This window comes from Nelumbo lutea, chromosome 5, assembly GCF_056320005.1.
Source record: "Nelumbo lutea isolate HS-2025 chromosome 5, American lotus-T2T, whole genome shotgun sequence".
NCBI lineage: Eukaryota > Viridiplantae > Streptophyta > Magnoliopsida > Proteales > Nelumbonaceae > Nelumbo > Nelumbo lutea.
The window spans coordinates 71648885-71720973 of record NC_142688.1 but is presented as its reverse complement, the minus strand read 5'-3'; the positions used below and the strand labels follow the sequence as shown (position 1 = coordinate 71720973).

Below are 72089 nucleotides of genomic sequence, written 5' to 3'. Positions count from 1 at the left end.
TTAGAGAGAGAGAAGACAGAAACAGACGGAGATGAGAGAGACGAAGAGATGGAGGGGGAGGCTGGTAGAGAGAGAAAAAGAGGGAGGGTGACAGAGAGACAGTCAGAGATATGAGAGATAGAGTTTTATGACAGACTGAGCGAGGAGGAGAGGAGAGAGACGAACAGACGGAGGGCGAGGCAGGTAGAGAGAGAGCGAGAGGGAGGGTGAGAGATACAAGAGAAAGCGAGAGAGTTATGACAGACTGAGCGAGGAGGACTGAACGCCTGTCCATCAAACCAGGAACCTTACTTTGTCCATCGGGCTAAGACTCTGCCTGTACCCTGGCCGGGTAGGTGGACCGGCTACGGCCAAGTCCGTCTCGGCCGATCGGGGTCACACCTACTGAAAGGCAAGCCGACCCACACCAATGTCGACACCAATGGGCCGGTTAAGACCGACAACGGCCCGGGTCAGGTCACTTTCACAAGAAGGCAAACTGTTTTGGATACGGCGAAGAACGGCTCGGTAGATCGGCTAAACCAGATGCAGAGGGCGGACCGACTAAGATTGTCCAACGGTTTATGTCCAACAAGCATAGGGAGACAAGTCAGCCGATCAACGCTTTGTCGAATGGGCCCTGCCCACACGGGGTCAAGTGGGTCGGACATTGCCCAATGGGTTTTGTCCATTTGGACAAGGGCCCTATCCACCGGGTTGTGTCCAACGGTCTAAAGGATTCGTGGAACACATGTATGCCATCTTAACCAATCCGAAGCATGATTTTAAGAGTTTAAATATCTTATCCGACTCTATTTTCAAATAATTTGATTTTGAGCAAAATTTGGATGAACCTGTGTTTACAGGAAAACCAATGGGGATAAGGTTATGTTATTGGTTCTGTATGTAGATAGCATTCTACTAATTGGAAATAATGTATAAATGTTAACTTTGGGGAAAGTGTGGCTTTTACAGCAATTCTCAATGAAAGATCTTAGATAAACCACATATATTTTGGGACTTCGACTCTATAGTGATATATCGAAGAGGATAATTGGATTATTTTAATCTACTTACATTGACAAAATTGTCAATACATACAGTATGGAGAACTCCAAAAAATGAAACATTCATTTCAGGTACAAAGTCATTCTCTCCAAGGGTATGTCTCCCAAGACACCCGAGGAGATTAAGGGCATGAAAGAAATTCCTTATGCCTTAGTCGTATAGAGAGTCATGTATGTCATGTTGTGCACTCGTCCTGACATTGCTCAGGCAATGAATGTGGTAAATAGATATCAATCTAAACCAAGGCAAAAACATTGGATAGTTGTATAACACGTATTAAAATGCCTTTGAATGACAAAACGAGCTTTGTCTGGGATTCGACGGTAGTTCACTATAGATCATCGAATATACTGATATCGACTTCTAATCAGACCTAGATGATAGAATGTCTATATCTGGTTACATTTTTGCGATGGGGTCTTGAGTAGTAAAAATAGTAGATTCCACAACCCAAGCCAAGCACATTATCATAATTAAGGCTGCATAATGAATAAAGGTGTTCATTCTAAAATTTGGAATTCAATACATCACTCACTCCACTGTTATGTGACAACACTGGATTTACGGGAGATTAATGTTAAAGGGTAGCATCAGTGGAGAATGTGGCAAACCCATTGACTAAGCCACTTACATAGAAAATGTTTGAGAAACACGTGAAATGTATGGGACTCCGGCTTGTGTCCAATTGGACCTAAGTGCAAGTGGGAACTATTTGACAGTTATGCCTTTAACTCCAATCAGATTGATATATCTTTTGACATTTATTTTAAATGAATAAAGTACATAATTGATTCATGTCATTATGGTGTGCTTCTGTGTTTTTACCCATAACTGGACATTTATGAGACTTGTATTAATTTAGAACCTTCACAACCGTTTGATAGATCTAAGGAGGTTTATCCTGTCAAGGCTGACACTGATGTACCACCAAGTTGGTTGGGGTGGCTTGTCTCAGCTACTAGGGTGAGACATGAGGTACATGAAGTGTGAATTTTCTTAAAACCTTGAACTGAACCAAATTCCAGTATTACCCTGGACCTTGGAGACAGATGGGCAAAACTGAAATGTTACACTTAACCCCTATACTCAATTATGGTATTGCACTAAGTGTCGGATTTGGGTTGTCTTTGATGTGCCAATCAGTGAGATCCTTAGAGGGGGTAAAAAACTGAGTATGTTGGGACAGTTCGAGAATTCATCTGAGTGGATAATCATAGTAACAAGATCAGTCCCTTTATCGGACAAAGTGAATGATCGAGGAAATGCACTATTTCTGATGGAACCTAAACTACTGGTAGTGGATTTCAAAAATGTTTGAAATTTTGTTTTGCAAAATATATTTATATATAAATATACTTATATATTATGGTTTCAAATTGTTTGCAAAAAGTTTTAATTCTCATGATCCATGTGAGTAGAGAGTGTAACATTGTACCTTCCAACTGAGTGAGAGATCCTCTCTTGTCGGGCAGTGTATGATCATTATGGACTTAGAGGTTAAGTGTAAGACCATTGAGTGTAATACCTGATGGGCTAATCTTACATCTGCCCATAGTCCTTATACATTCATAAAATGGCTGGATCCAATAACCATTTACTGTAAATGTTGGGCCCATTAATAGCCAATGGTGATGGACTTAGGGATTCACTGTTTCCCACAGTGAATTCGACCAGGCCTTGTAACAAAGGTTGTGCTGAACCCATGTGGCCGATGTATATATCAATGTTAGGGTCTCACGGCATACAAAGTGATGTGTGGCTCATTGTGACACTAGCAAGTGCACTAGCCGTTCAAGTAATAAAGTAGTGAGTGAAGTATCGTTCCCACGAGGATTTAGGAAACAATTACCAATACTAAATTGAACATTTCTTATCTGATCAACAAATAAATCAAAACTCTAATGAAAGCTAAGAAATCCTAAATTAAAATCTATCTAAATCATTGGTCCAATTGCCTTCAATTCAGGTTAGAAGAGTAAGCAGTAAATGTCAATCTCAGAATTCAGCAATCTATCAATTTGGATCATTCGAATGAATCATGATTGAGCCTTGGTTTGGTGAAACCCCAAGGTCATGAACAGCCTCTCTCAAGCGCATGTTCATCCTATGCATGAGTGACGGTTCTTCTATCTCTAGCAAGAATCTAATCCCCATGCATGCATTTCTTCAAACACTTCTAAGGCATCAATTCAAATCTGAATTGATCACCAACTGAATTGTGCAAGTTATCTCTAACCTTGCACTCAATTCAGTTCTTGAATAGTAGATCTGAATTCCTAGAGTCTCTCTCAAGCACTCTAGGAATTCCAAGCTGTAGATTAATTCGCCCAATCTGAAATTTGCAGATCTGAATTCTCTTTCAAGCAATTCAGATCTTGCAATCTCAGATCTGAGAATTCAGATCTGAGTTTTGAAGGTTAGTTGGCCGAATTAATCTACAATCACACCCTTATTCAAGAAACTTCAAATACAATGCATGACCATTTGAATGAATCAAAAAGAATTAGATTGCTGAACTGAAATTTTACAAGCTGAAATACATCAAGGAAGAATGGAAACAAGGAGAAAGAAGAAAGAACATATAACTAAGAAACTGAATTCAAATCAAAAGAGAATGAAACTACAAATGATTTATTACAGAAGATCTTTGAATCACAAACTCTCAATTCGAACTCACCTTCTTCTTCTAGCTTGCTTGTCTTGAACTTCCTTCAGCCCTTCTTCTTCTTCTTCCTTGCGCCTAGCCTTCTTCTCTTCTCTTCTCTCAAGGTGGCTGAACCTCTAAGAGTGGGAGAGCCTTTCTCTCAAGCAATTGAACACTTTCTCCCCTCCTAGAGGCCTCCTTATATAGTTTTTCAAGGGGGCTCTTGCCCCTTCTTGAAGCCTCTAGAATGGGGTGTATTACACCCCTCATGAACCTTTTAGAGTGCTCCCTCCTTCTCTTCAAGAAACTCCTAGAAGTTGCCGCCCCTAGCTCCCTTTGGGCTGCTATTTGGGCTACAACTTAGCTTGCTTTTGAGCTCATGTGGGCTACACTCTAGGCTGTTATTTGGGCTAAAAATGGGCCTTCCTTGCTGGGCCGAATTCTCCTCATAGCTAGGCTTCTTCCCTTGGATTTTCCAAAGAGTTTCACTTGCTCTTCTTGGGCCGAATGAAATTCTCTTGCTCTCATGGCTGGGCCGGGCTGAACTTGATAAATTTTTGGGTTTTCTTTTCTTGCTTTTGCCTTCTTTTTGTTGATTTGGCTCCCCCTGAAATCTTTCTTGCAATCAAGCTAAAATACGGCAAAAATTTAATTAAACCATTATAAAATTTCATGCAAAAACCTCATAAAATATAGATAAATTGTAAGTTCATCACAAAGTGAGCCAAATTGGTAGCAGATTAAAGAATAAATGATCACATAAGCTTAATGGGACTAAGGCCCAATTCGAATTGGGCTTGATGAAGGAAGATTTGGCCCGATTTCTTGACCACCCAACATGTGGCAAAAGAAACAGCTCGGCATGGCAGTGCGCTCGAGGCGCGAGCTCCGAGAGGAGGAACCAGCAGTTCAAGCTCCCTAAAAGGAGCCCAAACTCCCCCTTTGACCCTGAGCCTTACGAGGAGCGCAAGGGGCAAAAACTCGAACTAGCCCGCCCCAGGGCAGTTTGGGCCACACCTCTACCCGAACTCAAGACTTCATCTCGCACACCACTCCAGCACTTCGGCTCCAAGCCGCCGAACTGGACAACCATACCTAACACCAAAGGAGTTTGTATCCTGAGGCGGTGCACTTGACTGACTTAGGATCTGACGCTTGACAGCCGCACTTCAACGGCCACCTACCACCGCCACCTCAGTCACAGAGACGGCTCTGACAAAGAGAGCAGTGGCGGTTGTCAGCCCCAACAGAGGTGATGACACCTGAACTAGCAAAAGTGTAGAGGCAATGATGCCCGACCTGACAAGAGCTTGGGAGTGAGTGCGCGAAGTGGTTATAAATGGCTCTCTTCCCCCCAAGAAGGAGGTATGTGATAACTTTGCGCTATCTAGTTTATTATCTTGCCTTTGAGAAGATACTAACTTGAGCTTCGGAGCACTCTCATCGGGTTTCTCCCCGAAGATACTCGTTTTCTCCCCCGTTTTCAAGCACCTTCCGCTCCAGCCAGAGGCAAGATCGTCGACAGTTAGGACCGGCCGAATTGCACTCCATCAATTGGCGTCGTCTGTGAGAACGCTTCTAAAAGCCTCCCTCTAAAACTCTCATAACCCCCTTTTTTTCCAAGAAACCCCAATACCCATGGCTTCTTCTAGCAATGTCAGACATAGCACGGAAATGAACTCCACCGGGGAACAACTTCAAGTCCCCATGGTGTGCATCGGACAATTCACCATCCCTCTTCTGGTGGATGGGATCCCCAGCCTGAACGTGCCACGAACAGTGGCGCCCGTGAACCTTCCCGCAATGAACGTCCCCCTGAAAGAATGGTAGGATCCATCTAATGGACACCAGGAAAGGTGCGGAATGGGTGGGCGAATTTCAAAAAATTCCCTACCTTCTTTCAACTGGGAATCATATTCCCTAAATTTAGAATACATTATTCAATGATTCTACTTGAACCATAATTAAACAAGATCTGAACCAAAAGGAAACAGGAAGGATTATACCTGATCCGGAGAAATAATATTTCCCAAAGTTGGTGTTCACGCCCAAAGAAGAAACCAAGAATCGCTCCTGCTAAAGATGACACAGCTGTGGATGGAACGGAACCAACAGGGTGCATCCTACACATTGGATTCTTCACAAGAACCCTATGGAAACCTTGAACACCGAATCATTTTGTCTTTCTTGCAAGACTGTTGTCAAGAACTGATTTATTGACTTCCTGTTGCTGCAAAGATCCAATCTTCCAACAGGGAGTGGCAGCGGCTAAAGGAGGAGAAGTTCAGGGATGAAGAGGGCAGAATTGTCTCTTCTCTCTAGAGTCTGTGAGAGATCTGATCTCAATTCGCAGGATGTGATTCTTGCTTACTCAAACCCCTAGTTCGAAATTCGATATTTCTACTAGGGTTTTTTCCTCTTTCTTCTTGATTAAAAAACCTCCCAATATTTTTTTTGAGAGTTATCCCAATCCAAATTAGTATTTGGATATGGGTTAATCTTAATCCTATCTACATATTAAGTTAGTTAACTCCTGATCTTATCAGGAGGTTACCAGATTCAAATCTAATTTGAATTTGGTCTCTTAGAGTGGATAAGGTTAAAGACCCAATCCTTTTACTAACATTAATCTCAGATTCACCCCATGAACAGGTGATCATATCAGCCCAGTTCGAAATGGGCTTTTGGCCTATTAAGTGTTTAGTGTTTAACCAGTTTCCAATCTGTTGCCCAGTTGGGCTTCTTTGTATGGCGTGGGACCCAAGCATTGATCTACAAACCGGCCACATGGGTTCGGCCCAGCCTTTATTACAAGGCCCAGCCGAATTCACTGAAAGACTCAGTGACCTCCTTGAGCCCATCACATGGACCCTATGGGCCCAACACTTACATTAAGTGGTCCCTGGGTCAAGCCATCTTATAAAAACCCAAGGACTGTGAGCAGGTGCAAGATTAGCCCATCAGGTATTATCATAAACGGTCTTACACTTAACCTCTCAGCCCTTAATGATCAAGCACTGTCCGACAAGAGAAGACATCTCCATCGGCTACAAGGAACAGTGCCGCACTCTCTACTCACATGAATCCCGGGAATTAAAACCTTTTGCAAATCTTTTGAAACCGTATATATACATATATACAAGATAAATCTTCCTAGACTTATCCAATGGCTGTGAATATTTAAAACTAACACAAGTTTCTATAAGTGTCTAGTTTTAGGGTTTTACACAGAATTATACCAAACAACACGAATCAAACATGCACTTTAATTTATTTCCACTAAATAACAAAAGTACATCAAATCCCATTGAAGCTAAGGGCATACAAGACTGTATAACACCCCCTTCCTCTCCCTGTCGAGACAACCTTTATCAAACCAACTGTTGTCCCCCTGGCGACTAGCCAAAACCAGTTTGATGACTTGATGAAGTGCATGCGGGTAATGCAAACCCAAATGCAACAGTTCCAACAACATCAGCTCCAGCAGCACCAAGTATTGCACCACATCTCTTAGTATCACTATCAACAACAGTTCCCTCAATTGCCTCTGAACCAACCATAGCTTCCACCTCGGCACCCCGCTCCGAAGCCGGTTAAGCCCTCCCCTCAGGGTGGATGCTTTCACCGAGGAGAAGCCTCCCAACTTCAGAACCCCTCCAAGAGCTAGGCCTCATCCCCGGTCCAGAGGGAAAGAAAAATCACCCCCGCATCGTAGCTCGCCGGCGCGTCAGGAACCTCTCCCGCCAAGTCAGCACCTCGGCACTCCAAGTCTGAGCTCCCACCCACGGAGAATCGATTCAGCATTCTGGCGGTGAACCACCTACAGCCCGAGCCCATCGAGCTCGGCAACACCGAAGCCAGCAGCGCCAGTACCAGGCCCACTCAACAACGAAGACACCGGCGGAGTCGCCGAACTACCACCCGCGTTCTGACCGAACTCCGAGGTAAAGAAGAGACAAGCTCGAACGAGGTAAAAGCTGCCCTTATTCTCTCAATCCCTTCCCCCCTCTCACCAGAACTCCTTGCAATCCCCATGCCCAGAGATTTCAAACTCCCCCCTTTAGACAAGTATGATGGCTCTTTCGACCCCAATGACCACGTCGATGCCTTCCAGTCCCAAATGCACCTGGCAAGGGCCAGTGAATCATGCATGTGCGTGGCCTTCACTACTACCTTCAGGGGTGGCCCGTACCTGGTACAGGAACCTGGTCCCCGAGTCAATAAGAAGCTGGACCCAGTTCGTGTAGGTCTTCACTGCATACTTCGTTACCAACAAGCGGTGCCCCAGAACCGAGGATAGCATCTTTAGAGTAGTCCAAAGTGAAGAATAGTCCATCTGAGGCTACATCAAGCGGTTCAATGATGTGTTCTTGCAGATACCGCGACTAGACCCCACAGTGTAGCTTGCGGCAGCCAAGAGAGGAGTGACACGCAAGGAGTTCAAGTGGCACATGGTAGTTAGCCAACCTGCGATTGTAGCTGAATTCCTCAAACTCGCGGATAAATTCATGAGAACAGAGGAAGAGATCAACCAGAGAACTGAGAGCGGGATCGAGAAAAGGAAGAGGGAAAGCAAGCACTCCAACCTAGATGACAAGAGGAGGAAAGATCTAGCTCGAGAGACGAAGCCGAGCCAACACACCCTTGAACGCGAAGCGGGCTGAGATCTTAATGACAATAAAAAACGCCCCATACGTAAATTAGCCACCTCGCTTAAAAGGGAACCCCAACGAGAGGAATAAAAACTTATACTGCAGTTTCCATAGAGACCACAGTCATAGTACCGAGCATTGTAATAATCTTCGGGACGAGATAGAGGGAATCATCCGCCGTGGGTACTTGAGAAATTTTGTACAATATAGCAATAATAATAATAATAATAATAAGACAGGTCGGCAAGGGGAGCACGGTAAGGATGCCCCCGAGTCCAGTGGCAGGCCGACCGAACCGCCGCAAAGACAGCCTCCAGAGGAGAGGCCAGTTCGGGGAACCATCCACGTGATAGTGTGAGGTTCGGTAGTTACAGGTTGCACTTCGGCAATAGCCCGGGCATTAGTTCGCGAAGCTGCCTGAGAAGAACAGAACCCTCCAAAGAGGCCAAAGACGGAGGAACCCATTTTCTCCATGGAAGACGATGCGCGAGAGGTCCACTACCCCCACGATGATGCGTTTGTCATCAAACTAAGGATCAGCGACTTCGAAGTCAGGTGCATGCTTGTTGATTCAGGCAGCTCGGCGGACATTCTCTTCAAGTCAGCATTTGACCAGCTTCAGTTGTAGAGAAGCGAGCTAAAACCCACAAACACTCCTCTGGTGGGCTTCAACGGAGAGGAAGTCAGGCCCCTTGGGAAAATAACAGTACCAGAGGAAGTCGGCACATGGCCCAGTGCGGTCAGACTCAACCATGATTTTTTGGTGGTTGCGACCCCCTCCCCATACAATGCCATAATAGGGCGGCCAATCACTCATGTCCTATGGGCAGTGGTCTCTACCTACTACTTGGCAATGAAGTTTCCTACAAACTTCAATTGGGCCCATAGGGTCCATATGATGGGCTCAGGGGTTCACTGAGCTTTTCAGTGAATTCGGCTGGGCCTTGTAATAAAGGTTGGGCCGAACCCATGTGGCTGGTGTGTAGAGCAATGCTTGGGTCCCACGCCATACAAAGAAGCCCAACTAGGCAACAAATTGGAAACTAGTTAAGCACTGAACACTTAATGGGCCAAAAGCCCATTTCGAGCTGGGCTGATATGATCACCCATTTATGGGCTGAATCTGAGATTAATGTTACTAAAAGGATTGGGCTTTTGACCTTATCCACTCTAGGAGACCAAATTCAAATCAGATTTGAATCTGATAACCTCCTAATAAGATCATGAGTAAGCTAACTTAATATGCAGATAAGATTAAGATAATCCCCTATCCAAATACTGATTTGGACTGAGATAACTCCAAATTAGGAGGTTCCTTAATCAAGAAAAAAAGAGGAGAAACCCTAAGAGAGAAAAATATCAAATTTCGAACCAAAGGTGGTAAGCAAGAAAGCTTCATGCGAATTGAGATCATATCTCATACAGACTCCAGAGAGAAGAGAAGCTATTCAGCCATCTTCGTCCCAGGACAACCACCGCCATCCTTCCTTACAAGATTCAATCTTTGAAGAAGAAAGAAATCAAGAAATTGTTTCTTGACATCAGTTTTACATAAGAGACTAAAAAGATTTGGTGCTCAGAGTTTCCAGAGGATTTTTGCAAAGGATCCAGTGTGTAGGACGCATTCTGTTGGTTCCATTCCACATACAGCTGTGTCATCTTTAGCAGGAGTGGATCTTGGTGTCCTCTTTGGGCGTGAACACTAACTTTGGGATATATTGCTTCTCCGGATCAGGTATAATCCTCCATTTTCCTTTTGGTTCAGATCTGGTTCGATTATGGTTCAAGTAGGATCATTCCCAGTTGGAAGAATGTAAGAAAATTTTTGAAATTTGCCCACCCATTCCGCAACCTTCATGGCGTCCATTAGATGGATCCTACCATTCTTTCAAGGAGCCTCCGTATAAGTGGTCTCAGTATAAGGAACCCCCGTATAAGCAGCCTCAGCGTAAGGGGGCCCTGTTGCTTCTTGTACGGGAGGGGCCATCTCGGGCTCCCTGAGCGGATCCGCTGGCGGGTAGCCTGGCACCTCGGGCTCCGCATCTTGGGGCAGTTCGGCACGAGTCCGTTTGGCAACTGACTTCCTCCTCTTCATAGCATGAAACAGGTTCCCATCACGAGTCTTCTCTGCATCCATCACACCTGCACAAAGAGCTCGACATTAGAAAAACAAAACAAAAGGCAAGCCTCTGAGCAAGAAACCTACCCAAACTCAGGCCGATCTGGATGAGCTTGGCCTCTGTCAGATAATGGTGGCATTTTAGCCCAAGCCGGGTCCATTCCTGGAGGCCCTTCACCGTCTCCCTATCTAACGTAACACCAGCATTGGGGGCAGCCATCCCCCACCCGGTTTGGAACGGCCGCCCCATTGCACTTCGCACCCCGAAGTAGTCCCGTTTCCATGCCGAGACCTTGTTGGGAAGATCATGTAAAAGCTTGAAACCCGGGCGAGGAGATAGGTAGTACGCCCGGGAAGTGGACCCATTTGCTTTTTAAGCATTAGAATGGAGGAAAAGATCTCAAGGTCTAAAGGCAAAATCTATTTGCATAAGAGGGAGATAATCCCAACCAAATTTCGGATAGAATTCAGGTGGAGCTAACCAATGGTAACGCCGAAGTGGTTCATAACCTTGACGATGAGGGGGTGGAAAGGTAGGCGCAACCCAGCGGCGAGCTGCTATCGGAATATCACGATCTCGTCAGGACCGTGTTCCCAAGGGAAGTTGCCTGAGGGTATAAAGTAGGTATATTCCCTAGGCAGGTTAAACTGGGTGATAAGGGAGTAAAGCCCATTAGGCGTCATGGTTGAGGGCCCAAACTTGTCCAACGTCTGACCTCGACGGGAGGAGGACGCCAAACTACCCGAGGCGACTCGGCCTACGGGTTTGAACTCTTCCTCGAGCTCTACCTCAGGTTCACTAAGGCTATCGGGGGTTGCAGCTCGGTTCGTAGAACTTGTATCTGACCCCCTCGAAGAACTGTCTGAGCTATCCGAGCTAGACATCGAGAAGAAAAGAATACCAGGAAGAAAGTACTAACTCATTTGGAAAAAGGCAAACGGACTACGGAAGGTTGACTCGATCTAAAAGACTTGGACGTGAGCTCAAGAAGCAAACGCATGAGAATGGCAATGGAAAGTGACTGGGGGTCCCCCACCATTTATACCCATGGTGACAAAAAACCGACGGTTCTGGTCGAGGCAAATCCAACGGCCCACGATCAAGCTGACTGCATGCTTCCTAAGACCGAGACATGACTGGTCGCACGTCTTTTGAAACTGAAGCAGTGTCGGTGCATGTCCCCCACATTAAAGGTAGCAGCGGCGCATTTTTCAAATTTGAAATAACGCCCGCTATCACGTCTCCCAGCCACGCATTTTTTAAATTTTGAAATAACGTGCGCTGTCACGTCTCCCAACATTTAAAGATGGACTGGTGCGTCCCCTGACTTTTTTGGCTCTCGAGAAACTCGGAGATCTCTTGACGAACGCACACTTCGCGCTATTAGTAAACCAGTTTGAAGTACGGGTCAAATCCACCCACCACCTCGCAAACTCCCCGCGCCAGGGCAAGCCCCTTAGCGCGAGGAGTGGGGGGCAATTGATGAAGGAAGATTTGGCCCGACCTCTTAACCACCCAACATGTGGCAGAAGCAACAGCTCGGCACGGTAATATGCTCGAGGCGCGAGCTTCGAGAGGAGGAACCAGCAGTCCGAGCTCCCCAAAAGGAGCCCGAACTCCCCCTTTGACCCCGAGTCTTACGAGGTGTGCAAGGGACAAAAACTCGAACTGGCCCGACCTAGGGCAGTTCGGGCCACACCTCTACCCAAACTCAAGACTTCACCTCGCACACCACTCCAGCACTTCGGCTCCAGGCCACCGAACTGGACAACCGTACCTGACACCGAAGGAGTCCGTATCCTGAGGCGGCGCACCTGACTGACTTAGGATCTGACGCTTGACAGCCACACTTCAACGACCACCTGCCACCGCCACCTCCAGTCACAGAGACGGCTCCAACAAAGAGAGCAGTGGCGGTTGTCTGCCTCAGCAGATGTGATGACACCCGAATTGGCAGAAGTGCAGAGGTAATGATGCCCGACCTAACAGGAGCTTGGGAGTGAGTGCGCGAAGTGGTTATAAAAGGCTTTCTTCCCCCCAAGGAGGTATGTGATAACTTTGAGCTATCTGGTTTATTATCTTGCCTTTGAGAAGATACTAACTTGAGCTTCGGAGTACTCTCACCGGGTTCCTCCCCGGAGATACTCACTTTCTCCCCCGTTTTCAGGCACCTTTCGCTCCAACTAGAGGCAAGATCGTCGACAGCTAGGACTGGCCGGATTGCTCTCCATGAGGGCTTAAGTTAGTTAATTAAAAAGGGGCGAATTCAGTTTTAAATTGATTATGATTAGCTGAAGGATAAGGTAAGTCTTATCCATTTAAGTGTCCAGATCCAAATATAAGATTTGGATTGGGAAACTCTTTCATAATTAGATTAAGAGGCTGGTCCAAAGAATGCTATAAATAGGGGGCGAATTCTTCATATAAACACACAACAACAAATTGCATAATTCTTCCCCAATTTTTGTTGCCCTTACCCAGTTCGATCTCCACTTGTAGATATGATCAACAAGAGTTATTGATATTGTTTCTTGGTAGAAGAAGTAATCTAAAGTGGTGCTCACCCGCCTTTGCTCGATTATTGCTAAAGAATTCAGATTCTTGTTGAAAAACCATCATGCTGATCCTACTTCACTACACATTGTGTCATATTTAGTGGAAGCAGGTTTTGATCTTCTCTTTGTGCGTGAACACCTGCATTGAGAGTTACTATTGCTTCGTATTAGGTATATCCCTCATTCTCTTTTGGTTTCAGATATGGTCCGATTTTAGCATTAAGAACAAACATTGAAAATACAATTTTCTAAATTAGGGAATACGATTTTCGGGAAGGGAGAGAAAATATTTGAAAAATCGCCCAACCTTTTTGCATGGCTCGGCCATCCATTCAATGGATAATCCTTTCCTTCACCTCTCTCTCTCTCTCTATTCGCCTTGTCTTCCCGCTACCGCCGCTGCAACTTGTAGCGACTCTCTCTCTACCCCTGTCTTCTCTCGCTCTTGCTCTCTCTCTCTCTCTCTCTCTCTCTCTCTCTCTCTCTTCGCCCCGTCTTCCCGCCACTGCCACTACAACTTGCAGCAGTCGCTCTTTCTCTTCCTCCCCTGTCTTCCCGCCACTGCCATCGCCGCTGCAACATGCAACAACGATGGTTCTATGAATAATAATATTATTTTTAATTTATTAATTATAAATTACTTGTATTAATTATTAATTATTTTTATGCTTTTTTATTGAACATTAATTTTTATTAAATTCACTTGTGTTATTTATTAATTATTACGTATTTATATTAGCTAGTAATTTTTAATTATTTCATTAAATTTTAAAAAGTTATTTTATTATTTATTTATGTAATTATTAATTATTTTAATATTTTTATAGTCATTAATTATTTTTAATTTTAATCATTTCATTTAGTAATTAGTAATTATTTATTTATTATTTTTATTTGTATTGTTTTAATATTATTTTGAGGTTGAAAAATATTTTTTACGAGATAATGCAAATTGAATTCAATACTTCCAATTATATGGATAAAATTGTAAAAACAGTAAAATTTAGACGGTAAAAGGTTAATCCAACACAAATAAACTTATAAATTCAGATTCTCTAAAAAATAAAAAAGCATTTATACATTTTTTCAGATTTAAAACACTTTTAATATCTTTTTAATTTTTCAGATCTGAATTTTCAAATTTATCGAGCGCCACCAAAATATATATGAGATAGGAATGGGGTAATCCATATTTGACCCAATCATCCTCTAATAATTCGGACAATCGGATACGGATACCGTTTGTAGCGCAATCAGAAGATTGTTATTTATTACATTGCACGCACCGTCCGAGCTCAAAAGGTCGTTCCTTGCGGACTTTGAAATTTTGCAAGTTTTGAAGTTGGAACCTTCCTCGTTCGTTTTCGTGGATCAGACATGAGACATTGTTTCCTACATTGGTCGCTGGTCGGTTGCTGCTTCTTTATCAATCCTAACCACTCATCGGACGCCCACTCTTATCATGGATCCCACCTTACGTCACTCCACATCCCCACTTTTCCTTCTCGAGATTGGAATCTACGTTACTGTTACACACGGACACTCATTAAAATGTCTTCTGCCTTTCAATGTTTAGCCACGTGGAGCGGGGCAAGTGCTCTGATTGGCCTGCCAAGATAGCCTGAAAGCGGGCTATATGATCTGACGTGGCGTATTATGATTTGTCAATCATTACGAGTAGAACAGCAGATTCAAATCTGCCGAATGGAGCTCACTTGGCTTGGCTGTTTTTTTTTTGCGGGCCATGCAAGTGAGCTACGTGGCAACTCTGGCTGTGTTACACCGCTTTCATTACTCTCGTACAAATTTTTAATGGCGTGGCCGATTTGATCAGCCTACGGGGCCAAAATGAAGAAATCTGGCAGATTGGTGACGTGGCAAGTTGGTGCCAGGCGGGTCATAGTTTGATTATCCCTGGCCGAGCGTTTAGGGAAGACGCGCTCCCTGGGTGTTTGGAACAATAACTAATAAAATTCAACAAAGTATAATTTGGACTGAAGAGGAAAGTGGCACTCTATTTTCTCGCATTTCAGTTCTTCACGAGTAAAAACTAAAAAGAGGAGAGAGAGAGAGAGATTCAAAAAGAGAGAGAAGGGGGTGGGCTTCCTTTTCTCCATTTCGATTTATTTATTTATTTTTGTTTCTCGCGAAAACTCCTGTTTATCTTTGCCTGTTTATATCTTTGAATCTCCGGCGATTAGCCTGAACCCCTGATCTGGATCTTGGAGGAAGTTCGTTTCTAGGGTTTTCTTTGGGTCGTTTCTTAGTGAATCTGATCTGGGTGGGGAGGGTTTGCTCGTTGGTAAGGTTTTGCTTTGCCTTTGATTTGGTCGGGATCTTAGGGATTCGGAGTTTTTAATTTGATCTAGAGACGGCAGCCATGGAAGCGATAGAGGAGTTGGTTCAGCTCTCCGAGTCGATGTTGCAGGCAAGTGCTCTGCTTGCAGATGAAGATATTGAGGAGAACTCATCATCGCGGAGGGCCTCTACTTTCTTAAATGTCGTCGCACTTGGCAATGTTGTAAGTGAATCTATCCCTTTGAATCTGTTTTAGAGTCTCTTTCTCGATTGGGTTGATTTGGGTGTGATTGGATTGAATTGGACAGTGGCCCTACTTCTTCGTTGTTTTGTGGGTTTATTTCTGTGTTTTGATGATCAGATCTTTGGATCCGGAGGTTCATTGGGGTTCAGGAATTAAATCAGATGTAATTGGTAACTCAATTTTCCACCCTAGGGCGAATAGAAACACATGAGGAGAATACACACCTCTTCTCCGTATGTAAACAGGATTATATGGAAACTAAGCTTTGAGAGTTTTGGAATTAAATGATGCGAGGATAGAAATATATTTTTTTCTTGTAATTGAATTTGGTTTGCCGTAAACGGAAAGAAATGACTTGCAGTAGTTGGGCCTTGATTTGGTGCGCAAACTAAGTTAATTCCTATTGAAAATTTTGGTAGATCTGGTTCTTAAACTTTATGCGGCATTTGAAATTTGGTGCTTGGCCTGTTTTGGTTACCTATAACTATTTTCTTTCCCCTTTCTGTTTCTTCATTGATATTCTAAGAGGGAATAAATTACTGTCAACATACAGAAAGGTCATCAAGTTAGTATCCAAATGAAAAAGAATAAGGATAAAATCTAGGGGGAAGTTGGCTGCAAGAGAGGCAAACCATTTAATTACTCTTTTATGTTACTATTTTATTTAAGAAAATGCTAAAACAGAAAAGATAGAGGGATCTCATCATCCATTTTGCTTTCCTGCGTGCAATGCACTTCAATTAGTATCTTTTTTATTTTTTCTTATATACTTCACAGTCACTATGAATGGTAGTGGAATAAATAGTTCTAAATTGATATTAGCTATCCTGTCAATCAGATCTTTCCTACTTTAGTTAATAGCCATAATACTGATTTCAGTTTCTGGAATTCATCCTTAAACCTTTTCTTTGAGCAATTCATCAAAATTGCAATTTATTCTTCAAATTAAATCTTGTTTTGGAGCTGGTGTGTATTTGTCAATCAATTTCCACTTTTTCTTATGTTTGATTTTGTAATTTACTTTATTGCCAGCTTCCCCCTTTGCAACATTTGTATTAGTATTCAACCTCTTCCATATCAGAATACCTTTTTACATTTATACTCATTGCAAGCAAAAAAAAAAAAAAGAAAAGAAAAGAAAAGAAAAGAAAAGAAAAGAAAAGAAAGAGTTTATTGAATACTTTTGGACTGGTTGAGAGTCAACACTTGGATGATTATCAGACCAAGACAGAAGAAAAACTAACACATCTATGAAACTTTGAGTTTCCTCCACAGGTGATGAAATAAGAGAGAGTTGATAAACGTGATTTGTTTATGTGCAACAATGATAACTAGTTGCACTAGTTACACTATGAGAAAGAGGACTTTGGTGCAGATTGAGTGCTCTACAATGGTGAGAAGAAGGCTGGAAGTTAAATGGGCTAAGGTGCCAAGAGAATGGTCTTAACAAACATGTATTAAGAGATGAAATGGACTGTGATATAATGGGACAGTAAACAATATTTTTATTTATCAAAAAAAAAAGTAAACAAAGGTTTTGATGACGATGAAGATTTCTGTGATTATTTTACTTCAAATCCATGAGCTATCAAGGTGTGGTGGGTTCTTTCTTCATGACAACTAATTATGTGTAAAGTATAACGTCTCCAAGTGGTACTCATGCTTATTATTTTTCTGAAATTTGGTCCTTCATGATATCAAGTTGGACTTATCTTGTTTGATACCCATTTTCCGTCCTGCTGTTTCAGAGTGCAAATGGTCAATATGAAGATTTGCTTTTTTTTTTTTTTAAATATCACAAAGAAATTTAGGATATTGAAAGATGGTCTTCAGTGACAGGTTTTGCCCCCAGAAGACTGCAAGCAGTGGCTACATGGATGGACCAAAAATTGGAATAAATTGAACCTACTTTTATGGATGCTGTCTTGGCAACTTGGTCCGTTAGGCATGGGGGTCTTATTTGAAAAAGGTGAACTTTAGAGAGTTGTGGCAACATTATCCTAAGCTTTTTGGGGTCATGAGGAAGTAACACTTGAGGGCAGAGCTCCTTGTTCTTGTTCTCATCGGGTTGGAATTGACTGTGGAAGAGGATTGCTAGTCAGTGATTTGCTGATGACTATTAGAGTCTTGGTTAGAGAAGCAATGACATTGGCGTCAAACCTGAACTGCTTATTCTGGTGGCCACTGATATTGGGAAGCAGTGTGGCTGATGAGGGTCATAAGGGAAGATAGGGGGGTAGTGGACCCAGGGGAAACTTGTAACAGGGTGATTCTCTCTGGTTTTCTTATGACTAGTCAGTCTTAGGCCATTATTTATGTATCCTGACTTCAATTTTTGTCAAATATCATGGTTAATAAAATACCATTTCATGGTTGATGTTAAAAAACTATAGGTTTAGCATTAAGATACATATAGCTACTTGGAAGAAGACTGTTGCAATATCAAAGAAAAAGAGGACTGTTGTAATCAAAAAAATAAAAGATACACATGGCCACTTATTACATTGTCTTCTAGATTATAGTAAGCTATTGAACTTCAGTGTCAGCCATTAAGGAGCCCTTGACCTCCTTAAGGATGTATTTGGTTGAAAGAAAAAGGTAGGGAAACCTGTAATTCACTAAAAGACAAAGCGTTAAGCTTTTCAGTTCAGCCACTTTATCTGTTATTAAATGAGCTCTTACTCTTAGATTTTTTTGATAGGAAACAATAACTTTCATTAAGAAGATTAAAAAGGTACAGCTGTCAGGACCCTAAGGATGGCTAAGGAGACCAAAAACATAAAAAGTCTACAAGCAAGCCCAAAATAAGGCCCCCCTGTTTACTCCTTGCTTTGCTAGAGCACTGACCATTCCATTTGCTGATCTTTTTACCCACTTAAACTGTACCCTTAACTCCCTTGCTAAGTATAAAATTTCCCTTAATGGTTGTCTATAAGGCCATGCACCTAACTTTCTTGCTTGCTTCCAGCCGATTACCAATTTGGAGTCATCTTCTACTTCTAGCTGTTGCATACCTCACTACTTAGCCAGTCTAAGACCTTGTAGTAAGGCCTTTATTTCTGCTTGAAGTGAGTCTCCCATCCCAATAGGACCCGAGAAGAGGGCCAACACTTTTCCTTCCTCATCTCTGAAAACTCCCCCAATGCCTGACGGACCTGGATTGCCTAGAGAACTTCCATCAAAATTCAGCTTTACTCTAGCTTGTAGAGAAGGGGACCAACTCTCCTGCACTATATGAGAAGTGGAGGAGGAAGTATCTATAGTACTCCAACCTCTAACCAAATCATCTTAAGAGAAGTCCTTGAAGAGTTGCAGAATTTTCAGCCAATGTAAAATTTTGATGGTGATGCCCTCAACAATTGCTTCCTTTGATTTTTCCTGCTCTTGGAAGATCCTGTTGTTTCTTTCCCTACCCAACCAAATTACAGCTGTTATTGTTATTCTCCACATCACCTTACCCCTTTTCTTTGGTTGAAGGAAAAAGCTAGGGTTAAAAAAGGCTTAGCACACATGATGGGGGGTTCCAGATGCAAACCAAAAGAGAAGCGAAACAGTCCCAAATGTAAGAAACAAAAGGACAGGAAACAGGATATAAGTAGGTGGGTCACCGTCTCACCATTCCTTAGTTAAAGGCAACAGACGCTAGGGGACAGGCACCAATCAGGCCTTTTCCTTGAAGCACGTCCAAGGTATTGATCTTTTGGAGCACCACTTCCCTGCATAAAGCCTTAACCTTTGGTGCAACAGGAATAGACCACACTTCTTTCACAAGAAAAGAAGCGGGAACAACAGGATACTTCAGTATAGCATCAAAGAACGAAGAACAAGAGAAAAACCCTGAGGGGGATTTAGTGATTTAAAAGGCATGCCTAGACACATAGGCGAGGCGCATTTTAGGGTAGGCACCTCGCCCAGGTCCTAGGCACAACCCATTCAAAAGGCGCACGCCTGGTTTGCCTTGCACCTTAGCCTAGGCGTGCGCCTTTTGAAAATTTGCCACTTTTTCCTTTTTTTGAGTTTGGCGGTTGGGCCCCCGACCCCCGTGCCACGCCCCTCGAGGCCAGCCCAAACAAGTCCATGTTAGGGTCTTAAATTCTTAGTTTTCACACAGAACCGGAGCTTTGAGAATCCTCTGTTTGGTAATGTTGTCCATTCATTCCTCATAAAATATCTTAAAAGCAATTAAAACTATAAAATCATTATTTTTTGTGTGAAAACTAAGAATTTAAGACCCTAACATGGACTTGCTTGGGCTTGCCTTGAGGGGCGTGGCACAAAGGCAGCTCGTAGAATTAGGAATGTAATATCACACATTAGCTATTTGATGCAATTGAGAAATAAAGAGATTGTGGGTTTTATATGCTTGAAAATGTTTTATATGTTTAATTTCATTTTTAAATTCTCTTTTGAATATGCTTTACATATTATGCTTATGTATTTTAATTTTAGATAATAGGTTTTTTAAAACATTTATTTTAAAACTTAAGTTTATATTTTTATTAATATTATGTTTTATAATTTTTTTGAATTTTTACCTTTTTTTTTTTAAATTGTGAGCCTTCCCTCAAAAAGGTGCACGCTTCGTCTTGTGCCTTGGGCCTCAAGCGCAAAATGGCCCTTGCGCCTTTTTTGCTTTTTGCACTTTTAAAACACTGGGGGGATTCCGACCAAATTCTACTATCCTCACAAGACAGATTTTTTTGATCGATACCTCACAAGACTGATTTAGGAAGACTAAAGATAACAATGAGAACATCTTGTCTGCACTACTCACTTATGAATCTTTCAAACCCCTCCTTAGGCCCAAATTCCATGAACCCTCAGATCCATGGAAGGAAGATATTACCTTGAATTTATTCAAAGAAAGGGTATACAAAGAAGGGAACTTATCCTTTAGGGAGTGTTCCTACACCAAATATCCTCCCAAAACAGGATTTTGTTACCTGAGCACTCATCTTACCTCTTACTCTTAGTTTTTGTTCCCCATTTATTCTGTAATTCAAAATGGTCCTTGGATGTGGCTGAGGTTATGGACTTATGGCACTGGAATCTCATTTAAATACTCATGAAAAGTGGTAGTTATTACCAGTTGTCAAATTTTAAGATTCATGTTTTTGGTTGAGATGGCCACGATTATTGTTTGTCTCTTAGGTCCTAACAATATGGCATGCTTTGTTAGGGGCTTTTCAATAATGGATGAAGTGGCTGAATTGAATGGCCTTCTGCTTTGTTGTTTAGTGGATAAAATAGTTGCATAATAAAATATTGGTGTATAGTAATCAACCCAACTTCAGTTTCAGCATTAAGGAGCTCACCAACTCTTTAGTAACTTATTCACTAAAAGACAAAACAATACCATTCAGTTTGGCCACTTCAGCTGTTACCAAATAACCCCTTTTGTCTCTTTGACAGTTGATTGCCATTGTCATCATCATTGAAGCCTTATTCCAACTACATGGGGTGGACTATGGGAATCCAATTTCACCATTCCATTCTGTTTAACGCCATATCCATTGTTAAATTATGTGCATTTGTAAGTAGGTCTGTACTACTTCAATCCATGTTTTTTTGGTCTACCCCTAGCCCTTCTAGCCCCTTATGTAACTAATCTTATTAAATATGGACTGAAAAATATGAATAAGTACAGCATCCCATGGAGAGGTGGATATTACTACCTCTCCCCATTACAAGTTACAACAGAGCCCTATTAACCCTTGCTTGACTAGTGAATCAGCCAGCACTTTCAGTCCCTTCAACTTGTAACTTTTAGTCTCTTTGATCGTGAAAGGGGAAAAGTTGATGATGTTATAGTGGCGCCTCACAGCTTTTTGCAGCTGTTTGCAAAAATGAAGGTTTTTAGACATACTTTGTGGTTAGTCTCCAGTTGATGTACCATCTGCACCACAAGTTGGACTTTCCTATCAAAATGTCTTTCAACAATTTTTGTAAATCCAAAAAACATTATAAGAGATTGATGCTTGCTTTGTAAAGGATATAAAAATCACACCAGTCATAGTGAAATGATGGTAATAACAATCACACAGAATTTGAAAATACTCTCGTTAATTCCCCATGAACTAGAATAAAAAAGGTGAAAAAATGGTAATGCATTATTAAGGAGAGCTAAGAGAACTGTTAATGATAAAAAAGGAAATGGTAATGCATTATTTACCAACCTTTAGCCGCATGGTTATGATAAAATAGAAAAGAAAACTCAATCATTTGTGTTTGTAGATTTATATATTGCAATCATAAGACTACCAAGCACCATTGCTTGGTGTAATGTTAAAATCTGTGGCTGACAAGTGTGCAGATGTGGGTTTGAGTCTAAGAGTGGCCATTTTGTGCCAAAAAAAAGCCAACAGTTAAGTCCGTATCCAATCCTCCCTCTCACAACCCCAAATAACTGGGACAAACATTGGGTAATGGCCATTATAATTTATAAGAGATAAGACATCCACTCTAGTCTCTAGCTGCATGGTCAACAATTTTTTTAGAAAGAATCAAATAAGCTTTGATCATCCGGAGAGGGAAAACAAGGAAAAACACATGGTCTCCATTATGCTTCTCATCCAACTTTTTTATGGACAACCCAGTTATGTAGTGCAGGTATGTGGTGCAGGTATGCTACCACTATCTTTTATTAAAATTTGAATGTCATTGAAGCTGAATAATCAAAACCAAAATGCTCAAATAATAAAGCTTGTGGTTCTGGAGAGAGTCATGTACAACACTTGAACTGTAGGTTGAATATAATTGTAAATGGTTTTCCATTGTTTTTCCTGGGTCAAAAGAAAGAGCTTTTCCTATTGTATAAGTCTAGTGGCAAGGAACTACGTCAAAGGTACGAAGCAATGATAGAGAAATCCACCATGCTTATTGTGGTTTTAGTGTTTTTATCTTGATTTTCCTTATTTTGCATAACTGATAAGGATGCCTGTAAACCAGCATTGTTGAACATTTAATTGACATCCTGTTATGTGAATCTTGATTGTTCCTTCTTATGCATATTTGTTTAGGGTGCTGGTAAATCGGCTGTGTTGAACAGTTTAATTGGACATCCTGTTCTGGTGAGTTTTTTGGTAATTTTCTCCTTTTTCTCTCTGAAATTTTCAGGTTTATTTGATGACTATTACTGACAATTTAAACCTTTTGTTTTGGTCATCCTGTGTCCTATTTCAGCCAACTGGTGAAAATGGTGCTACTCGAGCTCCCATCAGCATTGATCTTGTAAGAGATGGCTCCCTAAACACCAAATCGATCATCTTGCAAATTGACAATAAGTCCCAGCAGGTTTCTGCAAGTGAGGCCTCTACAAACTTATACCAATGTGTGTTGATAGGGCTTTATGATTTTAGTTTTCTGTATTAAGGGGTTGTGTGATAAATAGTTATTTATGCACATTTATATTGTTTTTTTCAGTTCACAACAGGCCTTGTTGATTGTTTTATTAATGACTGTGTGACACAATTTTCATATGTCATAGGTGCTCTCCGGCATTCTCTGCAGGATAGGCTAAGTAAGGGCTCCTCTGGTAAGAGCCGTGATGAAATTTATTTGAAGCTACGTACTAGTACAGGTTAGTTACTCTTTTGCATTCCCTAATCAAATCACTCTTAAAAGATCTGTCGTTTTGGGGTAGAGTAACTCTAATAAGAAGTGTTCTCTCAAGTTTACCAACATATTATCTGTGCCACTCTTAAAGATCCCAAGGAAGGTGTCTGAAAGGATCGAAAAGCTTCAGAGAGATTTCCTATGGGAAGGAGTTGGGGGGCAAAAGAAGTTTCATTTGGTAAAATGGGATAAGGTTTGCAGACCAAAAGGGAAAGGGGGATTGGGTTTTAGAAGGGTGAGGCTATTTAATTGGGCTCTAGCTCTACTGGGTAAGTGGTTATGGAGGTTTGGGCTGGATAGAGAAAATGATACCTTATGGAGGAGGGTAGTGTCTGGGAAATATGGGGTATTGAGGTTTGGTTGGGAGTCAAGAGAAGTCTCAAATTCCTATGGGACCGTGTGTGGAAGGGGATAATGAATTTTAATAGTGAATTCAAAGCTTTGGTTAGTTTTAAGGTCGGGGAGGGGACAAGAGTGAGATTCTGGGAAGACGATTGGTGTGGGTGGGGATGCTGAGGGATCAGGAGATTGAGGAATGTTTGCTGCTGTTAGAAAAGCTGCAACAGGTTGATATTTCTACTGCTGCCAGAGACGGTCTGTGGTGGAAAGAATGCAAAAATGGAATTTACTTTGTCAAATCTTTTTACTTGGCTCTGATAAGGGAGCAGATGACTATGGATCAGGTGGTTGGAGTGTGGGGGAATCCTATCCCTCCTAGGGCGGGGGCCTTCACATGGTTGGTGTCACTGGACATCATTTTAACTTCTGACCACCTAAAGAATAGAGGCTTCTACATGGCAAGTATATGTTATCTTTGCTGCTCGGATGAGGAAACAGCCTTCCACCTGTTCTACATGTGCGAGACGGCTCATATCATTTGGACTTTCTTCCAAGGTTTAAAATGTTGATGTCGATGGAAATGTTGCTTACCAAAATATAGGACATATGTCGGAAATGTCGAGGGGAAATATTGTAAAAATTAGAGACATTGTGGAAATATTATGAAATGTGTGGAAATATGCAATGATATTTTGTAGAATGATAAAAGAAGCATTAATATATATTTCTAGACTATTTTTTTATTCCCAACCATTAAATAAAGCTAAGAAACAAAGATCAATAACAAATTAGTAAATGACGATTTACTGATTTATTATGCATTTTGATGTTTTTACAAGGTTATCTGATATTTTCTTATCTTATTTTTAATTCTGTTTTATTATAAATTCTAATGTATTTATTTCACACTAGTAAATAGAAATACATTTATTCTGATTTTTTAAATATTAAAGTTATAATACATTATATTTTATTGTAAATTTAATAAACTGATTCTCCTTTTTGAAGTATTAAGATTATGATAAGTTCTGATTTCTTATAAAATTTAATGAATTTATTATGATTTTTAATACTAAACTTATAATAAATTATGATTTAGTATAAAATTTAATAAATTTATTCTGATTTTTTATATTAAATGTAGAATATGATTTATTATAAAATTTAATGAACATTTTCTGATTTTAATAAATATTTTAAAAAATACTAACTAGTTACTATTTTATTACTTGAAAAATATTTTATGTTTTATACTATAAAGTAATTAATTTATTCTTTTGTTTTTATATTTTGTTAATTCTTTTTTATAAATATTTTATTTGAAATATTAAATAGAAATTATTAATGGAATAATTTATATTAATATACTGTATTATATAAATATAATATACTAATATATTATATTATTAATGTACATTATTTGACATCATGTCGACATAATAGGAAAAACTGTCTTTTTTTGGTTATTTGGACCGATTTGGTCGACATTTCCGAAATATGGGAAATGTTGACCGGAATAATGTAATTTTTATATTACCATCCATTTTGATGTCGGTGAGCCTCGACATCGACATATGTCGGGCGACATTAGCGACATTTGAAACCATGGTTTCTTCTACTTTTTATTTGGAGTGAATTTATTTCAACCTTCGTCCACGACTGACTTATTTTCCTCCTGGCCAAGATTCAATGGGTGCAACAAAGCAAAGATTATATGGAGCTGTATTCCCTTTTGTGGTCTGCTGGGCCCTATGGAATGAGAGGAATAGAAGGCTATTTGAGAACAAACAGAAGAACATTGAATTTCTTCTAGCCTTGACTGTAAATCTGGTCTCTGATTGGGTTTTGGTGCATCCAGACTTCAATCAGATTAGTAGAACAGAGCTGGGGGAGAGTTTTTGGAATGTTCTTGAGTTGCAGTAAATCTTGATCAGTTCTGTTTTTACTGATTTTTATAGTGTATTGGTGAATATCCATTTTATTAATACACTTCTAAGTATGGGTCTCTCAGTGGAGTACAGATATGTGGTTTGTAAAGATTGTAGTTTTTTCCTTTTTTCTGCCCTGTTCATAATAGTGTATATCTCTTTATACCTTACTTAATTGAATAATTTTTTAACAGTTACTAGTCAGAAAACAAAATGGTAGGGCTAGGCCTGAAGGGATGTGGCTTGATGTACAGTGGAAAAGGCCTGAGAACTTGCAGTGAACAGAAGACATGGCCCTTAAAAGAGTAGAATGGTGAAACTGGATTTGCGTGTCTGACCCCAGATGGCTGGGTTGTGGCTTTGTTTAGGGACTATGGATTGGTGTATCAAAATGCTTTGCTTTTGTTATATTAATGGAACAGATGTGTGCATCTATAGATGCCTTCCATATACTGATTATTAACTTCTACTTATTTTGTGATGATAAAAAGAAAAAAGTTTATTAAAAAATAAAACTAATTAGTGCCACCAATAATAAAACTGAATACAGCCACTAATAAGCTGCTAAGGCAACACCTTAATCCCACACAAGGGAAACAGAAATACCAGCACTACAAACAAAGAAAAAAACATTTTTAATCACATTAATCAGGACCTTTCTATGAAACCTCACCCCTTACCACTAACAACCACTCTTCAAAAGAAAGACTTGAAGGACTCCTTTAACCAAAAGCACCACCATTGTTCTTCCCCAACAAATTCATCCTCCATCCCTTCAACTTCCTTATTCCAAGCCTCTCTTCCTTCTCCAACTACAGAATTCTTCATTTTCTCCTCCCTACACCTCCTCTCGGATTCAGTAAAAGCTCTATGAGCAAACGCCTCTCCACCCAGAAACCAGACCTAAAGATTTTCCAACCTTTACATCCATTTCAATCAATTTTTCAATTTCCATACTATCAATCTTCTCTTCTTTTTTCTCCGTTGGATTCTCACCACTGTTCTTTTCAATATCTTCTCCAACCTTCCTTCCATCTTCCTCTAATCCCTCTATATTCTGAAACTTCCCAATGTGATTATGTATCAGCTGATTGTCCAATCTTAAAGTTGTTTCAGTCTTATGATCCATCCCAACTGAAACAGCATAATTAGAAGATCTGATTTTAACTCCTCTTGTACCACCTTTTGTATTTGTTAGTAGGACCTGTCTCAATCAAGCCTTCTTTTAAGCAGGAAAAGAGTTTGGTAACATGCACAATATAGGGTTTGCTTGGACAAGAGTTATTATTTTTATTTTTTTGCACTGCCTTGACCTCAGCAGTTTCTACTTTGTCACCTATATAACTCCTCCGGCCTAAGTCAACTCCCAATTTTCCAATTATCACCTCAGTACAAAGCTTCTCAAAGCCTTCAGCTGCAGAACCATTTTTTTATTGCTGCACCTTGACTGTTGGTATTCTTTAGAGTACGACTAACTTCCAACTCTCTTTCATCACTGCAATCCGCAACACGTCTTCCTACCAAAGTCTTGTTACCATTCTCTTCCTCCTCTGCAACTACCTTCCCCTCGTTCCCAAACCTGCATCCTCCCTCTCTTCTGCTTCCCTAAGTCATGTTAACTTTTACTTCAAATGCAACTTATTACATCAATGTTTGTATCTAGACTAGTGTTTAAAGACATTCCTGACTCTATCGACATTTTATATTACTATATAAAGGGCTTAACTTATATTATTCTTTGTTGATTTTTATTCTTGCTTCTCATTTGTCCATGCACATCACATGCTTTATCTCTTGAATTTCTAACAATGCTGTGTTTTGACTGCCATTTTTTTTTCTTCCCAGCTCCACCGTTAAAACTGATTGATTTACCTGGATTGGATCAGCGTATTATGGATGACTCATTGGTGAGTGGTTGCTAATAATACACTATTTGAAAATGAGGGGACTTTTTCAGTCGGTGTTGGGCTTTTGATGGATGCTGTTGGATGCCTTTTTTGGCTGAATGTGTTGGCAGAGTTTCTAAATCTGTATGATATTTTCAGATCAGTGAGTATGTTGAACACAATGATGCGGTTTTGCTAGTCATAGTACCTGCTGCCCAAGCACCGGAAATTTCTTCTTGTCGAGCACTCAAAATTGCTAAGGAATTTGATTCAGAGGGTTGGTTGTTTTTTACCTTTTAGCTGAGTCTGTTATTTGAGATTGGCTTCAGTCAGTGAAAGTCATGGGAATATCTCCCATGAAATAAAGCACACAAGTACAAAGATATTCCCATTGCAAGGCTGCAAAGGGTGTTTGGACGGGCCTTACACTGACCGAAGCTGAACTCCTGTTATTTTCTATATTCAAATATATAAATTGAAATTTTAAAAGCATTATGGAAACTACTTCTTTATGGTAGGTACTAGAACCATTGGTGTAATTAGTAAAATAGATCAAGCTGCTTCAGACCAGAAAATCCTAGCTGCTGTTCAGGCCTTATTGCTTAATCAGGGGCCACGGAGTACATCAGATATTCCATGGGTTGCTTTAATTGGGCAATCTGTTTCTATAGCCTCTGCACAGTCTGGATCTGTTGGCTCTGAAAATTCTCTGGAAACTGCTTGGCGAGCTGAGAGTGAAAGTCTCAAATCTATACTGATTGGAGCTCCTCAAAGTAAACTTGGTCGGGTGGCTTTGGTGGACACCCTTGCTCGCCAGATTCGTAAGCGTATGAGAGTCAGGCTTCCAAATTTGCTTTCTGGGTATGGACTTTTTTAACCTGTCCTTAACTCTTGCTTGTGGTCTTTGTTAATAGATTTCTAATAGATGTACCATCACTCTCATTTTGGTAGCATTGCTGTGGCATGGTTTAAAATGGCAATATATTTCTTGATATTTTCAAGATGTATGGAAATTTCATTCCATGGGTGCCGAAATGAAATGTTAGTAGAATTGACACCAATAAAAAATATTACTAGAATTGACATTTTCCCTAGTTAAAACTTATTGGTGCTATGTTGTCTACATCATATTGTATTTCAACATGACAGGTTGCCAACAATGTTCCAGACATGTGTAGTATTATCATTACCCATCTAATGGAGATGATGACCACTTTGATCCAGCTAGAAATTCTTTTTGGATGTGATATTAAATCTATGCTTTTGATCTATTAGTACCATGTATACATTCTTTAAGTTTTAATTTTCTTGAATTTACTTTATTATGTAGTTTTAACTTAGTCTATAAGATGACTTTGTAACGTATTATTTTGTCCATTACCCCTAGCTTCTTGGTTTTGCTTGATTGTTTAAAACAAAATAGTAATCTAAAACATGGTTCAAAGTATCGATACGTGTCAGTCTGTATTGGCCGATACGTATTGTGCCAATGGCTTACCGATACGTCCCTCCTGGGGTTGTATCGGGTCAGACACCGGTTCAGAGGGTAGCTGGGCCTTAAACTGACCCCTCTGAACTGGTTTTGAAAAAAATAAATAAAACGTAAAAAAAAATACTGACACGGCGTATCAGCCCGTGTCGATATTTAGAACCTTGATCTAAAAGGGTATATTTATGCTTCCTTTATCATTTTACAGAATATCCAGCAAGTTATTTCTGTGAGAAGATGTAAAATTTTGCAAGCTTCCCATGGGTCAATAATGTATTCTGCTGTATGTAGTACTTTTAACAACTAGTGACACTAAGACAGCCATTAAGTTCAACCTAATTCAACAAAGCATTTCCCAATTATATAGGGTGGCTACATGTAGGGGTGTAATCGAGTCGAGTATTGGGCTACTTGAGCTTGACTTGGCTCAAAAGTTTGGAGCTTGAAACTCAATTCAAGCTTGATTGAGTTTCAAGTTTCCTACTCGAACTTGATTCGAATTGTAAATAAATTAATATTAAAAAATTATAAATAAATTTATATTGAAATTATTAAAAATACGAATATAGTAGGAAATGTGATTATAAATTTCTTTCTACTATAAATAAGTTAATATCAATAAATTAATATTTATTTATATTATAAATAAAAATATATTAAAATATTAATATTCTGTTATAAACTTGCCTTGGTTGTGCACTGCTTGAGCTGGGTATTACAAAACCCAGGGCCTTCAGGTGTAGAGGGTGTCCTTTTTTTTTTTTTTAAATGAATGATAATAAATTTATTAATTCAGAAGCAGATTTAGAGTGAGTTCATACAACATCCCAGGGAGAGGCGCGAGCTGCAGCCCCTCCTTTAATCTTACAGGTATAGGGGGTGTCCCGAGAAATAAGGACAGCAACATAATCTCCTTATTCTCGGGACCGGTGGGAGTAGGGGACTCCACAAGGGCAGAAATCCTTGCTGCAGTACAAGGAATTCAGATTGCTAACCAACTTGGGGTGGAGCATCTCTTAGTTGAAGGGGACTCTCAGGTGGTAACGGGATGGATTCTAAACCCGGATACTACCATTTGGGGCTACAAAGATCTCATAAAAAAAGTAAAGTGGTTAACCAGCACTATGAGAGTTGAGGTAAAATGGGTTAACAGGTCTCTTAATTCTATGGCTGATTCTTTAGCCAAACAGGGGGTTTCCAGGGAAGACCTTTTTTGTGCTACTTTGTAAACTCTATTTATCTGGAATTTGTACTTAACTAGCCCGGAGAGGTTGCAACTCGTGCCTCTACTCGGGGACTTTGTAGTATTGTCTATTGCTCATTAATTAACTTATTTCAATCATCAAAAAAAAAAAAAAGAAGCTCAAACTCAACTCGACTAACTACTTGGCTCACTTGAGGTCGAGTAGCTTGTAAGTAATCTGCTTGGCTTGCTTATTCCCCTATGTGGATCAATGTTCTGAAAACTGTAATCGTATCTTAAATTGCAGAGAAAGTTGAACTGAACTGAAGCATGGATTGTAAGATTATTTTTATTTTTTATTAAGTTGTCAAAAAGTTAAGTATTAGACATACTTGTATAGAATCCATATCTATCATATATGTACCTAAAACAATAGAATTTGCTACTTGTATAGAATCCTAAGATGATATAATCAAGTTTGACTTGGAAGTCAAATAATCCACATACAATGGCTCTTTGACCTACACATGATGGAAAATAAACTTAATTTTCTGTCTTAAATAATGTAAATAAATCAATTTCTAGCAAGGAACTAAATATAAAAAATGACAATGTAGAGAACTAATTTTAATTGAGTTTATTTGAATTGCAGTGAATCCAAGGAATTGTATAAATCATAGGGTTCAAACAAAAATTGTAAGGGTATTCATTATTCAAATTGTGAATTGTATCATAAGTCGGAAGATTTTGACAATATTGACTTCGATTATGTTTTGCCATTTTGATCTGTTTAGTGCCATTTAGCTAACCACTAGATGATTAACATTCGAAAATTTCAGCTCATGACTCATTGCACTGTCATTGCACCCAGTTGGGTTCTTTTGTTTGATACTTTTCAGTTAAGTTTGATTTCAACGTCCCATATGGAATTGCAGGCTTCAAGGAAAATCTGAAGTGGTTGAGGACGAATTAGTAAGGCTTGGTGAGCAAATGGTCCATACTGCTGAAGGTACAAGAGCTATAGCTTTGGAGCTTTGTCGTGAATTTGAGGACAAGTTTCTCCAACATATTACTTCTGGTGAGGTAAGTATTTGTGTGTATGCTCACATGTTCGATATTTATTATGTCTTGTTTTGACAATAAATACTTGGTATTTCAGTCAGAGTTTGTTCAAGCTGCTGGAATGTTGGAGGTTTGAGATCTCCAGTATCCGTAGTTGTAGACAAATGCACAGAAATTAGGATTGTGAAGTTAGAATTTTGAGAGGAGTGGTGAATATTGGAATTCATATGCATTTGGCAACAATTAAGATGTGGATGACACTTGTTTTTAGTCCTTGGTTTGTAGTGTCTTTTGCATCTCAATCACTTCCTTTGATCCAAGATTGGGGATTGTCAACTGCCAACTAGTGGAAATTAAATTGAATTTTGGTGAATGCTAATTTGGAAAATTAGATCCATCTGGTGATGATTTGTACTTCTAAAGGATCTGTGGAGGGAAGATTTTTTTGGTATCTTTTTGACCAACTGGAGGATTTTCAATGAAGACTAGAGGTGCTACTTGAGCAGGCTGGGCCAGGTTTATGGACAACCCAGGCCCAGCTCTTGAAACTGGGCATGAGGCCTGAACTTGCTCTAAGCCCAAGGAAATGCTTGCTCTACCCAACCTAGCCCCAGCCCGAGCTGAAATTTCACATACTTGGGCTGGGCTTGGGTTGGCCTAAATGCGCTTGATGTGAATTAAAAAAATGATTAACCTGCTATCTTCACCACACAACTGGCAGCAACCCTCTGAACTGCAACCCAGCCCTCCAAAGGATCAAATCAAGGATATAATTGGATTCAAATGCTGAGTGGATTGTCACCCAACAAAAAAAATGTCAATGTTTTTTTGGTAAACAACCAAAGTCAATTCAGAATTGATATAGTTACATTTCCGAGTCCATGTCCAATGAAAGGAAATTTCTATTCTTCTACAATGGTATAATGATGAAACATAAAGAGTAGATCAGTCGTAATTTGTTCTAACCATATTGCGATTTGAAATATAACAGGTTAATGCCTAATGCGACAAATCTCCTCTAAAAGTAGTAATACTACTGTATATAAGGTCTATGTCTATGTAATTCAACCCCCCACCCCCCACAGACTGAGGACCGAAAATTCAGGCCCAGCCCATGCAAATCTTTGAGTCATTCCAGTTTGAGTTCAGGTTAGGCTTGCCCATGTTGAACCTTATTAAGGAAGGAATTCCTCTCCCTACCACAAGGACTGGAAACTGGGTTCCTTGCTTAGTTTTGATAAGATTATGATGCTAGATGACTCTCACAGGTGGTACTTGGTTGGATTACTTGTCCCACTGATGGCTCTTGAGCATTATGTCACCTCATAAGAGAAACTAGATTGTTGGGCTCTAGGTTGAACAGATTATTCAGATGGTTTACGATCTGCAAACTCTATGCCAAGAGAGGGAGATGGGAGGCCACAGCTGTATCGGGGACTTTTAACCTGTGCCAGCTTGTAGCTGTCCTCCTGTCTTTGTAGTTTATTATACGTGTCTTTGTTATTAATAATATTGTGGCTATCTATACAAGAAACAACACATGTAAGAGTCCCCTCCATAATAGTGATGGAAGGTAAAAAAAAAAAGGAAACTTCCAATTAAAGATTTGAAAGTGAAGATATCTAACCCAAATTTCAAGGTTTCGTATGAGAAGGTGAGGTTTTGGAAGTGAATAGTGTAATATGGCTAAACTTTGTAGTATATGCCCAAGGCTGTATTGCCTAAACTAGTAAGGTTTTGTGAGCTGCTCTTCTGTGGAGACTGGAGAAAAATGGGAAACTCATGTGCTGCTGTCAATTAACGTCTTTTTTGATGTGAAACTAGAGGAATCTATTAAATTCCTACATTTATTGGTGAAGCAGTGGCAGACTTAAAACAATGTGGAGATGGAACTGGGTGAAACTTTCTTTTTGAATTGTAAAGGGGGTGGGGGGGGATGGGATTTGGGTAGGGGGTGTAAATGGATGAGTTGAGTTGGGTTAGGTAAGGGTTGAAGGCCAACCCCATCTACCAACCACCCATGCCCATTGGTAACCCATATTTTTAACATGTACATGGGTTGGCAAGGGTAAGAACCATAGTTGTCAAGGCGACGCCTAGGCGACAAGGCGCCCTTTGAAGCTCGCCTCGCCTAATCGCCAAGCAGTTTTCTACTTCCTACTATAAAATACTTTTTTATTCATTCTTTTTTGTGAATATAATTATAAAATAGACATTATTAAACTAAAATAATCATTTTGTGTGTTTATATACTAATTTCTTTTTATTATTTTCTTATTTATTAGGATTTAATCAATACAAGCATTGCTAAATGCTGTATTGCACCCTCAAAGACTTAAAAACCTGAACCAATAAGTAAGGAAGAACTTAAAATTTTATCTAAAATAATCATTTTGTGTGTTTATATACTAATTTCTTTTTATTATTTTCTTATTTATTAGGGTTTAATCAATACAAGCATTGCTAAATGCTGTATTGCACCCTCAAAGACTTAAAAACCTGAACCAATAAGTAAGGAAGAACTTAAAATTTTATCTAATCAGCACATTTTCCTCTTCCATATATTCTTCTTTTACTTCTTCTTCTATTACTACTACTACTACCAATACTTTTTATTTTCTTCTTTTCCTATAACAAAAATAAGGGTTCAGCCCCTATATTTTTTGAATTTTATTTTCCTTCTTCCTTTTCTTCTCATGACTATGTTGATTTTCTATACTTTAGTATGGAATTTATACTTTTCTTATGAAAATCATGAATAATTATTATAGAAATATGGTTATGGTACCTAGGGAACTACCCTAGGATCTATGTTTTTAACATAAAAAATCCATCGCCTAGGTGGCTAGGCGATAAGGTGCCTTCCAGTCGTCTAGCCTCACCTTGGCGCCTTGAAAACTATGGTAAGAACATGGATTTGAGTCTGAGATGGCCACTTTGTTTCAAAAAAATAAGCCAGGCAATATATTTTTTGATAGTAGGGGTAAACCCCAAATAGCTAGTCAAGAAGTGCATGTTTCCGAAGACAAAAGCACCTGTGTATTTATTTATTTTTTCAATCTAAACAGTTTGGGCCAAAACAAAATTCTTCCTGTTTCAAAAAGAAAAAAAAAAGAAAAGAATAGAAAATAACTGTCTTAGGAGGATGGGTCTGCTTCATTGTGAGAAAGATGTGTTTTTCTTGCCTAATTTGTTTAGTGGATTATTAAGCAATTGTGGGTTCTGATTGCATAGTTGTATCCACTGTAATTGGATATTTCTTTGATCTTTTATTTTATTAGTAATTGTTCTAAAGCATTTTTGAGCTATTTATCTTGCAGATTAATAAGTTGATGTTGTTTTGTTTACCCAGAAATCAGGTGTGTGTGTGGTAAATGTGTTATTGATCACTTGGTTGTCCAGATTTGAGGAAAAAGTGATAAATAATTGTTTATGTTATTCACAGTTTCTTCAACTACCATAAGTTTGTTCATTACAGCAAGTTATCCTTTCAGGATTTGTGTATGTGTTTGTGTGGGTTGTTGATCACTTTCTTGTTCAGATATTGGAAATGTGAAGTGATAATTAATTAGCTATGTTATTGGCTGTTTCTTCAACTGCAATAAGTTTGTTGATTATAGCAAGTTATCTTTTCAGGGTGGTGGTTGGAAAGTTGTTGCAAGCTTTGAGGGGAATTTCCCTAGTAGGATCAAGCAGCTCCCCTTAGACAGACATTTTGACATCAACAATGTCAAAAGGGTATTTACCATGTTATCCAATTTGACCCCGTCCTGTCATATCTTTTGGATGATTTCAAGGAATTTCTCTAATTTTTATTATACTACTAGATTGTGCTGGAAGCTGATGGTTATCAACCTTATCTTATATCCCCGGAAAAAGGTTTAAGATCTTTAATAAAGGGTGTCCTGGAACTGGCTAAAGAGCCATCACGTCTTTGTGTTGATGAGGTAACTCCATATGTTCATAAACGTTAATAATTTTTTTCCATCTTACTACCTCCATGGTTATGTATGATTTCATCTTATAAAACCTTGAAATATGCTAAGACTGCAATTTCTATTCTTAAATGTCCTTTTATGCTTGCTCGCCTGGGCATGAGGAAGTCTGTAGGAGATCCCGGTCATATCTTTTCTTATTTCTGTCTTAGTACTTATTTGCATAATATTTGTTGAATATGGAAACAGGTCCACCGTGTACTGGTAGATATAGTTTCTGCTGCTGCGAATGCCACACCTGGTCTTGGTAGATACCCCCCTTTTAAGCGAGAGGTAGTTATTATTGTTTCTTCCGCAATCAAATTATTTCATGGGGTTGAAATTATCATATTAAAAAATGTGGTTGCTTTACTGGATTTTTTTTTTTTTTTTTTATGTCTATCGCAGGTTGTGGCAATTGCAAGTGCTGCATTGGATGGTTTAAAAAATGAAGCAAAGAAGATGGTGGTTGCTTTAGTTGACATGGAGAGGGCTTTTGTTCCTCCTCAACACTTCATCCGTTTAGTACAAAGGAGGTATACTTGATGTGGCTACTGCTATTTGGGTGATAAAATCATAAATTCATATGTTTAGTATCCTCCCTAACTTTATGCTGGGACAACCCATGTGATTTGGTTACTGCATCTTGTCAAGGAAATGACTAATACATAATGTTTCTATTATATTGCAAATTATCTTAGAATTTGTTGTCAGATTTTCTGTCCCAGGTCTCTTTTTTAACTTTCTAGTGTTGTGTATGGTAAAATATCTTAAAATTTGCCATTCACAACTGCATTTCCTGTTTACAATCACCTTAGTTGCTGGTTTTGTTTTTAGTGTATCAGATAAATGGTAATTTGCCAGAGGATATTTTTGGTAAACAGGGAATATCTGTAATTGATAGTGAAATACTACTCTTAATTGAAGGTTTACTAAATATCATTGTTATGAATTGAAGTCTCTATTGTATTTTAACCAAGAGTAGATAGGGTTTCCAATAAACTGGGTTTGCCGAAATCACCACCTTATCAAATATAGCTATTATTTTATTCTATATGATTACTACAGGTTTTGTAAGTGACAATATAAATAAATACATGGTGGTGGGACCTTTCAAGTACAGGAATATATTGAGGGAGATACTAAAATTATCTATAGAAACTGAAGCTCAATTCAATTGTACTCCCAGATCAGGTAACAATTTGGGTGACAACTAAGTAAAATCTGGGTTTCTAGAAACATGTATTGGAGTACAAATTACCAAGCTGGGGAAATGTAAATGGGGTTAACTAAATCTAGTATTTGTAATGGGGTGCAAAGGACAAAACCTGTAATATATATATATATATATACGATTTTCTTCCAATGATAATAAAAAAGGTTGAGACTTAAATCCATAAAAAGGACTGCATAGCTGAAGCCTGCCAAAGTATCAACCTTTCAACCTTCCACATATATTTTCTATGGAGGAGGCTTTATCTCTAAAGGTCCTACCATTTTGTCTCCCTTCAAACTCACCATATTCCAAAGGATTCTTCCCCACTTGCTGAAACCTCCTCCTTTCCAAGCTGAGACCAAGCAACTAGTACTTGGAATTTGTTAAGGGCCCGAGAATAGGATCTCGTCACGGGTCGGTCCACGGGGAAAACCTCTTGTTTTCCCTTGTTCCTTCCTGCTCTTGATGAACCTATCTTTGCGCCTTGGTTATTTGTTCAAGAGATCACCAACTCTCCAAACTCACTTCTTAACTGAATATTCGATATCCTCATTCAATAATGGTGTCTCCTTAAATAGGAGATTACAAGAGTCCTAATCCTAGGGAGTCTCCTTGCTGAATAGGGAGGCTTCCAATTCTATCTTACTAAGGATAAGATAAGTTAATCCTAATTTGATAAGCAACTAATAAGATAAGATAAGAACAATAAGATAAGAACAAGCAAGATGATCTAATCTAATCTGGATGAGACTGCTGTTGCCGAACTGGGTAGGATGAGAATCATTGAATCACTCCTGCTGCTGGCGGTGGGTCAGGTTCCTGCTGCTACTGGCGACGATGATACTTCTTCCCGAGGAATGCGTCCATAACATTACTCCCTTCCTGGACTAAGATCTTGTCCTCAAGCTCGAACTCCGGATACGTGGCTTGGAACTCTGCCAATGGGATCCATGTGGCTTCGGCCGATGGTAAGCTACCCCATTCCACCAAGACTTCAAGAATACCTCGATTGATACGAGAGCGGGTGAGAGCCTTAGGCTGGGGAACAAGTTTGCCTTCTTTCAAGGGTGGTAGGGAGGGGACTTGGTCCGGAGGAACACCTGTAAATGGTTTCAGCAAGGAGATGTGGAAAGCATCATGAATTCGGCTATTCTCCGGCAATTCCAGCTGGTAGGCCACATTGCCAATCCACTCTAGAACCTTGAAGGGCCAGTTTCGGGGCAGCTCTGTGGCGCAAGGAGCGTTGCTGGTAGGGCTGGAGTTTTAACCAAACAAATTGTCCTAGTTCGAACGACAATTCCCGGTGGTGCTTGTCATAGGTGAGCTTCATGCGGAGCTGGGCCTGCTGTAAGCGAAGGTGGACGTCGGCGAGGAGGGCGTCACGTTCTTGTAAGGAGTGATCAATTTCTTCCAAACGAGTGGAACCAGGCTCTTAGGACAGCAAGCAAGGAGGGTCCCGACCATAGATGACACGAAAGGGAGTCATGCCGAGGGAAGAATGGTAGGCCGTGTTGTAACAGTACTTGGCCTAAGGAAGCCAATCCACCCACCGTCTCGGTTGATCCCCTACGAAGCAATGGAGATACATCTCGATCGTGCGGTTTACCACCTCCGTCTGACTGTCTGACCGTCAGACTGTGGATGATAAGCTGAGGAGAAGGCCAGGGTGGTGCCGTGTAGCCGAAATAACTCCTTCCAGAAGGCACTAGTGGAAACTGGGTCCCTATCGCTGACGATGGATTCTGGTAACCCATGTAAGCGAAAAACATGCGTAAAGAAGGCGAGGGCAATTGAAGTGGCACTGAACGGATGTGATAGAGGAATGAAGTGGGCATATTTAGAGAAGCGATCTACCACCACGAAGAGGACCAATTTGCCGCCTACCTTGGGAAGTCCCTCAATGAAGTCCATGGAGATGTCGACCCAAATCTGTGTCGGGATCGAAAGGGGCTGAAGGAGGCCTGCCGGGTGTAGGTTTTCCCATTTATGCTATTGGCATGTGGATCAATTCTGGACAAAATCCCGAATAGAAGTCTTCATACTTCGCCAATGGAAATCAGCCCAGACGCGGTGTAGCGTTTTCTGAACACCCTCATGGGTGGAGTTATGGATGCTGGTGATGATGGTGGAAATCAACGGGGAGTCTGGTGGAGGATGTACCCGACCTTTATATAGTACCAACCCGTCCTGAAGCGACCAATTGGAGTTGGCAGCGCCGGACTGGATCTTTTGGACCAGGAGCGACCATTCCGGAGACTGTGGTGTTGCCTTCTTGATGTCGTCTAACAGAGAGATCCGGGGTTGGGAAATTCCACACAGAGCCATCGCGTCATCTCACCAAGACAAGGCATCAGCTGCACGATTTGAGGTTCCCGCCTTGTATTCCACCCGGAAATCGAACCCGAGCAGTTTGCTAATCCAATGCTGCTGAGGGGAAGTGGTGAGACGTTGCTTCAACAGGTATTTGAGGCTGTAATGATCAGTTTTGACGACGAACGATCGCCCCCACAAATACGGCCTCCAGTGTTGGACGGCTCGGGCTAGGCCGATTAGTTCGCGCTCATAGGCTGGAAGCTTCAGATGTCGGTCGGCCAGTTTGCGCCTGAAGGAAGCAATCGGGTGCCCTTGCTGTTGTAACACGACCCCGATACCCATTCCTGAGGCATCGCACTCGACTGTAAATTTGAGAGTGAAATTTGGTAATTGCAGGACTGGGTGGAAGACAGGGCATTTCTCAGTGTCAGAAAAGCGGCCTCGGCTGCGTCGTCCCACCGGAAGGAATTTTTCTTTAACAGGTTGGTTAACAGGCAACCAACAGTCCATAATTCTGTACAAATTTGCGGTAGTAACCCGTTAATCCGAGGAACTCGCATAAGGCCTTGGCTGATTGAGGCTTGGGCCATTCCTTGATAGCCTGAATTTTGGAACTGTCAACCATCACACATTGTCCGTGGATGACGTGGCTGAGATAAAGAACCTGTCGCTCTCCGAAGGAGCACTTGGACTGTTTGAGGAAGAGTTTGTGTTGGCACAGGAGCTCGAAAACGGTTCGCAGATGGTGCACATGCTCTACCCATGATTTGCTATAAACGAGGATGTCGTCAAAGAATACCAAAACAAATTTGCGTAGATGGGGCTGAAATACCTCATTCATCAATGACTGGAAAGTGGATGGGGCGTTGGAGAGACCAAATGGCATGACTAAAAATTCGAAGTGGCCATGGTGGGTCTGAAAGGCAATCTTCTTCACGTTACTGGGGGCCATGCGAACCTGGAAATACCTGGACCCGAGGTCCAACTTAGAGAAGTACTGAGCACCATGTAGCTTGTCCAGAAGTTTGTCCGCAATGGGAATAGGGAACTTATCCTTGATCGTCCATTCGTTGAGCTCTCTGTAGTCAACACATAACCTCCAAGTTCCATCCTGTTTCGCCACCAACAGAACCAACGAAGAGAAAGGGGAGTGGCTCTTGCGTATGATCCCTTGTTTCAGCATCTCTGTACATTGTTTTTCTATCTCGTCCTTCTGTAGGTGAGGGTAGCGATAAGGCCGGACAACGACTGGTTCTAAACCTGCCACCAAAGGAATTCGATGGTCGCATGCTCGGGGAGGAGGGAGTCCCTTGGGTTCCTGGAATATATCTGAAAACTCGGCGAGGAGTCTTTCCATGGCCGCTGGTTCTGTCTGAAGTGCATGGATCTGTGGTGTCTTCTCTTTAACCCTACAACCGTGCCACGAAACTTGCTTCCCATTTAAGTGGAATATCATTGTGAGTGCGCTGAAGTCCCATAAAATCGGGCCTAGGGTAATTAACCATTTGACTCCAAGAACAATATCGAACCCATCCAAGGAGAGTACAAATAAGTCAGCAGAAAATAGTTCAGAATTGACCTGTATCTGGACGTTCTTACAAATTCCCGGACTGTGAACTCTTTCATCGTTTGCGACGGCTACCTGTAGTCGTGGTCGGAGTTCCATTGGTAGTTTTAACTGAAGGGCGGCATGTTCACTTATGAAGTTGTGTGTGCTCCTTGATTCGACGAGAATGTGCATCGGATTACCTGCTATTTGTGCCTGTAACTGCATGGTCTGAGAGGTTTTAATACCGGTGATCGCATGGAGAGAGATCTCTGGCTCGAATACGACGGGTTCTTCTTCATCCTCTTGCTCATCAACTAGGAGGCAAAAAAGCCTCTTGCACCTGTGTCCTGCCGAGTAGAGGTCATCGCAGTTGAAACATTGGCCTCTTGCTTGGTGTTCTGCCATTTCTGCCCTGGTCAAACGCTTAATGGGTGGAGCGGCCATGTTGCTCCCCGCACTTGTCACCGATCTAGAGGTGGTGGGTGTGTGAGATCTCAGTTCCCGACTGGTTGCAGAAGAGGGAGTCGCTGTCACTGATTTTGGGGGTGCCCATGAGTTTGGTGGATGACCCGTGTTGTAGGTCCCGCGTCTGAGCTGCAGCTTGCGCTCGAACGCGCGGGCTAAGTTCGTAGCTGTAACCAAGTTTGGGGGATTCTGCATTTCGACATCCACCCGCAGGGGTTCTGCTAACCCAGCCGTGAACATGTCCACCTGCTGGTCCGGTCGCACTGAGGATGCCCTCGCGAGGAGGGTTTGGAACTGGCATTGGTATTCTGCAATCGTGTCGGTCTGTTTAAGGTTAATCAACTCGCCTAGGGGTTTGTTGGTCAGTGGGGGTTTGAACCTAAGAAGGCAATAGGTCTTGAACCGGGGCCAACTGAGCCTGGGTTCTTCTTGTTCTAACCAATAGAACCAAAGTTGTGCTTCCTCTGTTAAGTGAAAGGCGACGAGACTTACCTTATCCCAGTCGTCTGCCTGTTGGCTTCGAAAAAACTGCTTGCACCGGTACAGCCAGCCCAATGGGTCTCCGTTGCCGTTGTATGATGGAAATTCTAACCTGCTGTACTTGGGGATGATTACGGCTCCTTGGATAACGAATTGCTATTCGTCGGAAGACTCCGACAGATCTGGTCGGCGGCCGCTAGTGGCTGTCCCCCCTTCAGTGTTCCTTTCCTTGCTAGAAAGGAGTAACTTCATTAGACGCCGCAGCTCCCTTACCTTCGTCTTTGATCTCACGCACTTCTGAACTGGTCTCCACGAGTTGGTGCTCGAGGTCGTGGACCCTGGATGGCATCTGCTCCAGATCTCCTATGATGCCTTGCTCTGATACCAAGTTGTTAAGGGCCCGAGAATAGGATCTCATCACGGGTCGGTCCACAGGGAAAACCTCCTGTTTTCCCTTGTTTCTTCCTACTCTTGATGAACCTATCTTGGTGCCTTGGTGAATAGGGAGACTTCCAGTTCTATCTTGCTAAGGATAAGATAAGTTAATCCTAATCTGATAAGCAACTAATAAGATAAGATAAGAACAAGCAAGATGATCTAATCTAATCTGGATGAGACTGCTGTTGCCGAACTGGGTAGGATGAGAATCATTGAATCACTTCTGCTGCTGGCGGTGGGTCAGGTTCCTGCTGCTGCCGGCGACGATGATACTTCTTCCTGAGGAATGCGTCCATAACAGAAGTTCCACCCACTGAACCCCAAACAGCTGAAGAATTTGGTGCTAAATTGGATGACTGAAGCTTCACTGAATGAGAAGGTACTTAATACTTTCCTCGTTCACACCACATAAGCAACAGTAGTTGACAATCACCGTCCCTTTGGATCTCAAGACATCAGTGCTAGAGATCCTCTCTTTGATCCCTCTCCATAGGGAAAAAGGAGACCTTGGAATTGGAGGGGACCTTTTGATAAACCACCTCTCCATGAGCTATTGGGGTTGTAGAATAGACTTCACTGAGAAATGGCCTAATTTGTTGCCATGATTCCTCCAAAGCTGATCATCAGAATGGTTAAGACTTGGCCTTCTCCACTAGCTCAGTCTTTCTAGCAAGTGGATCCACATCCCAATCATTTACATACCTTCTCAGTCGAGGAATCCAGATTAGTTGGGGCTTGACCTTCTACTGTTACTGGTAAAATATATTAATAAATGCATGCAAATGTAGGCTCTTTAATTATTGTTCAGAAAAGAGGTGTAGGTTCTTCATTATGGATGATTTGGAATTTATCTTCATGATGCAGTTGATTTTAGTAGTTTCATGTATATTATATGGTGGTTAGTCTCCAGTGCACTGCTATTTACCACTCTGCTGTTAACGCAGTATAACTCTTTCTTTTTGATCATTAACAAATCAGAGTTACTATTTATTACTAATAAATTACAAAAATCAAGATCAAAGCGAACATATATTGCCTCATTAGAAGTGGATGAGTTCGAAGCACTCAACTCCCTGAGTAAAAAGATACTGCACATTAGATTGTTAGACCCCCAATAAAAGCATCTCAATTTGTTTGTTTTCTTGCAACAGAATTATCCTGAATGCTTTTTGCTCTTTTCACCCTTTTTAATGAGGTGATCTTTTTAGAGGACAGAGATCTAGCTTATGGGACACCAAAAAGATCTTCATCCCTATGGTTGTTTTGGTTATACAAAGGGAAGTCTCGGGTAGTAGCATTACCCTAATAATCCAGTTTCCTCCTGTTTTTATCTACATAACATTCTATTAAATGTTGTCCCCAATGTTTGTCAAGAAGGTAATACATTGGTTTCCTTGTCTACATATGTGAGAAGCAATCATTTCCATCTAGAATTCATTTGCTACTTGGTAAATGTCTTCAATTGTAGTTCTGATCTTCTATGGAATCTTGAACTTCCCAATTATGCTATCACCATTTTGGATCCACTTTCTAATGGCATCGCCATAACATCCTATTAAATGTTGTCCCCAATGTTTGTCAAGAGGGTAGTACACTGGTTTCCTTGTCTACATATGTGAGAAGCAATCATTTCCATCTAGAATTCATTTGCCACTTGGTAAATGTCTTCAATTGTAGTTCTGATCTTCTATGGAATCTTGAACTTCCCAATGATGCTATCACCATTTTGGAATCACTTTCCAATGACATGTGCTGTATTCTTTTTTTTTATTTTTTTTGAGAGAAGATAAAGTATAATTTCATTAAACAAAAAAACAAAAAAACATGTACAAGCTGCTGTACACTGGGATATTACAAACACTTCCCATACAATCCTATTTCTTCATGCCCTGCTTTACAAAAAGATTGGTATATACAAAAAAGGAACTATAATTTCTTTCCCTAAATTACTTGATCATAGCAAGCCAAGAAAACATTTTCCCCAAGATTTGCTGGTATACTGTGTCTACTGAGATGCTTTTATTTTTGAAAATCCTTGCATTTCTTCCTGCCAAACACACCAAAAAGTTGCTAAGGAGCAATATTCCACGCCACCTTCCCCTTCTTAGATAGGCCTTTGACTTTTCGGCTTTGTATAAATTTCCCCACCGATTCTGGATTGCAAGTTTTTACCTCAAATAATTTCCATACCTTTGACCATATCTGATGGGTGAATCTGCAATGTAACATCAGATGGTTACTGATTCATCTTTCCCCTCTCATAAAACACAGTTGGTGGATTCCTGTTGCATACCCTTCCTGATCAAGTTATCCCTAGTTAAAGTTCTGGTTAGGCAGGTAGTCCAAACAAAGCTACCTTTGAAGGTACATTCTTACACCAAACAATGTTCACTGCAATGGCCCGTTCCTCTGATCTGGAAATGTAATTGTAGAAAGATTTGATGGTAAAAGTTCCAGATTTATCCCACTTCTAAGTTCTTTTTATCATTGCTTCCTATCTCCGCCCATTCTCATTCTACTTCTAAATGCAATCTGCCACCCTGTAGGCTGTAGCTCTCAAGTCTTGCACCCATGATTTCCCATCTGCTTCTCTTGCTATGTATCTGATTGCGGCTTTCACTCTCCTCTTGATTAATGTGTTGAAGTTGATCTGTGTGTGGTAGTTTTAGGGGCTTCCATTTACTAGTACTTTCTTATCCCTCTTCATGGCCCTTGTTTCTTCTAAGTAAATAGTTTTATGACCTTGATAGTCAGTCAAAGCTTTTAGTGCTGATTCTACTGTTATTGGCAGGCTTGGTTCCTTATCATTGAATGGTTGGTCATTTCTGTACTTCCATATTTCCCCCAGTTGGATTTTTTTTTTCTAGGCAACCTATTTTTGCCTTCTTTTTTTGATCTATACCATTATTTTATTATTTATATTTTTCTGTTTCCACTGACCTCAAGATGTTCCACAAACATACACGATCTGATGAGCCAGTTCTATTTACTTTCACTGGTGAAATTTGTCTTCCAAGGTTGGAGGTTTACATATCATTAATCAGCACCTGTCAGTCTCCTTCACTCTCAATGTACAATGTGTTACAAAAGAGCTGAACCGTAACTTCCTTCATTGTCGTCTGTGAAAAAATCTTGGATGTAATCCATGCAGAGAAGAGCTCAACATTAAAGGCTTGAAAGGGCTTCTGACATAATGGCTTTCCACCAAAGAAGGAAGTTGAAACTTTTGATAAAGTGGAACTTTGAAGGTCTTAGATATTTTTTAGTTTTATTAATAGTTTCTGTTTTATTCATTGGTTATGGTGGCAAGGATATTTTCTGTTTTTTTCTATTTTTTATTTTTGGAGATTCTTGAAGATATTCCAAATAAGATTAGATTGTTCTTGAACTAGAAAAACAGGGTGGTATCAAAACAAGTGGAAGACTTTGATGATGATGAAGATGTTGATAATGACTGGGTCTTAGTTCATTATGATTCGACCTGACAGTGATTTAAAGGCATGCCTAGTTGCACAGGTTAGGTGCATTTCAAGGCCTATGCCTTGCCTAGGTCCAGGAACAGTCCCTCTAAAAAGGTGTGCGCCTGGTGGCTAGTTTGCCATGTTTGCACTTGCTTCAAGGGGCTTGGTATGAAGGTGGCTTGTAAAATTAGGAATGCAAGATGTTTTACATCACATTAGCTATTTGAAGTGATGTGATCAAGAAAGAAATAAAGAAATTGAAATTTCACATTCTTGAAATGTTGAGTGCTTGCGTATGTTTTAAATATTTATGTCTATGTATTTTAATTTGAACTAATAGACCTTTTAAATCATTAGTGTGATGGCTTGTGCTATGCATGTATGCAAGTAAAGGGTTACATATAAGTTTGACATCATAAAATCAAATTTAACATTTATGACCTGCACCAACACCAAAGCAAGTATCCACTTTATAGCATAGATTTAATTTAAAATTAAAATTTGCATTTTTAAATAATATATCTTTTATATTTTTTGATTGATTTATTACTTTTTGTTTTTTTTGAAAATTTTTAAAATTTTGCGCCTTGCTTCAGAAAGGTGCATGCCTTGCCTTGTGCTTTGCACTTCTGGCACACACAAAGAAAAATCTATTTGCACTTTCTTTTTGCACAACATTGAGACCTAAATGGACTGGTTCTTTTGGCATTTATTCTTCATTTTGATATTGCTCATGGTCAGTTTTCATTCAATTCTTATTTAGTTTCCTTGGTGTCTTTGATCTACTCTTTGTTAGACCTATTAATTTGATCTCCCTATTCTATATGTTCTTTATCTTGTGGTTTTGTGTTAGATCTGGAAGTCATAGTTTTACAATAGATAGTAATTGCGGGAATTATTATAAATATTAAGTTAAATTGCTTTCAGTTCATATTTTAGCACTTATCAAACATCATCTTTATGTCTTTTCATATATATGCTTTATATTCTGACTAGTGTCGCTATGTTTTTCCTTCAATCTACATTTGAGGAAGTGTATATATATTTGTTTTCATTCTTTTACTTACTTTGGCCTTTCTTCTATCTGATAATTTGTGTTGAATTTTTATTAGGATGGATAGGCAACGTCGTGAGGAAGAGCAGAAGAACCGATCCTCTAAAAAAGGACATGAGGCAGAGCAAGCCATATTAAACCGAGTATGAGAGCTTTCTTGTTTTTCCAATATAACCTACAAGAATTTTTGACAGTTATGGTTCTTCTTGGTTGTATTGAGCACATCTGTTGTATGCATTTCTGTAGGCAACTAGTCCTCAGACAGGAGGTCAACAAACTGGGGGAAGCCTGAAATCGATGAAAGAAAAATCTGGTCAGCCAGACAAGGATGCCCAAGAGGGTTCTGCTCTGAAGACAGCTGGACCTGGTGGGGAGATAACAGCAGGTTTGTGTAATAATTACATTACATTATTGTACATGGGCTTTTTTACAATTTCGTTTGTCAAATGTTATTTTTAAGGTTAATTACATGTATATACCCTATACTTTTGAGAAACTACTTATATATACCCTGAACTTTTAAAAACAACTTATATGTGCCTTAGAAAAGGGGGCCTCGCCTTCGCTTTGACAAGATTCCCCTAACACAAAAAAGCCAAATTGGGCTGCATTGAAAAGGGCGTCTGGGGGCCCACTTTCTTTCCCCTTATCTTTTCTTCCTTTCCCTTCTCTTTTCTTTTTCTCTCCTTTTTTTTCTTCTCTTTCTTTCTTTTTCTTTCCCTTCCCTTTCCTTTCCTTTCCATTCTCTTTTCTTTCTTTTTTTTTTCCCGTCTTTTTACATGAGGTGTGCATGAGGTGCATGAGGCGTATGCCTCTAGCATGCCTCATGAAAAAAGCGTATGAGGCGTATGGCTCTTTCACCTGAGGCGTACGCCTTAAGAGGTGTTAGCGCCTCTGTCATACGCCTCGGGGCCTTTTGGGGGCGCACCTTGCGTATGCCTCCCACACCTTTTAAAACATTGAGATCAACCAAATAATCTATTGCAAAGACAAAAACCAAGTTTTAATTTAAAGTCTTTAAAGAACTTCAACCTAGTTTGAAGTGGTGATTATGTCTATTAGGCGGGAAATAATACTCCTAGTCCACATATTATCAATATTGTCTCCAACTTATGTTATAATATCATCTCATATGTTCCACATTGCTATGGTAGTTTTCATTGGGGAATATGCCAATTCCAGTAATATTTCGTGTTGGTACCCACAAATGGAAATATATTGTGGAAATATTAGGAATTATATGGACATTCTAAACCATGGTTTCCAGTAACAAATATCATCTTTGGGATGCTAACTATGATCTAATGTTTTAAAACGCGGAGGTGTGATGGGAGGCTTTCCACTACTTGGAGGTGTGAGACATAAGCCTCCTTAAGAGGAGGGGGATGAGGAGGGGGATGAGGAGGAAGGATGGGGAGGAGGAAGAAGAGGAGGAAGGAGGATCTCATCTCATCTCTCTTTCTCTCTCTCTAATAAAGATCTTTTATATAAAGAATAATGGTGATGTCTTCCCTTCCCTTCCTTTTTTTCTTTTTTTTTTTCTTTCTTTTTCTTCCCCTTAACTTTCCTTTTCTTTCCCTTCCCTTCCTTTTCTTTTCTTTTTTCTTTCCTTTCTTTTCTGTCTTTTTGTATGAGGTGTGTACAGCTCTAGCGTGCCTCATGCAAAAGGCATGTGAGGTGTACGCCTCATGCAAAAGGCATGTGAGGTGTACGCCTCTTGCATCAACTCCTCTGGCATATGCCTTGGGGCGTTTTGGGGGTGCCTTGCCTGCGTGTGCCTCCGTTGCCTTTTAAAACACTGCTATGATTTACATATATCATTTACATCGTTTTTAGAAGTTTCGTGCTCATGAGGCCTTGAAATTGTCTATGAAATTTCTGAAAAAGTTGAAGAGCTTTGGCCACCGCCCTTCTGTAAAATTCTCTAAGTAATGCAGCTTTTAGTTTGATTTTTCTGAAGCTTATTTAATATTTTCTTGGTATATTCTCATAACTTTGCATTTCATTGGCTTTAGGCTTTCTATTGAAAAAAAGTGCAAAAACCAATGGCTGGAGCAGACGGTGGTTTGTTTTAAATGAAAAAAGTGGCAAGGTTTGTAATATGCTATGATAACCAAATTATATTGATACTATAACTTAGGAAGTGGCTTGTTTTTATTTTGATCTCAACCTCATTGTGCAGCTTGGATACACCAAAAAGCAAGAGGAGAGACATTTTCGTGGGGTTATAACTTTGGAGGTATAAAGCATTGCTGATATTTTTGAATGCTTGTATTTTATTTTGATATCATATATAAACTTTCTTATAATCTTGATACATGTCTTATTTTATATTGAAGCTTTAAATAATGAATAAGGGTTCAAATATGTCCTGGAACTCTTGCTTTTTCCTTTTCATTTCTTTCTTTCAGTGTGATTGCTTATCATTTTCTTCTTGCATTTAAAACCTTGCTGGAAACCTTTTTTAATTTTATCACTACCAGTGCGATTTGCATTTTTTGGGTTACTATGTTGTTTAATGTAGGCATCAGGAATTTTGGGATAAGATTTTTTTTTTCTTTAACCTTTTTTTTAATGAACATCCCAACTCGTTCTCTGTCATGCGTTATAATCCTGTCCTTGTTTGTAGGCACCGAAACATGATGAATGCAGAAATAAATTTGTCAAACATTTGCATGTAGCGTGCAAGATAAATGTGTAGTATTATAGAGGTTGGAAGGAAAAAAAGGAAGTTCAGTGACATCCAATAGCACATTTGGTCAGTGTTTGCAATGAAGGCATATCTTCAATATATCAGTTACTGATCTATCCGAAATTACATTCTAAATGGAAAATATATCTGATCAATCTACTATTTTGTACTTTACAATAACGTGTCAAGGTAATAATGAAATGTAATGGAGGCGTAGCTCTGTAAGTTGCCTGAACATGTAGCTTGATGGGCCAAATCTTCAATAATGCAGGGCTAGTTTTTTAAGAACATCTGGGAGGTCCAGTCTCAGATTGAGTGTTACCCATAGTTGTCAAGGCGATGCTTAGGTGACAAGGCACCCTTGGAGGCTCGCCTCGCCTAATCGCCATGCAGTTTTATACTTCCTATTATAAAATACTTTTTTATTATTTATTTTTTGAGAATATAATTATAAAATAGACATTATTAAACTAAAATATTCATTTTGTGTTTATATACCAATTTGTTTTTGTTAGTTTCTTATTCGTTAGGGTTTAATCAACATAAACATTGCTAAATGCTGTATTGAACCCTCAAAAGACTACAAAACCTGAACTAATAAGTAAGGTAGAACTAAGTTTGTCTACTCAACACATTTTCTTCTTCCATATATTCTTCTTCTTCTTCCTCTTTTAATCTACTTTTCTTCCATATTTTCCGTATCTTCTACTTTTTCTTTTCTTCTTTTCCTATAACAAAATTATTGGTTCAGCCCCCCATATTTTTCAATTTTCTTTTCTTTCTTTTTTTCTCATGAATACGTTGATTTTCTATACTTCGACATGAACTTTATACTTTTCTTATGAAAATTATGAATAAATATTAAGGAAATATGGTTATGGTACCTAGGGAACTACCCTAAGATCTATGTTTTTTACTAAAAAATCCATCGCCTAGGCGACCAGGCATCCCCTTATTGCCTAGCATCGCGTTGGTGCCTTGAAAACTATGGTGTTACGTTACCATACCATGTAGTATTTTTGATTGGGTTCAATTATTGCATCAGCTTATGCCTGTACCTATATGAATCCTTAACTCTATATAAAATACAGAGAAAAGAAACAATTAACATCTGCTTAAATCTTGCAAAGAAATTACAGTCTTTTGTTTTGCTGGAAAGAATATGTGGACATAGGATGTCTTAGTTGCTTCATTGATTACTTGTAACTCACAAAACTCTTGGTGGAAGAAAGATGGAAGGTGTACAAGTGAAGATAGTGCCACTAGGCCCAGGACTGGGCCACTCAATAGTTAAGGGCTAGATGTACAAGGCAAGTCAATGTTTTGCCATGTGTCTGCTCAAACTTGGTTGAGCTTAAAATGTTCAATTATGATGTCAACCTCCATTTGGTTATTTGGGGATAAAAGATGTAATAATGGGGTTATCCATAATTGTAACTATTAGTTATCAAACTATTATTTTGATCAAGTTTGTAGCTCCTGCAACTGAAGGTTTCTTTTTATACTACCTTTTTTTTTTTCTATAGCTGTTTGATCAGAAAGAATGGTGGTTTGAAGATGTTTTTTCCATGATCTGCTTTTCTGGCAATTAGGGCTTTTATGGAATATTTAAGAGGTAGTTCATGCTTACGGTCTTGTATCCTGTTTATTGTGCAGGAATGTAATATAGAAGAGGTTTCAGAAGAAGAAGAACCTCCATCTAAAAGTTCCAAAGATAAAAAGGCAAATGGACCAGATTCTGGAAAAGGACCCAGTCTTGTGTTTAAGATTACTAGCAAGGTTCCATACAAGACTGTCTTGAAAGGTACTTATTTTCTTTTACATATTATTATTGCGGTACTACTGATTGTCTGTATATCATTTCTTTCTTTTCATTGAGCTTCTCTATTTTCATTTCTCTTTCTTATTTTTAGTCCATTCAATTAATAACAAATTTACATCTGAGTTCTCCTTTGCAGCTCACAGTGCTGTTGTATTGAAGGCTGAGAGCATAGCGGATAAGATTGAGTGGATGAACAAGATAAGGAACGTAATCCAACCTTCAAAGGGAGGCCAAGCAAAGGGTTCCGAAACTGGTCTTCCCATTAGGCAGAGTCTTTCTGATGGTTCTCTGGTGAGTTAAAGCTACCTAGTAGATTGTTCCTGAGTCAATACCTTGATGGTCCTAGGACCTGTCAACACTTCAGTTTCTTGAGAAGTTTTATTGGGAGTTTGCCTTTTCTAGTTCTATGCTTGATATATTCTGATTTGATTTCACAGGTATGCTGCAATTTACATTGTATGATTTTAATTGCTGTTATGGTGCCTGAACTACTAATTTATGCAGTTTGTAGTATCTTTTGCTTGTAAATGATTCATTTACATGCCCACTTAAAATTTCCTATGCACTGTTTGAGGACTGTTGGCTGAATTGTTCATTACCTTTAGGATACAATGGCTAGAAGACCTGCTGATCCAGAAGAAGAGCTCCGGTGGATGGCTCAAGAAGTACGTGGTTATGTGGAGGCAGTGCTGAACAGTCTAGCTGCCAATGTCCCCAAGGTGGCTTACATTCTTTATCGTAACATTCTTTTCCCAGTATTCTGTTGTTTATCAGGCCTTTATAGTTCCAAGTATAACCAACCGTTGTGATTGAGCAGGCGGTGGTCCTTTGCCAAGTTGAGAAGGCTAAGGAAGACATGCTTAATCAGTTATACAGCTCTGTCAGGTTAGCTACGCCTTTATTAACTCATGGTTGTTTGGAAACCATGAAGAATGATTATTTCATTTTAATTTTAAATTCATTGAGAGATTAAATCTTCATCTAAATTGGAGCCATTATCTGAATGTAGAAAACAGAAATGTCTGTATTTCACAGCATCTTTTCTTTGATCGATTAAAAAGGATTTAAGTGATGGTTCTGGAATAATGTACAAGACTAGAAAAATGAGACATCCTTTGTATGATATCATAAAATACCAGATAGAAAAAGGTACGAGTTGAAACCATGAATGTTCTCACTTCACTGTTTCCTAGCAATCTCAAGTAGATGTGCCTCTTTTTCTTCAAGTTCTTTAAGGACTCCATGATAAATAAGTGATCATATGCAGAGGTGATAGGACCCTATGGAAACAAGATGCAATGTCTTAAAAGATGTGCCTTGGTGCACAGGTGACAGGTGAGCCACATTTTAAGGCATGTGCCTCCCTTAAACCCAGGCAATGCCCCATTCCAAAGAGGCATGTGCCTGGTGTGCCTTGTGCCTCAGCCCGGAGATACATATTTTATGATTTTTCCTTTTTGGTTACTTTTAAAGGAAGCAAAAACATACACTTTTTAAGTACCTAAAACCTAGTCGGGTTTAAAAGAAAATTTTATTTGAGCAACAATTGATCTCTGATCCCTAACCCTAAAATAGAATGTACTGCAACCAAAATTACAAAAGTATCTCCTTTATTTATATGAGCCAAAAATTTGTGTGGGTGCCTCAAGGGGCTTTTCCTTATGCTTCGGGACTGTGGACCCTTTGCCACTGTAAAGATCCCAACTTCCATGTTGAATATCACTCTAGCTACTTGAAGTAATGCAACTAGGAGATAGACAAACACATTGAGATTTTACATAATTGAATCGTTGAGTACTCAAAGCTCTTTGATATGGTCCACCTTGTTTTCACTTCATTTTGAATTTATTTTACATGTTATGCTTATGTATTGATTTTAGCCTCTAGGCTTTTTAAAACATATAATTTCTTATAGTGTTTTTGTTTTCATATATATTTTTTTGTGTTAATGTTTTCTTTGAATTTTCTTTTCAAAAATTTATGCTTTGCATTGTTCAAGGCGCACCTCACTTTGCACCTTAGACCTTAGAAGGCCTTCGTGTTTTTCTTGCAGCTCTTGCATTGTCTGAGGAACACCTCACCTTGCAACTTAGACCTTAGAAGGCCTTTGTGTTCTTCTTGCATCTCTTTCTTTTTGAGGCACTGGCAAGATACTAATGTCATTATATACATTATTTTAAAAGATTTTACAGAAAGAATTTACATATTCTGACATGCTACAATGAAGAAATAGTTGTTTGCTATGCTTCTCTTGCACATGAAGAATCTGTCCTTCAAGCTAAATTAACATTCCTTGGATTGGTCCATTTTTTACTTTATCATGAGCAAGGTTCAAAAAATTGATACATACGCCCTGTATTGGGCGTATCGCATTGTATCATTTGGGTCACAGGTGTTTCGGGGCCCCACCCTTTTTTAATAAAGAATGCCCTTTTTAAACTCCCCAAAAACCAAATTTTGAAAAAAAAAACTAAAAAATGATTTGTATGTATCTAAGTACCGATATGCCTCTGCCGATACGCAGAGGCGTATCGATACTTTGAGCCATGATCAAGTCCACCTTCCACGTGAAGGTGTCCATCCTGGGAGGGATTGGATTCCACTCCAGACCTTTCCGTTGGTGGTGTTGCTTCTATTTTCCCTTCAAATGACCTGTTTCCATATGAATTCACAGAAAAATGGATTTGGATTCATTTATCAAAAAAAAAAAAGGATTTGGATTCATCCATCCAAAATTTTCGTTATTTGCCTGTTTCTGAAATCGTAACATTATTCTTGAGATTATTTAATTTGTCTGAAATGTTTTTTTTTTTATCAATAACCATAATTCATTAATTAATCACAAAAATATTTCAAGGATGAAAATAAACTTTCTTATCTTCCAACTGGAGCTTGAGCTCTCAAGAACAGAGAAAGGAAAAAGTTACACTTGTGCCCAAAACATTAACTCAACTCCTTGCTTAGCTAACCCATCAGCAAAAGAGTTAGCTCTGATCTTTTCACCCAGCTGATCTTGATTTCCATCTCTTGAACCAGCCATCTAAATTTCCTCCTCACATTACTGTACATCCATAACCTAATTTGTCTCAAATGTTCTTTATAAAAATGAAATCTTTGAATCCAAGTGGAGCCTCAAAAAGCCTTATTTAAGAATTTTGTATTTGGGTAGACTTATTGCATCTTTGCATTTTGATATTACGTTATTACCATTTGAGAATTTTCATTGAACAAGAAATTTCTGCTGTTGCAGTGGCAATAGGAAAAGTGGAATGCTAATAGCACCATCCTTGTGTTTTTGTTAACCTGTTCATCTTTGCTATGGTATATGTTTAGTGCCCAAAGTACGGCCAGGATTGAAGAGCTGCTCCAAGAGGACCAGAATGTCAAGCGTAGGAGGGAACGATTCCAGAGACAGTCTTCTCTTCTTTCAAAACTCACACGTCAACTTAGTATCCATGATAACCGAGCAGCTGCTGCATCTAGCTGGTCTAATGGTACTGGTGCAGGTAATCTTAGCTTTCAATGCCATTTGCACCTTTGGTTCTTTGTTTCTCTTGATTTGTTTGTAATTGAAGTCTTTCACGAAAAATGGCATTTCAGCAACTTTATTATTCAATATCCTTTTTTGTGTTTTGCAGAGAGCAGCCCAAGATCCAGTGTTCCATCAGGTGATGATTGGAGATCTGCATTTGACGCAGCTGCAAATGGTCCAGTTGATCGTTCCAGTTCGTATGGTGACTCTAGGTCTTCTTCCAATGGCCATAGCAGGCGGTACAGTGACCCAGCACAGAATGGTGATGCAAGTTCTGGCCCAAATTCTGGTAGCCGCCGTACTCCAAATCGGTTGCCACCCCCACCACCTGGTTCTTCAGCATATAAATATTAGATAGCTGAATTAATTGATCAATAGATGATATTTTCATGCATTCGTGGTGGGTGCGTCTTTGCTCAGCCCCTTCCATCATTTGAGCATTTAGTCGGTTCAAATTCTGTCATAGCAGCCGAAGAAGGAAAGGGTGTCTGTGTACATAAAAAACTGCATTTCTCTATAATTTCCCCTTCAAACATTGGGTTTCAAGTTGCACTTGAAATCTTATTGTTACAACGCTCCCGTTCTATTGGATGTCACTACTTTTTTTGTTTCTCTTATTTGGGGTATTTCTTCTATTTTTACCATTGGGAAGTTGCCCGTTTTGGACCCTACTACTGTATTTGTTTGTATTGATTTTATTGCAGAGTGAGCCCCCTCCCCCTCCCTCCAAATTTGCTTTCTCCATATCAATGATTCAATATCACCTCTTTTGAGAAGGCGGAAAACCTTGATCTTGACTCGTTTTACTTGGTGTGCCAAAGTTCAAAATATTGTTATGCTTGGAAATGGATACATAGATACGCTTTTACTACGAAGATGGGGTGAAAAAAATATGGTACTCTTGGATCCAAGTTCAAAGTATCTACATGTATTGGCCGATGCGTATTATTCTGGCACACCACCGATACGCCCTCACAGTGGGTGTATCGGTGGTCTAATCGGTTCAGGGTGTGGCAAATCGGCTCCCTTGAATCAGTTGGCAAAAAAAAAAAAAAAAAACCACCAAAAGGAATATCGCTTCGCCCATACAGTTTGAACCTTACTTGGATCCATTAGTGGGACCTTTACAATTCCCACAATACACTAATTATTAATGATATATTGATATTAATGAAATGTTTCTTTTATTGATAAAAAATAAGGTATATACAAGGTAAAAGGTATCATACATACCGGAGTGAATATGCAATTCAATAGATTATGTTTATTCGTGCCTCACTTTTCTTGTTTTTTTAGACCCTCGAGGCCTCGAGGTCCGCGACTCATTCTCTCCCCCCTGCCTCTTTCTACGTATCAGCAATCTTCAGCACCAGCAAGGCTTTAATCGGTGCAGGGAGACAAACACAGTTGAGGTTCATGGGTGCAGACTATGCAGTACTGAAACTCAAATATGAGATTTGTTGGCTAATAATCATTCAGATAGTTCAGAAATCCTTTTTGCAGAATATCTTTTGTTGATTATTGCCTTCTATTTGTGGCCACAACAATTGTACGATTTAACATCCACTTGGATTGAATTTTGAAGTTAGATGGTTTGGATTGATAAGAAACAATGAAGCCATACAGATTTAAGGAGTGTAACTATGAACAAGTCCCCGAGTATAAACTATGAAAAGTCCATGTAGGTGTTCATGTGGAAAGTGCTGTGAACAATGTTATTATTTTGGCTGATGTAGGACTCACATGATTCCATGATATCTATTTGCCATTAAGTGCTGTATGTATACTTATATTATTTTGATTAATAAAAAAAGAATGAGAATGAAATTTGTAACCAAACAGTTTTAACTCTACTGTCATTCTTTGTCACTAATACACAAAAGTAGATATGGAGAAAGGAAGCTTCGAATAAGTGGGGAGATGGAGAAAGGAAGTTTCCGTTGAAGCAAAATCTTTTAAATTCGAGGAAGTGAAGTCAAAAAGCCTGGTTTTGATGAAGAGAAGAGAAAAGATCAGGAAGATATCAGCATTGGAAGAATACGATGAAAGTGAATGGAAAGGTGTTTGAAACAGAACAGCGGCTCAATAGGAAAGGGTGGTTCATCACAGTTACAAAGTGGTTCGGACTGGGCAGAAAACAGATAATATGTATCCCCCTCGGAAACCAGAGCAAAGGCTGGACTGTATTTGCGAAAGAGTTGCAGGAGTTCTTGTGGAAAAACGAAGGAAAACCCAAGCAAACCACGGTGAGGCAACCCAATCAAAGACAGATTGGGGAAAGGAGAAAGATGGGAGTGTTAAGGATTGGAGTAAAATGTATGTAGTCTACGCAAATAAGGTGTCCAAATGGAACTTGGTAGCGGAGGAACTGAAACAGAAATTGAAGTTTGAAGGTCCTTCCAATCTATGACCATTCCAGGCAGACAAGGCTTTGTTAGAAGCAAGGTTTAAAGTTTTGATATTATATGCCCGATATGATACGGGGCCTATCATATCATATCTTTGGAAAATTGATATAGGATACACATGGAAATCAGAAGTTTCATCTTTTTCTATGCGTATCGGACCCGTATTGGGGGTGTATGGCCAAAAACTAAAAGAATTAAAGGGGAAAAGCAAGCTTGTTTTCCCTGAAATAAGCATTCTTTCACCCTCAAATGACTCTAAACTTCATTCCTAGTGCTAGATTTGCAAAAGTTTGCAAGAAACAAGTATGAATCATTATTTTATTTTTATTTTTTTTTCAAAATTTGAAAAAATATGGAAAAAATAGGTAAATTTTTTCAATCTTTTATAACATCATGTGATTTATGTTGATCTACATTTCTTACATTCAAAATAACAATTTTTTATTTTTTTTGTGTTATCAGTAGATTTATGGAAATTACATGAAGATATTTGGGGAAGATATAAGTTAACAAAAAAATTTGAAAATGTAAATTTTTCTTTACCTATAAAGACTAAATATGTTTTAGATCTATGGATTTATCTTTCATATCCATATAGCAATTGAAATTTCTTCTTTAATATTTTTTTTGATTTTTTATATTTTTATAATTAAAAACAAATAATAATTAATTATATTTTATCATTTGATCACAATAATTGAATACATTATAATTATATGGATGATCTATCATTTCCACAAACCAATTGAAATTTCATATTTAATAGTTATTTTTTTGTTTTTATATTTTTAGAATTAAAAATAAATAAATAAATAATTGTATTTTATCATTTGATCACAATGAGTGAATATATTATAATTCTATGGATAACCTATCATATCCACAAAGCAATTGAAATTTCTTCTTTAAAAACTAATTTTTGAATATATTATATAATGCTTATAATGCTTATTGATGAGGGCAGATTTGGCCCTCCAGTGAAATTGTGACACTGGCACCTTGTGCCAACTAAGTATGGCCTCCAGGCAACTCGCCATAGGCAGCTTGCCACAGGTAGCTTGCCATAGGCAGCTCGCCACAAGCAACTTGCCACAGGCATAGGCAGCAGCTTGTCATAGGCAGCTTGCCACAGGCATAGGCAGTAGCTCGCCATAGGCAGCCTGCCACAGGTAGCTTGCCATAGGCAGCTCGCCACAAGCAACTTGCCACAGGCATAGGCAGCAGCTCGCCATAGGTAGCTTGCCACAGGCATAGGCAGTAGCTCGCCATAGGCAGCTCGCAATAGGCAGCTTGCCACAGGCATAGGCAGCAGCTCGCCACAGGCAGCTTGCCATAGGCAACTTGCCACAGACAAGTGTTAAGGCTTGCCACAGGCAGCTCGCCATGGGCAACTCGCCATAAGCAGCTCGCCACAGGCAGCTCGCCCTAGGCAGCACATCACTTGTAGAGAAGCTCGGTACAGGAGTAGTTTGGCGTATCGCAGGAAGATTTCCTACCTGATGACTTGGCCCAGACACTGACCTGCCGACTAATACGGGCGCTGACCTGACAACCTGGCCCAGACACTGACCCGCCGGCTGACGCTGGCGCCGCCCTGACAACCTGGCCCAGGCGCCGACCTGGCCGCCTAACACAAGTGCTAGCCTGACGACCTTGAGGAGTTCACCACCGTACCCCGGTTCTGACGGGATGTGATGAGTCTTACCGTTTGGAAGATTTTCACCCACCTAACCCGTGAGGACTCCGGTATATAAAGACCTCACCCCCCAAAGGGGAGAGAGGGGAAAAAAGGTGGAGGTAATCTCTGCTCTCTAGCTCTCTCGTTTCTCCAATATTATCTTCGAAGCTCTCTACAATCAGAGTGCTAACTTAAGCGTTGGAGAGCCATCGTCGGGAAAATACCCCCGGGTCCTCTGATTCAATTCTTGCAGGTCCCTCAGCTCCCGCCGCCTACAAAGAGGAGGAAAAGATGGAGTTCCCGCATCTCTTGCCGCTTACAAAGAGTAGGAAAAGATGGAGTTCTCGCAGGTCCCTCGGCTTTCACTGCCTACAAAGGAAAGAAGACCACCTCATGCTGAGGGCAGTCGGGTTGCGCTGCACCAGGAAGCTCCACCATTCTCTAAGTCACAGGTCGCCTAGTAGGGAGTTCGTCACCAGGTAGCTCTCCACTAGGCAGTTCACCACCAGGGAGTTCGCCACCAGGCATTTCGTCACCAAGGAGATCGCCACCAAGGAGCTCGCCACTAGGGAGCTCGCCACCAGGCAGTTCGCCCCCAGGCAGTTCTCCACCAGGCAGTTCGCCACTAGGCAGTTCGTCACCAAGGCACGTCACTACCGGGTCAAATAGCGAGGTACTTAGCCAAAAAAATTTTACATCACAAAACATTGGTACGTGGTAAAAAACAGTAACATCAATTGGCGTCGTCTGTGGGAACACGCTACAAAAAGCTAAGTTCTCATCCTACAAAAGCTAAGTTCTCATCTTATCAAAGCTAAGTCCTCACTTTTTAGAAATTGAAGCTATAATTTTATAGTTTACATTTTTTATGAACTCAAAAACTATGCAGGGAGCTAACGGACTAAGTAGCTCTACCAACCTTACTTTCAATTCAGATAATGCCTCATCAGTCCTCTCCGCGAGGTCCCCCCTACAAAGATGAGCTCTTCGTGGCTTCCGCGGGAGTTGGCGGCCAACAGACTACATAGGCGCCCTTACTGGTCGAGCCTTCCAATGCTCCCGTGTGAGCTGGCAACCTAAAGTTAGTAGTGCTGCCCCTGAAGGTCGAGCTCCTAGTAGCTTCTTGTAGGAGTGGGTGACCGGCATTGTGAAGCTAATGCAGCACAATCATAGCTCGACACCTCACAGGCAAAGCATACGGGCCACATTACTACTTAAGACTCGGTCGCCTCTCCAGCACGGGCAAAGTAAAAAAAGAGTAGACTACGAGTCACTCCCAAAGCCTACAAGCCACATTACTACTTAAGACCCGGTCGCGTCTCTAGCACGGGCAAAGTAAAAAAAGAGTAGACTACGAGTCACTCTCAAAGCCTATGGGCCACATTACCGCTTAAGACCTGGTTGCCTCTCCGGCGTGGGCAAAAGTCAAAGAAGAGTAGACTACGAGTCACTCCCAAATCCTACGGGCCGCACTAAGAATTGGATCAACACTTACTAGCTTGTCGACTTACGGGCCAAGAGAAATCTACTCCATTCGCTGAGTTACTCTCAGCTCGGGAGTGTGGGGCAATTGATGAGGGAAAATTTGGCCCTCTAGTGAAATTGCGATATGTGGCACCTTGTGCCAACTAAGTATGGCCTCCAGGCAGCTCGCCACAGGCAGCTCGCCACAAGCAGCTCGCCACAGACAGTTCACCACAGGTAGCTCGCCATAGGCAGCTCGCCGTAGGCAGCTTGCCACAGGCATAGGCAGCAGCTTGCCATAGGCAGCTTGCCACAGGCATAGGCAGTAGCTCGCCATAGGCAGCTCGCCACAGGCATAGGTAGCAGCTCGCCATAGACAACTCGCCACAGGCAGCTTGCCATAGGCAACTCGCCACAGGCAACTGTTAGGGCTTGCCACAGGTAGCTCGCCATGGGCAGCTCGTCATAAGCAGCTTGCCATAGGCAGCTCGCCCTAGGCAGCTCATCACTTGTAGAGAAGCTTGGTACAGGAGTATCGAGCTGACAACCTGGCCTAGACACTGACCCACTGACTGACACGGGCGCCGACCTGACAACCTGGCCCAGACACTGACCCGCCGACTAACGCAGGTGCCGCCCTGACAACCTGGCCTAGGCGTCGACCTGACTGCCTGACACAAGCGCCAGCTTGACAACCTCGAGGAGTTCACCACCGTACCCCAGTTCTAACGGGATGTGACGAGTCTTACCGTTTGGAAGCTTTTCACCCACCTAACCCGCGAGGACTCCGGTATATAAAGACCTCACCCCCAAAGAGGAGAGAGGGGAGAAAAGGTGGAGGTAATCCCTACTCTCTAGCTCTCTCGTTTCTCCAATATTATCTTCAAAGCTCTCTACAATCAAAGTGCTAACTTAAGCGTCAGAGAGCCCTCGCCGGCAAAATACCCCCGGGTCCTCTGATTCAGTTCTCGCCGCCTACAAAGAGGAGGAAAAGATGGAGTTTTCGCAGGTCCCTCAGCTCTCATCGCTTACAAAGAGGAGGAAAAGATGGAGTTCCCACGGGTCCTTTAGCTCCCGCCGCCTACAAAGAGGAGGAAAAGATGGAGTTCTTGTAGGTCCCTCAGCTTTCACTGCCTACAAAGGAAAGAAGACCACCTCATGCTGAGGGCAGTCGGGTTGCGCTGCACCAGGGAGCTCCACCATTCTCTAGGTCACAGGCCGCTAGTAGGGAGTTTGCCACCAGGTAGCTCTCCACCAGGCACTTTGTCACTGGGCAGTTCGCCACCAGGGAGCTCGCCACTAGGGAGCTCGCCACCAGACAGATCACCACCAGGCAATTCGCTACCAGGCAGTTCACCACCAGGCAGTTCGCCACTAGGCAGTTCGCCACCAAGTAGCTCATCACTAAGGCACGTCACCACCGAGTCAAATAACGAGGTACTTAGCCAAAAAAATTTTACATCACAAAACATTGGTACGTGGCCGAAAATGGTTACATCACTTATAATACTTATTTATTTTTATAATTTTTGGAAATGAATAATAAATAATTATTAATTATATTTTCACATGGAAGTTGTGCCAATGCATGTTTTATGGTTGGATAGGATAATTGGGTTTTTCTCATCCCATAAACCATTAAAACTTAAGAATTATAATTTATAAATTATAATCAAGCAGAAGATTTTTAATGAAATTATAATTAGTTATAATATATTTATTCATAAAACTATTAAAATATATTAATTTAATGTATATACACCTCATTGAGGTCTTACATTTAGTGTTGATGTATTTTTGTGATTTATTAAAGTATTTATAGTGTTTTCAAGTGTATGTATGCGTATCTTAGTTTTTCTTCGATATGTATGCGTATCCAAGGCATATCTTGATATGTCTCTTAAAATTGCCTTTCCAATACTTTGAACCTTGGTTATAAGTGGGTAAGATGGGAGAGATAATTGATGTTGTGTCTCTTCAAACTACGGAAGGTGTAATGGTAATTAGTCGATGGACTCCGAGCGCAAATTGCATAGACCACACAGAAGTCTTCCCTATCAAAGTTCTTGGGCTTTAGTGGTCCCCTGAAATCTTTAAGAAAATTGCATCCCTGAACGGAGGTGTCTTGGACCTACCTCAGTGCGGCTGTTTTGGGTCTGAAAGGGATCAAAGTGGAAGAAGTCCCAAGAACAGAGGAGATGGAAATAGGCGAAACTCAGATTGTGGTTTGGTTGTTGTCGTCAGTGGAGGAGAGATTGTGGAGAAACTTGTGGGAGGTAGAAGATGATGATGTGGCAAGGGTCAAAGAAAGGGAAGAAGAAACGGAGAAGATTAACTACTCTTACAAAAGAAGGGAAATTGAACGGTCATCATATTCGAAAGTTGGAAATTGGAAATTGGTGCATTAATGAAGAGGTTAAATACAAACCGTCTATTAACGCACGCGTGGCCTGTCAAAGATCTTTTGCGGAGGTGACAGCTGGAAGAGGCGGTGAAACGTAATTTAACTTTAAACCCGCGTTAGTAGTTAAACTGATGGGTGAACCAAGCGAACCAAGGGCTCAGATGTGCGGGTCAGCCAAAGGTTGGTGGACAGTTGCAGGGGCCTATCATCGTCTTTTTTGACCTCTGTTGCTTGTACCTCCCCCCCGGTGAGATTGACGCAGAGTTGCAAAGACGCCTCTAAAGCTCATGGGGATGCCGAAAAAAGAGGTACCACCACATGGGGATGGACGCCGGTGCAGATGAGCAAGTCTACATCTCCAGATAAGCCCAATCCGAAATTTAATAAGCATGAGAGCGACGAACCCAGTTTCAGTCAGAAGGGAAGATGGAGAATTCCCAAGGGAGGCACAACGACAAGATATTAATATAGGAATGTCGGATCTTGTTACTAACCTAGACAAAGAAGCCAGGAGGAACAAAACAGTGATGTTATATCAGAATTGCCCGCCAAGGTTTCCGAACCAGTGGGTATTGATAAAGGGATGGACTCGGGATTGCTAACATAGGGAGTCCCTAACCCCTCTTCTTCGTGCTTATCTTTTCAGATTGTGAGTCCTTGTTTAGATCCCTCTAAATTATTATCATGTGTCTGTGCAGGTACAACCAATGCCACTCCTCCTAAGAATCTCTCAATGAAAAGTGCCACAACCTAAGATTTTGAGAACCTATCGACAATAGCCAAGAACAAGAGAGAGCTATAATTTGGTCCTTAATTCTGGAAAGCCTATTTGACCTGACCCTAGTTTTGGAGAGTAATGAAAATAGAGTAAACCACCATGTGGGTGCTACGAGGCTGAATCAAGAGGCGAAAGAATAGGCAGAAGGAAAGAGAAGAGTGAGAAGGAAGAATAAAGTAAGGTATACTTGAGGAAAAAAGGAAAGAAAAGAAGAAGAAAGGGAAGCGAGTTAGAGAAACTTAAGTGTGGAATAAATTATTAGGAGGGGAACCTGAAAAGGAAAATAGGGGAATATTAGGTAGCAAGTGATAAGGGGTCACAAACAGGTCAAAATGAAGGTAGTTAGCTGGAATGTAAGAGGCCGAGGAAGTGCCAAAAAGAGGAGGATAATTGGGAATACTTTCAGAAAAGAAAGACCAGATATGTTATTGATTCAAGAAACCAAACTTTCAGAGATAAATAGAAGGTGGATGAAGTATTTGGGGAGCCAGTGTTAGATAATGTATGCCCTTAACTCCAATCAGATTGATGTACTTATTGTTATTTATTGTAAATTAATAAAGTGCATAATTGATTCATGTTATTCTAGAATCTTTTTGTGTAATACTCTTAAATTGGACAATTATGGGATTTGTATTAGTTTAGAATCTTCATAGCCATTGGATAGATCTGGGGAGATTTATCATACCAAGGCTGGCAGTGATGTACCGCCAAGTTGGTTGGGGTGGCTTGTCTCAACTGTCAGGGTGAGACCTAAGGTACATGCAGTGTGGATTTTTTCTTGAAACCCTGAACAAGACCAAATTCCAGTATTGCCCTAGACCTTGAGATAGATGAACAAAATTGGATTATGGTACTGCACTATGTGTCAAATTGGAATGTCTTTGATATGCCAATCAGTGAGATCCTTTATCGGGTCAAAACCTGGGTATGTTGGGGCAGTCTGAGAATTTACTTGAGTGGGTGATCATAGTGACATAATCAACCCTTTTGTCGGACAAAGTGAATGATCAGGGAATGCGCTCTCTTTGATGAAAACCTAAACTGCTGACAGAGGATTTCAAATGTGTTTGAAATTTCTTTTGCAAAATATATTTATATAGAGATATACTTATATATTTGGTTTCAAATTGTTTGCAAAAATGTTTTAATTCCCAGGATCCATGTGAGTAGAGATTGCAGCATTGTACTTTGCAGCCGAGGGAGAGGTTCTCTCTTGTTGGGCAGTGTTTGATCATTATGGGCTGTGAGGTTAAGTGTAAGATAATTTAGGGTAATACCTAGGGCTAATCTTGCATCTGCCCACATTTCTTGGGTTTTCATAAGGTGGCAGGATCCAAGAACCATTTAGTGTAAATTTTGGGCCCACTAAGAGCTCATGGTGATGGGCTGAGGGGTTCACTATCTCCTACAATGTATTCGGATAGGCCTTGTAATAAAGGCTGGGCTGATCCCATGTGGCTGACGTGTAGATGAATGTTAGGGTCCCACGCCATACAAAGAGAGCCAACTGGGCAGTAGATTAAAGAGTAAGTGAGCACATAAGCTTAATGGGCCTAAGGCCCAATTCGAACTGGACTTAAGCTAGTTAATTAAAATGGGGCGAATTCAGTTTTTAAACTGATTAGGATTTGCTGAAGGATAAGATAAGTCTTATCCATTTAAGAGTCCAGATCTGAATATAAGATTTGGATTAGGAAACTCTCTCGTAATTAGATTAGGAGGCTGATCCAAGAAAGCTATAAATAGGGGGCAAATTCCTCAGATTTTAACAACAACAAACTATAGAATTCTTCCCTAGTTCTTGCCGCCCCTACCTAGTTCGATCTTCACTTGTGGATCTAATCAAGAAGAGTTGTTGATATTGTTTCTTGGTAGAAGAAGCAATCAAAAGTCATGCTCACCAGCCCTTGCTCGATTCTTGTTGAAGAATTTAGGTTCTTGCTGAAGAACCATCCTACTGATCCTGTTTCACTACACACTGTGTCATCTTCAGTGGAAGCGGGCTTTGGTCTTCTCTTTGGACGTGAACACCTGTGTTGGAAGTTATTGTTACTTCGTATAAGGTATATCCCTCACTCTCTTTTGGTTTCAGATTTGGTCTGGTTTTGCATTCAAGAATGAACCTTGAAAATGCGGTTTTCTAAATTAGGGAATACGATTCCCGGATGGGAGAGAAAGAAAAATTTGAAAATTTGCCCAACCTTCCTATAGGATTTGGCCATCCATCTGATGGTTCTCCCACCCCTTTAGTGATATTAGAGCCAGGTTCAATTCTTGAACAAAAAATAAACCAAATCTGGTCTGCGCAAATCGACAGAAATCGTTCTACCCGATTTGCGCAGTTTGCAGATACACTGGGAAATAGGTACCTAGTTTTGGGTGAATGATATGAAAATTAAATCCTTTTAATCTATAATATATTTAGAATTGTTCTATTTATATTTCTTGGATTTTGGGCTGTTCGTGCGGTGGAGATCGAAATCTTTTATTGGCGCAATGAATCTGCGCAACTGTTGTATTTCGTTGGAAGGATTTAATTATGATGTAAATTAATAGAGAAATTAGGATTTTTTCTATTTTATTTTGTTGGAAGGAGAAGATGGTTCGCATGGAGGAGTAGACACTAGCGTAGATGAGAAATCTGCAATCTGTGATTTGTAGAAATTAAATCTGCAAGCTGTGACTAATCTTTTTCTTGCAAGTTTGGATCCACACAAACTGCCCACCATTTTGTTTATTTGCTGATTATTGATTGTCATTTATCAGTCATATTTAATTTCATATCATTTTCTTGAATTGAATCTTGAATTGGACACCAAACCGTAGACACATTCAACCCAGATTGGACCAAACTGGTTGGACCGAATTTGTGGCTCAATAGGCACTGTTCATAGCCCCAAAATTTCATAATGGGCCGAGGGTTTGATGGCTGATTGCAAGATGCAATTTGGCCCAACCTGTAAAACCCAATAATGTTAAGTTAAAACTACATCAGCCCTGATTTAGCTATATGGGCCGAACTGCCTTTTGCAGTTAAACCCATGTACCTAGATAATATTATATGATAATGTTATGGGATCTAATGGAATGATTCTAATTTAACCTAACAATTTTAGGGTTTTACAGATGATTAAAATTGATTGGATCAATTGTGCTTTTATTCATGCATGTGATGTATGATGTGCGATGTGCTATGTACATGGGTCATAAACACTTGGCCCATGTTGATTCGATAGTGACTTTTGGACACCATGGCTGAATACACATCATTGCCATGGCGACCTTAAGATCATTGGATGATCTCCCTTCTTGATGGGCCCCACTTCAGTTTCCTCCCCAAGAGGAACCATACTGAATCCTAGCCGTTTAGGCCCCATCTGAATTTGACTTTAAAAAAGTCAGTGGGAGCCACTTTGGTTTGACCTAAAGAAAACTAGGGCATAGTTATTTGTTCCCTCCAGAAAAATTTAAGTGCAAGTGATAGAGAGATTCACATGATGAACTTTCTAAAGGCCTTCCATCATTAGCATGAAGATGTGTCCTTCAGTAATGAGGAGATGCACTATAAAATTGGGCTATCCATTTGTTGTTGAATCTATTGGATTGTTTCATAAGATAATAGGGGCGTCATAGACCGATATGAGAGAGGCCTATCCTAAAATGGAAGACTCTCTCACAGTACCTTGGAGTTCACAAATATGATGGGTAAGCACTTACTGGACAGAAAGTGATGAGGGCGGATTTGGCCTTCCAATGACATTATGACACATGGCACCTCATGACAACTAGGTGCAGCCCGAAACTTCACAGGCAGCTTGCCACCAAGCAGCTCGACACCTCATAGGCAGCTCACCACCAGGCAGCTCGCCACCAAGCAGCTCGACACCTCACAGGCTGCTCACCACCAGGCAGCTCGCCACCAAGCAGCTCGGCACCTCACAAGAAGCTCGCCACTGGGCAGCTCACCACCAAGCAGCCCGACACTCCACAGGCAGTTCGCCACCAAGCAGCTCGGCACCTCACCGGCAGCTCACCACTTCACAGGCAGCTTGCCACCATGCAGCTTGGCACCTTACAGGCAGCTTGCCTCCCAGTCAAACCGACCATCGCGTGGTAATTCCAAGGACCTCACCATCGTACCCCGCGTCTTATGGGATCGTACCTTGTAATGGCTATATTAGCTCACCCACTCTCCGATTCAGGAGGAAATGGGCAACCTTACCGGTTGGTGATGTTATCTCCACCTAACATGGAAACAGATCCCATTACAGCGAGGATCCAGGAACTACTCCACCAAATCCGCGAGGACTCTAGTATATAAAGGCCTCACCCCCCCAGGGGCGAAGAGGATGCGATGCGATGCGACCCTGCAGGGTAAACAACCCCAGGTTCTCTGATTCATCTCTTATAGGTTCCTCAGTTCCCATCCTTGCTGGTAGCCAGATCACCTTCTGCAGGGAGCAGCCGGATTGCACCACATCATTTGGCACCGTCTATGGGAAATCACTACTAAAAGCCATTGTCTCCATTTCAAAAATCTCAAGCTCAGAATCCAATCCATGGCTTCCTCTATCAACGCCGGACAAAACAATGACAACCTCAGTTCTCGTCTGTTGGCATAGGTCAGTTCACCATACCGCTCTCCGCGGATGGGATCCCCGCACTGATTGTGCCTCAAGCGGCTGCACAAGTGAATGCGCCACTCCCTCTTGTAGTCAGCGTGACATTCACTGAACCCTTTGTGGTTCTGTGGGATAAGCTACAAAAAGCTAAGTTCTCATCTTCTAAATGACGAAGTTCTCTTCGTCCAGAAAGCTAAGTTCTCACCTTTTAGAAACTAAAGCTCACTTTCTAGTTTCCTTTTTTTATGAACTCAAAGACTATGTATGAAGTTGATAGCTAACAGATTAAGCAACTATACCAATTTTATTTCAACTCGGATAAAGCCTCATCAGTCCTCTTCGCGAGGTCCCCTCTACAGAGATGAGCTCTTCGTGGCTTCCGAAGGAGTTGGCAGCCAACAGGCTACATGGACGCCCTTGCTGGTCGAGCCTTCCAAGGCTCCTGTGTGAGCTGGCAACCTAAAGTCAGTAGTGCTGCCCCTGTAGGTCGAGCTCCTAGTAGTTTCTTGTAGGAGTGGGTGACCAGTGTCACAAGGCTGATGCAGTGCAGCCATAGCACTAAAGTACTAAACTGGCAGAGACTTCGACACCACATAAGACCCAGTTGCCTCTTCGGCATGGGCAAAATCAAGGAGAGTGGACTATGAGTCACTCCCAGAGCCTAAGGGCTAAAATACCACGTAAGACCCAATCGCCTCTTCGGCATGGGTGAACTAGTCCTAGTCGCCTCCTTGGCATGGGCATATAAGACCCAGTCACCTCTTCGGCATGGGCAAACTAGTCCCAGTCGCCTCCTTGGCATGGGCATATAATACCTAGTCGCCTCTTCGACATGGGTGAACTAGTCCCAGTCGCCTCCTTGGCATGGGCACATAAGACCCAGTCACCTCTTTGGCATGGGCGAAATCAAAGATCAAGGAGAGTGGACTACGAGTCGCTCCCAGAGCCTAAGGGATAAAGTGTCGAACTGGCAAAGACTTTGGCACCACATAAGACCCAGTTGCCTCTTTGGCATTGGGCAAAATCAAGGGTAAGGAGAGTGGACTACGAGTCGCTCCCAAAGCCTAAGGAATTGAATCAACGCTTATGAGCTCATCGAATTAGTCATTTCATGCCAAAAGGAGAAATCTACTCCCTTTGCCGAGTTACTTTCAGCTCGAGAGTGGGGGGCAAATGATGAGGGTGGATTTGGCCCTCTAATGACATTATGACACATGGCACCTCATGACAACTAGGTGTAGCTCAACACTTCACAGGCAGCTCACCACCAAGCAGCTTGGCACCTCACAGGCAGCTCGACACCTCACAGGCAGCTCGCCACCATGCAGCCTGGCACCTTATAGGCAACTTGCCTCCCAGTCAGACCGACCGTCGCATGGTAATTCCAAAGACCTCACCATCGTACCCCGTGTCTTACGGGATAGTACCTTGTAACAGCTATATTAGCTCACCCACTCCCCGATTCAGGAGGAAATGGGCAAACTTACCGGTTGGTGACGTTATCCCCACCTAACACGGAAATAGATCCCATCACAGCAGGGATCCCAGAACTACTCCACCAAGCCCGCGAGGACTCTAGTATATAAAGGCCTCACCCCCCTAGGGGAGAAGAGGATGCGATGCGTAATCTTAGCTCTCTAGATCTCTCAAAATCCAATATCATTTTCAGCTCACAACTAAGTGCTAACTTAAGCATCGGAGCGACCCCATTGGGTAAACAACCCCGGGTTCTCTAATTCATCTCTTGCAGGTTCCTTAGTTTCCATCCTTGCCTTTTATCAAAAATGGAAAATGGACAATTCGCAAAGTTGTTGAACGATAACAAACTTAAGGGCCCAAACTATGATGGCTGGTTCCCTAAACTTATACTGGTGTTAACGTCCAAGAAATTGGACAAGGTTGCTAATTTCCTGTTCTTCCTCAGTTCTCATACTTGAGGCACGTAGGAAAGTGTATCAAGAATGGGAAGATAAGAATTCTCTTGCCCGGTGCTATATCATATCCTCCTTCAACAATCTGATACAGAGACAATTCGATCTGATCGAAGTGTCCAAGGATATCCTGAATAGTCTGAGTTCCATGTATGAATAGCATAATCGTTCTACTCGTCAGAAGGTTTTGAAGCTATTCATGACCGGCAAAATGATCGAGAGCTAGAGGGTTCATGGCCATTGTCTTAAGATGATGGGTTACATTAATGAACTAGAGGCACTCAGGTCAGGGCTAGATCATGTCGCCAAGGTTGATACCATCCTAAATTCATTTTCTCCTGCCTTCAATCTGTTTATCATGAACTATAACATGAATAAGCTAAATGTTAGCCTTCAAGAACTTAGCAATATGTTGTAAAGGGCTGAAGAACTGATTAAGAAGGATAAATCGATAGCCAAGCTTGTTGAAGGTGGAAATTTGAATAAAAAGAAGAGGGCAAAGAAAAAGCCTTAAAAGAAGACTAGCAGGCCAAAAAAGCAAAAGTAGGACAAAGCATTGGATGGCAGTCACTTTTGCAAACATACTGGCCACTAGAAGAGGAATTGACTATACTCAATATCTGAAGATGAAGAAGCAAGGTAGTTTTGAATCTTTTATCATAGAGACCAATATGTTGGTCACTTCTTCTTCCTGGTGTATTGACTCCGGGGCTTCAACTCATGCATGTATTACATTGCAGGGGTTCAAGACAAGTAGAAGACTGAGTGACGGAGAAGTAATGCTCTACTTGGGGACTTTTGCAACAGTTGTAGCTACAACTATAGGAACTGTAGAACTAGTTTTCAGAGAAGGAACAATTGTACTTAAAGATTGTCTTTTCGTACCTAATTTAAGAAGAAATTTGATTTCAGTCTCAAAGTTGTATTTAAATGGTTATTCTATCTTATTTAGTAATGTGATTACTATTAAGCAGAATAACAAATTCCTCGCATATGGAGAACTTGAGAATGGTCTCTATGTTCTCTATCATTCTTTGGAAACAAACATTACCGAAACTACGTTGAAAATAATCCCCAAGAAGAGAGAACTCATGATACAGTTAATCCCACGTGCCTATGGAATTACTGACTTGGCCACATTAATATAGATCGTATCACAAGGTTGGTAAAGGATGGTCCTTTGGATTTTCTAACTGTAAAAGATCTTCCAACCTGTGAGCCTTGCCTTCAGGGTAAGATGACGAAATGACCATTTACGACAAAGCCTGAAAGATCTAGAGGCACAGTTGACCTTATACATACTGATGTATGTGGTCCCATGAATGTTAGGACATGTAACCAACATGTTTACTTTATAACATTTATTGATGATTATTCACGGTATGGTTACGTGTACCTAATGAGACATAAGTTTGAATCCTTTGAAAAGTTCAAAGAGTTCAGACAAGAGGTCGAGAAATAGTTAGGGAGAGAAATTAAGACCCTTCGATCAGATCGAGGCAGCGAGTATCTCTTTGATGAATTCAGGGACTACTTAAAGGAAAATAGGATTGTATCACAACTGGCTCCTCCTGCTACACCACAATTAAATGGTGTGTTAGAGAGGAGAAATCGAACTCTATTAGATAAGGTCCATTCACTTCTCATCCACTCAGAGTTACCCACATCCTTTTGGGGTTTTACATTGGAGATTGTGACTTATGTGCTAAACCTGGTTCCAACCAAATCTGTTCCTAAGACTCCATATGAGCTATGGACTGGTAAGAAACCAAGTGTGAGACACTTGAAGATTTGGGGTTGTCTGGCACATGTTAAAAGAACTAGTGCTGACAAATTGGATTCCAAGACCAGCCGTTTCTTATTTATAGGTTACCCCAAAGGCTCTGTAGGTTACTTGTTCTATGATTTGAAAGAGCAAAAGGTGTTTTGCAGTCGAAATGCCTACTTCCTAGAGGAAGATTACATCCTGGATAATCTTCATCGGGAAGTTGTTCTTGATGAGGAGAGCCCAGGGGTAGTGCGAGATGTCCCATCAGCTCCAAAAAATAACCAACCTAGAAGATCTACATGGGTTTTTAGGTCTCTAGTTCGTTACGGCTATGACCAAGAAAGTTACTTGGTGGAAGCCACGACCAGTAAGGAGGATTCCGTGACTTATACGGAAGCTATGCTGGACATAGATTCCTTGAAGTGGGTAGATGCCGTGAGAGCTGAGGTGGAGTCAATGGAGTCCAAGGAAGTCTAGACTCTTGTAGATCTGCTCCCTGGGGTAAAAGAAATAGGTTGCAAATGGATCTATAAGAGGAATTAGGGCCTTGATGGTAAGGTTGAGACCTACTAGGCTCTTCTTGTGGTGAAAAGGGTACTCTTAGAAAGAGAAAATCAATTATGAGAAAACCTTTTCGCCCATGGCCATGCTCAAATCCATTGGGATCCTGCTAGATGTAGTAGCATACCATGACTACGAGATTTGACAAATGGATGTCAAAACTGCATTCCTGAATGTAGATCTTACTAAAGATATCAACATGCAGCAACCGCAAGGATTCATTGCTGCAAGTCAGGAACACATGGTATGTAAACTTAATCAATCCATATATGGACTTAAGCAAGATTCTGGGAGTTGGAACATCCGGTTTGACTCTACCATCAAACAGTTTGACATTGAGTAGAATCCGGATGAGCCCTGTGTTTACAAGAAGACAGTGGGAGATAAGGTTACATTCCTGGTTCTGTATGTTGAT

The 72089-nt window shown here is 40.6% G+C and overlaps 1 protein-coding gene across 1 annotated transcript; it reads left to right on the top strand.

The window, feature by feature from the left end:
* Positions 1-14859: 14859 nt before the first annotated feature.
* On the top strand, positions 14860-54801 carry LOC148852866 (dynamin-2A-like). The gene is made up of 22 exons (XM_088944258.1): positions 14860-15539; positions 22580-22630; positions 22743-22863; positions 23047-23139; positions 27287-27348; positions 27487-27604; positions 27846-28188; positions 30935-31082; positions 34698-34799; positions 34889-35008; positions 35246-35329; positions 35444-35571; positions 46070-46154; positions 46258-46396; positions 48027-48103; positions 48194-48250; positions 50360-50507; positions 50662-50816; positions 51131-51244; positions 51343-51410; positions 53859-54031; positions 54164-54801. The coding sequence occupies exons 1-22, from the start codon at positions 15399-15401 to the stop codon at positions 54409-54411; spliced, it is 2775 nt and encodes a 924-aa protein (XP_088800384.1). The 5' UTR covers positions 14860-15398; the 3' UTR covers positions 54412-54801.
* The last annotated feature ends 17288 nt before the right edge of the window (positions 54802-72089 follow it).

What these genes read in the sequence shown, in the direction of transcription:
- LOC148852866 (XM_088944258.1), top strand. Translation starts at nt 15,399, where the DNA reads ATGGAAGCGATAGAGGAGTTGGTTCAGCTCTCCGAGTCGATGTTGCAG. An exon ending in TAAATGAAAAAAGTGGCAAG is followed by an intron (nt 48,104 to 48,193) that starts GTTTGTAATATG and finishes CTCATTGTGCAG; the next exon opens with CTTGGATACACCAAAAAGCA. An exon ending in GTCTAATGGTACTGGTGCAG is followed by an intron (nt 54,032 to 54,163) that starts GTAATCTTAGCT and finishes TGTGTTTTGCAG; the next exon opens with AGAGCAGCCCAAGATCCAGT.